General features: G+C 41.1%; 3 protein-coding genes across 4 annotated transcripts in view; 2 read left to right on the top strand and 1 right to left on the bottom strand.

Annotated features, from left to right (window-relative positions):
- Positions 1-15,261: 15,261 nt before the first annotated feature.
- On the top strand, positions 15,262-24,421 carry LOC139916825 (G1/S-specific cyclin-D1-like). Its single transcript, XM_071905833.2, has 5 exons — positions 15,262-15,820; positions 18,805-19,020; positions 20,070-20,229; positions 20,396-20,544; positions 20,701-24,421. Exons 1-5 carry the CDS (start codon positions 15,617-15,619, stop codon positions 20,872-20,874), a joined length of 903 nt encoding a protein of 300 aa, XP_071761934.1. The 5' UTR covers positions 15,262-15,616; the 3' UTR covers positions 20,875-24,421.
- Positions 24,422-33,021: 8,600 nt separating this feature from the next.
- LOC139916837 (C-signal-like) lies at positions 33,022-48,182 on the top strand. The gene is made up of 7 exons (XM_071905849.2): positions 33,022-33,168; positions 39,808-39,862; positions 43,974-44,170; positions 44,619-44,676; positions 45,733-45,851; positions 47,484-47,594; positions 47,857-48,182. The coding sequence occupies exons 1-7, from the start codon at positions 33,022-33,024 to the stop codon at positions 47,968-47,970; spliced, it is 801 nt and encodes a 266-aa protein (XP_071761950.1). The 3' UTR covers positions 47,971-48,182.
- Positions 48,183-50,120: 1,938 nt separating this feature from the next.
- The window catches only part of bcar1 (BCAR1 scaffold protein, Cas family member), an 82,271-nt gene continuing 60,302 nt past the window's right edge, over positions 50,121-72,089 (bottom strand). For both annotated transcript variants that reach the window (XM_078283089.1, XM_078283088.1), the window contains exons 3-8: positions 63,686-63,835; positions 61,215-61,310; positions 60,662-61,057; positions 54,874-55,752; positions 53,351-53,440; positions 50,121-53,096 (exon numbers count right to left, since the gene is read on the bottom strand). In XM_078283089.1, the coding sequence (XP_078139215.1) occupies positions 52,521-53,096; positions 53,351-53,440; positions 54,874-55,752; positions 60,662-61,057; positions 61,215-61,310; positions 63,686-63,835 (2,187 nt within the window). In that variant the 3' untranslated portion in view covers positions 50,121-52,520. The remainder of the gene's footprint in view (positions 53,097-53,350; positions 53,441-54,873; positions 55,753-60,661; positions 61,058-61,214; positions 61,311-63,685; positions 63,836-72,089) is intronic.

The raw sequence follows: 72,089 nt of genomic DNA, 5'->3' as shown, positions 1-72,089 counted from the left end.
TCTGTTACTGTTATATTGCATACCCTCATGATGCTGTAATCATTTTTTTTATATGCTTTAATTGTTGGTTGATTTTTGTTTAGTACTCCACATTTGAGGTATTCTTATGTTCTTATGTGCTGTATCCTTTTTTTGCTGTACCAGCCCAATTTTACCACAGGGATCATTAAAGGTCTATAAACTAAAATAATTAATGTTTCCCTTGTAGATCGTTGGCTCCGGTGCTCCATGCTAACACTTTAGCATAGATAGTAGGCTCAATGCTAACACTTAAGCATATGTGATAGTAGGCTCCATGCTAACACTTTAGCATACACCATGTTGAGTGACAGTAGGCTCCATGCTAACACTTTAGCATACACCATGTTGAGTGACAGTAGGCTCCATGCTAACACTTAAGCATACACCATGTTGAGTGACAGTAGGCTCCATGCTAACACTTAAGCATACACCATGTTGAGTGACAGTAGGCTCCATGCTAACACTTTAGCATACATTATGTTCAGTGATAGTAGGCTAATGTGCTAGTTTGCTCTCATGTCATCACAACAGCAAAAAGTTTTCTCCATTACCTCTGTCTGTGACAAACAAGGAAAACATGGCAAATGAGCTTTAAACAATTTTGTGTCTCTAAAATGAATTAAGCAGGTGGTTTTTGTTCCATTCAGGGCCATAAGCTATTGAGAAAGTGAAAGTAGACATTGCAGAGTGGTAGTTAAGATAAGATGCACTTTATTGATCCCAAAGGGGAAACTAGGTTATTGCAACCATACTGAATAGGATATACTTACTATTATCAATTACTATTCAACAAAAAGTATTTACAAAGTACATGTTATATAGTTTAGCCAACAAGTCCTCCAACCCATACGACCACATAGGTCGTTTGTTCCTACCCTCTAATACGACCCACAGGAACGTTTCCAACGTGATCTCACAAAAATATGTGAAATGAAAACGACCCACAGGAGCGTTTCCAACGTGATCTCACAAATATACGTGAAATGAAAACAACTTGGGTTATGGTTATGGTTAGGCAACTAAAACAACTTGGTTAAGGTTTGGTCATGGTTAAATTTGGAAACGCTGGGAATCGAACCCCGGTCGCCGACATCGAAGGCAAACGTATACGCCTATCCGCCATCCCCGACCACAACATCCTTACTTTCCGTCATGTGACGTGGACGCAGACCAACGTAGCACATTGTCGTTATTTACATGACCGCTAGAGGTCACTTAACTTTAAAACGTAACTATAGGTCGTAATAAGCTGCTTGTACAAATGACCTATGGGGTCGTTTTTTGGGGGAGGACAGGCTCAGTTTAGCTGGTGTTGCCTGTCAACTGTAATCAGATTGTACAGTGTACACCACGTGAAAACATTCTATCAAAGTGAAACATGATGCAGACTCGCTCAAAGGAAACTATGGAGGAAATTTTAGACTGCATGCCTAACTACTCACCCAACAGGTCTCTGACACGCTATTCAAAAATTCCATGATTTTCTATTTATATTCACCCAAAATGAAACAGTGTTCAAAGTAAAAGGTTTTTCCCTTATTATTTCAGTGAGATATTCCTTTGCCAAATTGGATGATTTGTATGTCTCTGAAGGGTTGGGATGGCTACAGATGACTGACTACCTTCATTTTTTTTACCTTCAAAAATCCAGAGAAAGGTCCATTCAGATTTACAGACTTAAAATGTAAATCCAAACTGATATTGATCTCTCTCTTTCTCTCTCTCTCTCTCTCTCGCTCTCTCTCTCTGACTCTATGGCTAGAAACAACTTTCTCTAACACCTTGGATAAAAACAGATTGGCTTGTAGTTGCTGCGATTTAAGGGGTCTAGGCAGGACAGTAGTCATAGACTAATATTAGAGTTCAAGTATTCCAAGACCAGGACCGGTAGAGTTTGAGTGAAGACCGGGTTCAAAGGAGGTCGAGACCAAGTTAAGACCAAGACCAGAGCAAATCAACTCCTATTCAAGACTAAAATAGCAAATAGTGTACATGTCTTTCCAAATGTAAACATAATGCTTGAAGAGTTTCTGAAGGATCAACAGAGATGTAGATCTATCTGCAGGATCTTTGTACTTAAACCCTTCAACACCCAACTAATCAATGCATGGGTTGAACTACTGCATGTTTAATGAAGAAAAAAAGGGAAAGTGCCAGTTGCCAGAGAGCTATTAATGATCCATAAAACACCGGGACCAACATCAAGGGGCAAGTGGTGGACTTTGTATTTGTATTGGACAGAGTTTTGGAAGTTCTCTTGTTAGACGACTGACATGTTTTCAGGCGTCTTGGTGCTGTTATTTGGTGCCACCAGTGTTCCAATGGCATTGTTCTCACCTGGCCAAACAGACTGAACTACAGAAGGAAGAGTTCAAATAAACTGCTCAGAACGTGCTTAAACTGAACACACCCTTACAGACAGAGAGAGGAGAGGCAGAAGGATGGAGAAAGCGCTCTGTAATAGTGATGTCTTTAGTCAGAGGTGGACAAGGGAATAAGGTCACTGCAAGGGCTAAAGGAATACCTTGACATTTTGAATTTTGTTTGGACAGTCTTCAATAGGTACCTGTCTATAAGTGTTACTTAAAGGCAACGCCTTTCCAACTGGCCTGAACCTCCATCCTGGGTGGTTGGATCGTAATCAGACACAGCAAAACGCATAAAAACCCAGGTTGGCATTGAAAACCTGATCACTAAAACTACCTCCAAAGGAATAAAGTGTAAATGCAATGACTCCGATCCACGTATAGGAAATTAAAAAAGTGGAACAAACTCTAGTGCATAGACCCAAGGCAGCTTTGACAGTCACATGCTGGATTGTCAGGATACTGGTGGATGGGAAAAGAGCCAGATGAGGTGTTTACTGTCCGTTTGTCCGGAGATTAATGTTAATGCCAGGAGTGAAGGATGGCAAGATGTAAATGAATATTTTTTCATCCTCAGCATTCTCTTGTTCTTGTATGTTCTAGATACAATGGCAAAGTATGACAAACTATGTGAACCAGCTGTTAACATCTTGTTTTTGCCCATTTTTTTGCCCACATTTGTTCAAGTCTGTCATCCTCTATCAATATTGAGACTTATGTGATGATCAAATATTAGTTTGATACCAAAGAGGCAGATACACACACACCAGGGTTAGATTAATATATTGGTTTGCTGATATATGTGACCGATATTAGCCTTTTAAATATCAGAGATCATCCAGTCATGTGTCCACCTCTGGGTAGTTAGCTAGAGTTTCACTATCATTGAATAGGTGTGGTGGGTCACCCTGCCTTAAAGAGCTGTTAACACTAAAAGAATGTCATTAGTCTGTGTTTCAGTGGAGAGTTTTAGTGTCCCATGATGGTCTAAATGCTGTTTCAGAGGCTTTTCCACCCTGACAAGAAGAAAATTCTAGCAGAAACACTGCATACTTGAAATTTTTTGGTGTGAAAACGCCTTAAAAAACCCATAGCGGTCAAACCCTAACACACACTGTGGATGGAGAAAGAGAAGGGGTGAAGAAAGAAACGAAAAGGGGCTTGTTGAGAGGTTAAGGGAGAGGAGAGAGAGGTGAGAGGAGAAACTGAAGTAACAAGGACTGGGGGGGGAGGTAGGAAGAGGATGAAGGAGAAAAAGGAAAGAGGGGAGTACAGAGAGAAAAGAAGGGGAGTGGTGAGGAGTGAAGGCCTGACAGAAGGGGGGGGGGGGGGGGGGGGGGGGGGGGTAGTAGTGTTACCCGGCCATGTATCTCTCTCGGCTCCTAGATTCATGGCTGTCAGGGATTAGACCGAGAGAGGCAAAAGGTCAGAGGTCAGCCCCCCTCCTGTCCTGGCCTACCATTTGCCGCTGGGTTGAACCGCTGTAAGGGAGGGAAAGGGCACATTCACACACTTCATCAAACCGCACCACGCCAAGCAGAACTCGACCAAACGGAACAGAAACTAACGCAAACTGGAGCAGCTCCAGGTTTCACATTCTGACGTCATAGATTGAAGTCTTAGTTTCTGGCTTTGGGATTTGTTCAAAATATTAGACTGTCTAAAGTAGGGTTTGCAGGCCAATATTGGCCTTTTATTAAAGCATTAAAATTAAAAATCACATTGGGCCCAGTCAGTGTTGTCCACTATAATGGATAGGATGCAGTTTGATTTATTACATACTGTATTTATTGTAGAATTGATCGATACACTGGTTGTCTATGGGAAGACCTTAACCTAAGCCCAATGAGACATTTTGATCAGATTCCAGAGTATGCATGAATAGTTTTTATTATTATTATTAGTATTATTGTTAGTAGTAGGAGTAGGGTAGTAGTGGGTTTCAATGGAGAGTTTTAGTGTCCCATGATGGTCTAAATGTAGTTTCAGAGGCTTTTCCACCCTGACAAGAAGACAATTGTTGGGAAAATACTTATAATAATAATAATACTAATTTCTCATTATTATGACTATTATTATCTCAAGAAAATTGTCAAATTTAAACATATCGATTATTGGGACACAAAATATTGGCTATTGGCAGCTTCATTCCAAAAATCGGAATCAGCCTTCAAACACCCATATCGGTCGAACTTGATGAAATTGAGTGGCATTTTCCTTTAACCATTACAAGCTGCAAACTCTGAAGTCTGCCCTTACCAGTGTTGACATAGGTGAATTTTGTTTAAGCAAAGCAGCTGACCTGCTTGCCTCCGCCTTGACCCGCTCTTCTTCTCTGAGAAGTTGAAAGGTGACCGCAAAAGGAATGTAACAGGCATGTAGAGCAGTCGACCTTCCTGAGAATTCAACTTCTCCTACTTTGGAAAGCACTGGAGCAAGCAATAGGAATGTATTGAGATACACACACACACACACACACACACACACCCCTCCCTCCACACACACACACACACACACACACACACACACACACAGCACTGCATACCTGTAGGTGTTTCCCATGTTGAGAACAAGGTGACTGGAAATGGTTTTGGTTTTTCGGCTGATAAGAAGCTGCATATTTGCTGTATTCATCACAGACCATTGGGTCAGAACAGGGCAGGCTTGTAGTTACAGGCCTGGTGTTGTGTGTGTGTGTGTGTGTGTGTGTACATGTGTTTGCTTGTGCATAAGGTACTGTGCATACCATCATCATAATAGAGACAAATACAGCACGTCTTCTTGTGTTCACTTTATCCCTGTAAAATATCTCTTCTGAATATTCAGCGGTGTTCATTTCTATCAATGGAGGTAATTACACTGATGATCTGCTCTTTCATGTGAGTGGAGGTGAAATCTTCCTATTGCCCAGAGGTAAAAAGTCTGATTCACTTCCTATGCGTGCTGCTTGCAAATGAGCACTTTGTAGTCTGTCTGCAAACTAGCACGCATTGAAGATATTCATAATGCCTTTGGCAGATGGGGTAAAACAATTGCTTTGCGTCTGACTGACAGCGAGGGAAAGAAACTGTATGCAGAAAAGAAGAGGCAGAGAAGAGTGGATGGAAGAACAAAAAGGACTTGAGCAAATGCTGTCGGAAGCACCTAAAGCATTTTGTCACTTTGTTTTTTGGGCTGAACCATCATGGAAAAGTTGACTTTGCATTTTTGTATGTGGTTCATTTACCCAATGACAAGCAACCCAGGGCTTGTAAACAAAAGTCACATGACTCACAAGTAGCTTGTTTATTGGTCAGAGTTTTGGTAACCTGTCATCCAACCAGGTTAGAGATTTTGCTCAAAACCAATCTGATTCCACTCCCTATAACTTTAACTAAGCATGGCGGGCTTGTCTGTGCTCTTCTTCTCTGGTGTTCATGCCAGTTAAGAACACATGAAGAAATAGCTGAATATGAGCATCAGTCCAGACTTCATTTTGTTTTGCTAGGCTTTCCAAGCATGAGGAACTGCTGGCTATCAGATGACAACATACAGTACGTCTCCTTATACCCGTAAACCCTTGCGATTTGGGGTTTTTCCTGTAGGCGGTTTGGATTACATTCTCACTCCTAACAAACCGCACTGCAGTTCTCTTGAAAGAGGACTGAGGTGCAGTTCTCTCCTGGCCAAACGAACCCAGCTGAAGGAGTAAACGAGTTCAATAAGCCAGTTCTGTCCATTCAGATTGTGTGATGCCAACGCTCCGCCCTGATCAGAAGAGGGGTGATGATCTAGTTAGGGTCAGACTGATGTACCGGTTCAGAGATTGCCATAATAAGGCACTATGAAGCTGCAGTGAAACCTACCTCACCCTGCCTTAAGGAACTGCTAACCCAGCTAAAACTATTCCATGAGCATGGCATTCAATGAAGACTTTAATGTATTAGTCGGTATCAGCCTTCAAAGACCCATATCAGTTGCCCTAGACCCAATGGCATTTCACCGGTGTCTGAACTTCCTCAAATCTTTTACACCAGCTGCTCTTCTCTGCATCAACCCTCCAACCTCCAACATTTAGGCCCGATTATCCTTTGGTTGCTGGTTCAGTTCCAACTTGGAGGCGTTTCGCGTTGCAGGGTGGCCTGAAGGTTCCAGAGAGTATTCTCTAACAGGTGGCTCACCCTCCTGAATCCCTGTTTTCTCACTTGTTGTAAATTGCTCAGAATACGTGTCAGACGTCCCTGAATGAGCCCCATGTATCACTGGGTTTTGTCATCACTCATATTTAGGCATATTTTATGGATCCCATAGGGAATTCTGTAGAGAAATTCTCTTTTCTGTTGCGCCCCTCCACAGGGAGGTCAGAGGTCAGGGTCAGCCACAGAGCAGCACCCCGGAGCTGGTAGGGATTCAGAACACTGCTTAAGAACTCTTCAGCACGGTTTGACCCATATGAGTAATTTTGAAGGCTGGTACTAAACTAAGGATGATGCTAATATTTTTGGATTGAAAAAGAATTGAAAAGATTACCAACAAAAAAGTATTTAGCGCTTTAAATGAAAATGACTCTGACCATGGGACACTAAAACTCTCCACTGAAACCCAGGATACTACTACTACTGCTACTTCTAATAGTAATAGTTATAAAAAATAATAAAACATTCATGCATACTTCATCTCACCAGAGTCAGTCCAGGTTAAGGTCTTCCCATAGACAATCAGTGTAGTATTGATCAATTCTACAGTAAATATGTAATCAATCAAACTGCATCATATCAGGGGTGGACCACACTGACTGGACCAGATCTGATTTTTAATGAAAGGCCAATATCGGCCCCATATATTGGTCAGCAGGGCAGTGTATTGCTGACATGGGGGTTTGCTGCTCTGGTTAAAAGACAGTCTCACTACTCATTAGGCCACCCTGCTGTCCTAACTCTACCTCTATATGTCTTTGGGTTGTGTGTGTATGTGTGTGTGTGTGTGTGTGTGTGTATGTGTGTGTGTGTGTGTGTGTGTGGGGGGGGGGGGGGTATAGAGACAGAGAAGAGGGGCCCTCACTGAGGAGTGCATTGTCTTGAGGTTTTCCTCTTGTTAGCACCCTTGGCCCCTCGGTGTCCTGCGGCACACACACACACACACACAGGCTTCCACTCTACCCCCTCTCTCCCCTGTCTTTTCGGATCACTTAACAGGACAATTACTCTATCCATCTTTTCATTGTGGTCCATTGTGTTTGTACCCTCGGTTTAGAAAGCTTTTATGGGGAAACCTCTCTTTCTCTTCTTTCACCCCTTTCTTCTTGGCTACATTTACACGGTCCCATTTGAAACTGATTTTCGGTTCAGGGTCAAGTGGCAGATTTATTCAACAACCTGTAGACTATGGTGTGTTACATGGATACTTTGATATTTTGAACTTTTAGTCTTTCTCACTTAGCTAAAGCCTAAGTATTGGAAAAGAGCTACAAATGGTTGTTTTAAAGCCTAAGTATTGGGGCCGTTAGCTAAAGTCGTCATTGTAAAGCCTAAGTAAGTCAGTCTTAGCATAAGTATTGTTACAGAGAGCAAAAGTTGGTCTTTTTAAAGCTCAAGTATTGCTACAGAGAGCTAAAACTGGTCTTTTTAAAGTAGTGTTTACAAAGAGCTAAAGCTGTTTTCTTTTCTTAAATGTTGTTACAGAGAGCTAAAAAAAAACAAAGTAATGGGACAGTTAGCCTATGGCCTACTGGTTATTATTGTTGGCATAATTGCCCATATGCATTACATCAAAATGTTGGCTGTATCATAGGTGGCATACACATACCGTTTGGCAAATAAGCAGTTAGATCAAATACCTTTTACCATTTAATATCTTGTATTTATTTTGTGTTGATCTAGTATTCTTTTAGTACTGAATTACGTTTGAGGGCAGCAATAGCCTAGAGGTTAGAGAAGCAGACTTGTGACTGAAAGGTTGGTGGAGAAAGTGAAGGTGAAGGAGTAACTCTCTTCCCTCCATCAACAACTTCTGCTGAGGTTCCCTTGAGCAAGACTCTGAACCCCCAACTGCAATTTGTATTCTTTGAGAAAACATTAACGATTCCATTTGTTCCCTTCAATCCCTTCAGTAAAATAATCAGTTTTTTAACCCCAGTGGAAACACACAGAACCCCCCCCCCCCCACCACCACCAGTGAGGGAAGGAGGAGAGGGGGGGTGGAGGGCAGACTCGGGGGTCTCTTTGGGAAGAAGCCTCGGTCTTTTCTCTGGCTCCGTCCCGGTGTCCAGACTTGATAGCCGTGATACCAGGGCATTCAAGGACTTGAAAGACGCTGACGCACTTGAGAGCCACTGGGAGCGTCCTTCCTTCCCACACACACACACATACACACACACACACACACACACACATACAGGGTGAGGAGTGTGTGGGACGCTGTTTGTATTGTAGTATTTCTACCTCATTAGCAGCCCATTCTGTGAACATATGCTGCCGATGCTACTATAACTGCTCTGACCTTATCAGCATTTCTTTACTCTGAAGCAGGAGGTTTTAAACTATGGACTGCGACCAGCGGTAAATAAAAAGGAGGGTAAACTATGACCTCCAGCCTGTGATCATCATAAGACATCACAGCCACCAGCAGAAACCAAAATCCATTATATTTTCAGTAGGCTTAGGCTGATATTGGCCTTTTATTAAATATTGGATATTTGTCATCCATCGCTAATATGATGGATGTTCCTCCATGACCATAGCTGCTGAAAAACCTGCAAATCAAAGGTCCAATTTGTAAATTAATTCCTCATTTATTGGCCTAAAGTATCCCAGAGTTTCCTCTACCAATTGAATAGGTGTAGTGGGTCACCCTGTCTTAAAGAGCTGCTAACCCTAAAAGAATCTCATTAGTCTGGGTTTCAGTGGAGAGTTTTAGTGTCCCATGATGGACTAAATGCTGTTTCAGAGGCTTTTCCACCCTGACAAGAATACAATTCAAGGGGGAAACACGGAATACCTTTCATTCTTTTGGAATTGTTTGGGCATGAAATTTAAAGATGATGAACATCTGCACAAAATATCGGCTATCTGCAAATATTGGTATTGGTATGAGTCTGGTGAAGAAACTAGCTGACTAAAACTCAAAATGCCCCAGTACCCTAAGGGTTTCCATACCTCACACACTTAAAATGCACAGCATGAGTGTACATTGTGAGTTATGAGATAATGTTTCAGTTACAATAATGCATAGTGCATGGTATGCACCGTAACTCACTCTGTCTCTCAGATATTCTTCACACCTACGTAAGGAGGCCGACCCAACAGAAGCCATCTATCATTCACATAGTTGTTTAAGAGCAGATGCTTGACATTGGCATTTAGGTATAATACTTACCACCCACCTTGGGAGGATCCCTCACTAAATTCTATTATAACGCTGCTACTTCAATGTCAAGATCCTCGGCTGTTTTGTCTTTGTTTTCGGGACCATATTTGATCATCATCGTCATCACCATCATCATTACAGCCCTTTCGTTTGATCTTTTAGGATCTTTCTGTGTCTCATATATCAGTGTATGTTTTGGTTTTCACCTGCAAGATCGTCCAACACGAACCACCTTTAAAAAGGGACTTTAAAAAGGGAACCACCTTTAAAAAGGGACTGGAGTAACAATCTTCATCTTTTCTTCTTGAGACAGGAAGTGTATTGTTAGTCCCGCCTTCCTCCCCCTCAGCTGGTCAAGTGCTCGCCCCAACACTTGTCAGTCATCTTGATGAGCTGTCATCTAGCCTGAGGCCGAGGTAACCGGCATCCGTAAAGCCGCAACAAGTGCTGAAAAAAATGGTGGCCATTTTGAACACTCTGGGTGGGAAACTCTACCCGGAAGATTTGGCATTTAAAAGTAGCATTACTTCAAGCGAGGACTTCAGATATAGCAGTTACCAAATTGGCTAGCAATCTCAGGAACAACAACCACAACGACTGTTTGAATTTAGCAGGGATGCTAGTTAGCTTACTAGTTAGTAAACTACTAGCTAGCTACCGAGGCTAGGCACTGGTAGCTAGTGATAATGGGCCAGATATATTAAAATATGAACCTATATCCCTCCGGATTATTGATATCTATTTGGGTCTAATATATTTTCCAGTGGGGAATCTGTGAAATTATACATTTTTGTATGATGAACATCTTAGTGCACAACAGTAGCACAAAGCTGGGCTGGGCTTGCTCCACCAAGTAGAGTTTCCCACCCTGAGCGTTCAAAATGGCTGCCATGTGAATAAGGTCAATTAACTGTTTCCTCCATTTCTTCCTGCTTTCCTCCATTGATAGCCACAACCAGCTTACTGCTGGCCACGCCCATAAGACACACCTACAGTAAATGATACACGCCCCAAAACATCCCCAACATCATTGAAAAGCCAATTTCAGGCAATGAAATTAGGTATGAACACACAGACTGATAATGTAGAATATATCCTTTATATTATATAATATTTATTTATTGGTATTTTAATGTGAAAATAGTTACATATTGCAGCTTTAAAGTTGTGCCTCCTTTCTGAAACCTAAATTGATGTTATGTGTAGCCTACTGTTAGCTTGTTTGCATCAATTTTCCAGTGTACTGTGCCACATACAGTATAATCCAAGTATATTTGCATTTTCATATCTTTTGCAGAGTTGTAACATCCACTTGGTTTTAATGACAGGTGTATGTGTAACTTGTTATATTCTAAAGGTCCTGACACACCAGGCCGACGGTCGGCCGTCGGCCAATGTCGGGCCGTCGGTAAGCGTCGGTGTCCCTAGTTTTTGCGGTGTGTCCCGCACCGTCGGCACTAGTCGGACCCTGTCGGCGTCTTTTCGGCCGATTGAGCATGTTGAATCGGCGTCGGAGCCGTCGGTGAGAGAGATCACTCTGATTGGTAGTTCGTGTTTTGCCTCTTGATGATTGGACTGATAAATTCCTTCAACATGTGGAACTGAACAGGAAAGAGCCGAGTGAAATTTTTTAAAATCGGAGGTTTCATTTATCTCCTGCTCTCGACACAGGTTCGGGAAAGCCCCTTGAGCCTGTCGCTGGAGTAACGTTATTCATGATTTCACCCATTTAGTGCGGTTTCTCCTTATTTTTCGCCTCCGCCTCTTCCTTTCTTCTTCCACAACCAAAAGACCAAGGGCTGACAACGCCAGTGCCATTTGCAACTTCTTATCAGACATAAGGTATGGAGAGTTATTTCCCCTCACGCAGGCGCAGAACGTACGTGCTAGTTGGCCGTCGGGTGTAGTCTTTGCGGTGTGTTCAAGTGCAACTTTTTGGACCAGACGCAGGCGACGTGAGGCGACGCAACAGTCGGCCTTCGTCGCCGCTGGTTCTTTGAAGTCGGTTTGGTGTGTCAGGGCCTTAAGGGAGAATTTAGTTGGCTGGCCCTTCAAGTTCCTCCAGTATATTTATGCTTATCTGTTCCCATTGAGGATCACGATGTTGCAATTGTCGGTTGTGTCATGTTTAAATTTAACTTGTTTGCTCTAGTTTATATTGAAACACATTTCTTTGCTGTATCCTATTACTGTTGAAGTGACCCAATTTCAAGTGAACCTGCCTCACCCTGCCTTAAGGAGCTGCTAACCCATTTAAAACTATTTCATTAGCCTGACTTTCAATGGAGAGTTTTAGTATCCCATGATGGTCTAAATGCTGTTTCAGAGGCTTTTCCACCCGGATAAGAATACAGTTCTGGGGGAAACACTGAATATTTGGAATTCTTTTGACTTCCAAACTTGAAAGATATTGAATATTGTCACAAAATAATGGCAGGTGCAATCCAAAAATATCGGTATCAGTCTTCAAAAACCCTAAAAAAAAACAACTCAAAAATCCTAATTGAAAATAACAGCCTCTTATTTTCAAGCCTCATTCTCCCTCTCCGTCTCTCCTCTCTCAAGTCCTTCTGCTGGGTCGGTTGCTTTTCATTTATCTCCAGTGAAAGACAGTGCGCTAGGATTCCACAGCATGGAGGCCTCTATGCGCGCTCTATAGCTGCCACCACATTCATCTTCATCATCATTACTGGGCTCACTCACTCTTTAGCTCTCCCTCTCTCTTTCTTTCTCCCTCTCTCCTCTCTGCTCCCAAACTTTGTGAAACTCTGCATCTGCGTCGATCTTTAGGTGACGCTTTATTGATTTGTTACATTCAGATTAGAAACCCATTAGAGGCATAAATAAACTTCTCTTACAGTATAATCATACATTCAATTTCATATCATATCATTAATTACACAGCTGCCCCATCAAGTATTCAACCCCATTAAGTTTTTGCATGTTTATTATATCATGCTCTGATTATAATAATGATCATGCACTCATAATGCACTTATGATGCCTTATACTGCCTTCAAGTAAAGTGTTACCTATTTTCATACTGATTGACATGTGAGAATCAGCCTTTATGAAATCTCTGTGCTAAAAATGAATGGTAAGAACACACCCAAGATCTATAGGATGATCTATAGGAGTTTTCCCTCAACCTTTGACTCTGCGAGACCCACATTTCAAAATAAATTTTCTTGTCACCTAAAACGAATCCTTCTTCCAGTTATGATCCGGCGTCATTAATGGATCGCATAACAGAAGGCCAGCGAAGCCGATCACCGCGGATCGGTCTCTATTGTGAGAGGGATCAATCATAATGAATCAATAGAACCTATAGACGGCTATTGTATGCGGTGGCCATGCTATGACCCTAACCCGGCCACCCTGAGCAACTGAGGTCAAAGGTCGCACGCACAGACACAGACAGAGAGAGACACGGCGGCGTGCACCTCTGTCTCCGTCTCTCTCTCTCTCTCTTGAAATAACTTTGTGGTTTACAGGACACAGATTGGAGTGTGTGTGTGTGTGTGTGTGTGTGTGTGTGGTGTTTTGAGACTGTGCTATGATGATTGCATTGTGAAAGAGGAAAGAGAAAGTGACTTTCAATGGAGAGTTTTAGTGTCCCATGATGGTCTAAATACTGTTTGAGGCTTTTCCACCCGGACAAGAATAGAATTCTGGGGGAAACACTGAATACTTTTAAATATTTGGAATAAAAATCGTCAAAAACCCATATCAGCAACTACTAGCAACTACTGACATATAGCTGAGCGTGGGATGGCATTCCTTGGGTGCCTGTGTAATGTGCAGCGTCCTAAATCTTTCCGCACTCCACACCTTCGCTCTTTGAAAAAGGCGAGATTTATTACACTATACTTACAGTTTATGGACTAAGGAGATCGTTACACGTTGTCGAGTCGCCTGTGACGTGGATCTTCAGGGTCGTTTCCATCTGAACGTGTACAACGCTTGTATGTGCCGAACCGTTCTGATCGGATTATGAGCCCTCTGCCGCGTTCCCTCCTTTAGTTCAGTCTGTTTGGCCAGGTGACAACAATGCCACTGGAAGTCTGGTGGCGCCGAATAACGGCACCGAGACGCCTGGAAATGTGAGTCAGTCCTCTAACAAGAGAGCTGAAGTGTGGTTTGTTAGAAGTGAGAACGTAATCCAAACCAACTACAGGAAAAAACCCAAAACGCAAGGGTTTACGGGTAGAAGGAGATGTTGACATCTGATAGCCAGCAGTTCCTCATGTTTGCAAAGCCTGGCATAACAAAATGAAGTCTGGCCGGATGCTCATATTCAGATATTTCTTCATGTGTTCGTAACTGGTATGAACACCAGAGAAGAAGAGCTCAGAGAAGCCCATCATGCTTAGCTGAAAATCTCTAACCTGGCAGGATGACATGTTACCAAAACTCTGACCAATAAACAGGCTACTCGTGAGTCATGTGACTTTTGTTTACAAGCTTGTAATTGGGCAGTGTGACCTTAAACAAACCAAATACAATAATTTTTTCCACTAGCCCAGACAGAAAAATACGAGTCACTAGGGCCACTGTCCCTGTCATAATGAAACTGTCCATGAGTCTGAGCTGCTGGTGCTACAGCAACAGAGACCCAGCAGACTGCCAGTGCGCGCGTGTGTGTGTGTGTGTGTGTGTGTGTGTGTGTGTTTAACTGCACTCCCAATATCAGAAAGTCTTTAATTGAAATGTTTAAAAATCTATAATAATTTGATGAATTCTTGTCAAAAGTAATTAATGTCAAAGCATGTCAAATGTTTTGTTATAAAAGATTGAATATATGAATAGATATCATTGAGTAAATTCTCTCTCTCTCTCTCTCTTTCTCTCTCTCTCTCTCTCTCTCACACACACACACACACACACGCACACACACACACACACTCTCACCTCTTTCTCTTTCTGTCTCTTTGATGTTGAGCTTCGTTTGCAGTCATGTTAGCCCGATTTAACCAGAATCATACCGGAAGTACGGCCTTCAAAATAAGAGTATAAAATTGGCCACTTTTGTGTGTGGGGAAAAAAAAAAAGAAGGAAACACTTTCGGTTACTACAGATTACTCCTTAAATGTGTTTGTTGTCTTCATTTAGATTTTTTTTTACTTAAACTCAAAACGTGTAACATATTCAATAATAATAATAATAATATTTGTCAATCAAAATAGCCTATTCGTCATGGAACGCCTGGTCAATATTTGTGACTAGAAAGTCACCACTTTGAATCCTTGGACCAAAAACTGAACCGCCAATGGCTCAGTAGCCAGCAGTAGAAGACTGTGGTTGTACTGGGCAGCTTGCTCCCAGTGTGAATGTGTGCACAAAAAGCATTGTGCTCGGTCAACTTTCCCAGGATAAAGGTTCAAAAGTGACTGGCTTTTAGTTTGAAATATATTACCGGATGTCCTATTTCTTATTGTGTCTGGCTTGACGCTGGTGTTGTATTATATTGGGGGTGCAGCAGCACGGGGACGCAGTACAACTCGTTCCTCTGGGGAGAGAGAGTGACTGCTGCAACTTCAGTCTTTCCTAGAAGTCTGTGTAGCTCAACAAAAGAAATTACCACTCACTCTGACGGGAAAAGGCATGAAGTAACCCAGTGAAACAACGGATGAAAATAAGGAATCAATTCATTTACAATGTGCTCAAAGCGGTAGCCAAAAAAAGAAACCTGTTGTAATCGTTGTCCCACACAGAGACACAGAAAAGTTGTGAGAGTTGGAAGTCAAATTAGCCTTCAAAAAATGGAACCGCAAATGATTTGTTGTAGTTAAGGGGAAGCTGTATTGTTTTTAACTTTGTCACAGCAGAGACACAGAGGGAAACTGCTGAAACGGACACATACTGCTGTAGAGAGTGTAAGGTAAATGGAGCCCCAGTTGCTGTGCTGTGAGGTGGATAGGCCTACCGTCCGGAGGGCCTACCGGGACTGCAACCTGTTGACTGACCGAGTTCTGCACGCTCTACTGCGGGCAGAGGACAACTACCTGCCCGCTACCAACTACTTCAAATGCGTCCAGAAAGAAATAGCTCCGTACATGAGGAGGATAGTCTCTACCTGGATGTTGGAGGTGAGTTGGTTCCCAAAACGTGCCGTTCTTCTGTTTTGTATGGACAGAAAGTTACACCGAACTTCATGGAAAATCTGGTAGGTTAAGGTTGCCTGACTTATCGGCAAAGCTATATGCCCGGTAGAACAAGATGTACGACCTTTGCTGAATCGTTAGGAGCCACTCTTCAATTCGGCATACAATATTTACCCCAAGCAGCACTTCTTTTAAATAAAATCACAACTTTAGTAATTGGTATAGACTTGTCGCTACAGCCCACCGTGGTGTACTTTGGTGGAAGATGATTGTGCGAATAGCAGGCGAACCACTTGTAAAAGGTAAAATTATGCTCAAATAAAGTGCTGCTTGGTGGGTTGTATGTATGCCGAATTGAAGAATGCCCCCTAAACATTAAGAAAAGATCTTGAATTATATGTTATGTATTATGTACTTTTGCCGACAACCAACCAATTAAACTCTGAGGTTTTTGAATGAAGTTCGGTATGCCGTTCTCGCCAAACGAGAGAACGGAAGGTATGGGGGTTGCAGGAATAGCAGTCTCTCTAAACTATATCTGGGAATGATTCCTCCAGGAAATGATACAGGTCGATTATGTAAATAATATATCTAAAGATGCATAGATGGCAAAGAAATGTTGCACTTATGCTCAAAATGACAATTTAAAACAATTTCTGAAGTTTCGCGACACATGGCTTCATTAAATACTCCCCCTCGACATCTTTCTCTAGAATAAACTTATTTCCATGCACTTACAATTCTATTTGATTTACTCGTGCACTAAGAAATGTCCAATCCGTATCAAAGGAATACTTCCTGAAAAGTTCCACGCAGATGTTAGCGTGTTAAACAATTTTGAAAATATTTCTGAATATTTTTGGAAAATGTGGCGAGCTCCCAGTTGTCTGCAGACCACGCGTTGCCTTTGTGTGGTGGCTCATGAGGAGCTTTTTAAAAACTCTTGAAAACTTACATTCCTATCTATTAGGTTTGCATGCTCTGCGTCTTACAATTAAGTTTCTATTCTAGTTTATATCATACAGTTATTGGGACTTCTATATTATGAGTGCAGCTGGATTGCTTTGATTGCATGAGTTGTGTTGATTGTCTTTTTGTTAATGTAGGTTGTTCAGCCTTTCTTTGAGACATGTCATATAATAATGACAAAAGCTTGCCTTAAAACTATGTTTGAGTCACTATTTTTATGCCTTCTTGGTTGATTGCTTGGGATTGGAGCTCCCTAGCATTCACTTTCAGTGTTGGAAATGGCAGATGCACCTTTACAAGTTGTCACTAATATTACCCAAGAGATGCATCTGACTGAAAATAATCCACTTTATTGATTTAATGACTTTGGTTGAGTTTGCTCTCTGCATTTGTAGTCTCCTGCAGAGCAGAAGACTGTGGTGGTCCTTCCCTCCTCCTGCTGGCTGTTGCTGTAAATACTTATGTGTTCTTGGTCAACTTACCTAGTTAAATATTAGTTTAATATTGACTGTATCCTGCAAAAATATTAGGTCTCAATGTTGGGTTTTCTTTGGTCTTTTTTACTGTATTTGACACAGGAGCATCTAGTCACTAAACCTTAAGTTATGGCAAAGTCTTCGCATCTAATATCATTTACTGTCACAACTTCCAAACCAGCTTATATGGACAAAATTTCTGACTGATGACTGACAAGATATTATTATTATTTGGTCAGTGTGGTAAATTATAATATATAAGGTGTCAGTTTAGAGGGAACATTGGCCCTGAATACTGCCTGATATTTTATTTTTATTTTTATTTATTTTTTATATGGCGTCCAAATACATTTCTGGTAAATTTGCTTCATATTTGCTCTTTGTAAGGATATAAACTACAAAACTATGCCATACTTTGCCTTACCCAACTGAAGCTCATGAATTCCCAGCTGGCATTGTTTCCCACTTGTGTTGAAATAGTTTTGTGACCCTTTGGCTTGGCAAACCGTACATAATGCATTGTTAAATGTCACAAAAATGGCACGGTCATCAGCAAAGAAAATCAACCTGGCTTCTCGCACTTCTTTTTGAATGGCATACATTTTCTGCAGGATGCTCAATAAAATCAAGGGTTTTGAAACATTTTCAATGTGGAACCCAAACTGAGTAAATTGGTTTGCCACCCTGGAACCGAAGCTCATTAAAATATACAATTACTATTGGCATCTAGAGGTCTGCCTGGCCTGTGACCAGGTTTGGGTACGGCACATAAATGTGAATGAAACATGTAGACAATCTTGTTTCCAGATACCCAACCTGTATCGATTTCTTGTTACTTTCATTCCGTTCAGGTATGCGAGGAGCAGACTCTCGCTATGAACAAGAGTATCACTTTAAATTTCTTTCATTTTGTCTCCTGGTGTGGAAGGAACTTCCATAGACAGAACGCTGATTGTAATGGAGTTAGACCGATGTATCAGTTTGATGATATTTGGTGCCGATATATTTAATTAAAAACGGGATATCAGTCAATGTGGTCCATGTCTGATATGATGGATATGATGCAGTTTGTTTGATTACATATCTATTGCAGAATTGATCAACATTATACTGGTTATCTATGGGAGCACAAAATATGGACCATCGGTATCGGCCCTCAAAAACTCATATCAGTCAAACCTCAATTCTAACATATATTGATAATCGTCTTCCAGGTCATCCCCAGATTGGAGGTTTCCGCTCAGCTTTGAGCCAGAAGGGAAACTGATTCTTTGACTAGTTCTCTAATCTTGATTATCTTTGGTGTCAGGTGATGTCACTGTATACAGAGCACAACAGGTCGTGACATCACTTGGCACCAAAGATTAGCCAATAGCAGATGGCAATTTCAGTAGCATGCTTTTTACCATTTAGATGTTAGGCTTTACACAGATTTGAACTTGGGGTTTAGTTATTCTTTACTTGATTAATGACCATAAATGTAATAACTAAGCCAAGTCTTGGCGGTTTTCTTCCTCTATGCAGGTATGTGAGGAGCAGAAGTGCGAGGAGGACGTTTTCCCTCTGGCTATGAACTACTTGGACCGGTTCCTGTCGGTGGAACCTACCAAGAAAAACCACCTCCAGTTACTGGGAGCCGCCTGTATGTTCCTGGCATCCAAGATGAAGGAAACCATCCCACTCACTGCTGAGAAGCTCTGCATCTACACAGACAACTCCATCGCACCAGCTCAGCTACTGGTAGGTGATTCAGTACTCCCCCGTACGATGGAATGGGGAGGGGTGATGCATCGTCACAGTGTGTTCCAGTGTGTTCCATTCAATAATTAAAGGTCAAAACAACATCTAACAAAACATCTGAGATATCATACATGATATCTCACATGATATCTCAGACATCACTGGTGCAACTTTAGCAAATCTTGGAGGGATGATGCATTTTGTTTGCCTGGTGTCCAGCCCCCATGAATAGCAGTCTTAGCACTTTTTGAATTTGCATGGCAATTCATAGCAGTCATATAATGCATTCGGACTGATATGGTACTGCAGGTTGATATCTTTGAAGGCGTCTTATCAATGCTTGCTGAGTGGTTATATCCCATGATAGTAACCCAAGTTGCATCAACAGTACCAAACCTATGGGATGAAGAGCATTTTAGTGCAAATCTTAATCAATCATAAATGCCATTACAAACACACATAAACAAAACAAAATGCAAAACCAAAGAAACAAATCTTTAATATTAGAAAATACAGATCATTAAGAATGGAAAATGGTTATTATAATGGTCACATTTTTCTTGCTATGTAATTTTAAGGATTCCAGGAACGCTTAAAGGAGAGCAAGGGTATAGCAATTTCAAAAAATGACACTTGATATATCTTTAAATTAAAATAGATTTGTAAAGGTCAAAGTGGGATTGTAAAACCATTCCAAATGTAATGTACTGGCAACTAAAAACAAGCGAGGGAGGGATACTTTTTATCCATATCTTTGAATCTAGAAGTTAGTGTTTTATTTTGTGCATGAGTTTTAAGTGAACTCTTGCTTAATTGTTAATACAGAAGTTATATGGGACTATAAAATGAAGAGCATGCTGGGCCTCTAGTGGGGATGTGATGGCATTGCAAGTTGGAGAACTAAACTATTTGTCCATCCTCCCCTCCTTATTCAAATTTTCTCTTCCTCCATTATCATCTTTATTCATCCCCCCATCCCTCTCTCTTTACACCACACTTGAACTTTTCCTTCTTCCTCTCTTGCTCTCCACCCTCCCGTCCGCTCGCAGCAAATGGAGCTGCTGGTTTTGAACAAGCTGAAGTGGGACCTCGCCTCGGTGACGCCTCTGGACTTCATCGACCACTTCCTGTCTCAGCTGCCAATCAGGAGAGAGAACAGGCCGATACTCAGGAAGCACGCTCAGACCTTTGTGGCGCTGTGTGCTACAGGTATGCATTAGACTGAATTGTACTAGCACACAGCCATGTAAAAGCCATGTCTGGTTTTCTCTCATGTCTTACTCGTTTGTTGTCTGTCTCACATCTTACTGAATTGATGTAAATTCTGTTAAAAAACTGCTATATCAACAAAATGTATCATCATTATTCTCCACAGACGTTAAATTCATAGCCAACCCTCCATCCATGGTCGCGGCGGGCAGCATGGTGGCAGCGGTGGAGGGCTTACAGATGAGAATGGCGGGCAACGCGTTGACGTCTCAGAAACTGACGGAGCGGCTGGCGCAGATCATCAGAAGTGACCCGGTGGGTAGAACTGGCAATTAAACAATCAAGCTTTTATTTAGCCTCAGTGTCTTCTCAAAGATGGATCTCTTTCAATAATATCGGTCTAATCCTATAGTGACTCCGGCAGTGATTTGAGTTGAATCAAACCGAACTGAACTTTCTCTCTCTTTTCAGGACTGCCTCAGGGCGTGTCAGGAACAAATCGAGTCGCTGTTGGAAACCAGCCTCCGACAGGCACAGCAGCAACAGCAGCAGCAGTTGCACTCGGTTACCATGGAAACTAAGAACATGGGGGAGGAGCAGGACCTCTCGGCCACGCCCACCGACGTCCGGGACGTCAACATCTGAGCTGACGCGGCTTGGCGAGAGAAGAGGAGGAGTTCGTACAGATCACTCGGATGATCTTCTTTCACACACACCGAAATGCATAAAGAACACACTTGCATGTGGCTGTAGGGGTGTGTGTGTGCATGTGTTTTACATGGTGACTTGTAGTGTGTGTTTAAGGGATGTAGAGTGTATAGATGGCGCTCTGAATTTACAGACAGTCCAGTTTGGTGCCTGAATGCACTCTAGCACTTGGACTGACAGTTTACCAGCACAGCCTATGTAGAACTGTGCGTAATGAGAACCGTACGAACTGTGGCTGGAGCCAGTAGGAGATACGGACTTGGACAACGACTTGGTATCAACATCGCATCCTGGATGTTCAGCTACCATAAGACCAGCATTGGACAAGAAATCTTTCCTTGATTTGAACAGTATTCTGTTTTTTATTTGATTTTGAACTTTTTTTTTTACTCAAACATCGGAACAGAACTGAGAGAGCAATGAGTGTTGATTGATCTAACCAGGGCTTTTTGCCTGCTGTTAACAGAGTTTGGAGGTAACACTGCCATTAGGGTGGATTTTAAGAAAGAAAGACTAAGAAAAAAGAAGAAAGTAACTTCCTTCAGAGCAAACATAAGGCTATTGGAACTGCTCGGGACTCCTATTCAAGGAAAAACACAATTGTTTTAGCCTGAAGCAAAAGCATTTTCAGGCGGATGGCCAGAAAACCCTGTCGATTGGTTGCCTTAGATGGTTCGATGAATGGGTGTTTGTGGAAAATCAGACATCACATGACAGAAAAAAACTTGAAATCTTGCTTTCAACCACACATAAACAGCTAGACCTTTAGGCTAACTGTACACTCTTGGAAAAAGGGATCCAAATTTTGCAAATGTAACGGAACAGTGGCCAAATCCGGACACCCTCTCTTTGATATGAAATTTCTTATTTGGCTTCTCAGATATGTTTGATTTTAGGACTTTCGGCAGGAAACTCTGCAGGACAAATGTGTGCGAAAAGAGGAAACCGCATCAAAGAGTGCGTGTCCGGATTTGGCCTCTACATTACATGACCAACTAAGGCCCATCTATGGTCCTTAAGGTACTAATGTTTAGCTTCTTTAGTAGCAAAAGTTACAACTAAACTATTCTACCTAACATAAGGGTATGATGAACTTATCTATTTAGGATATTGCCCCTGTCACACGTAGCCCTTGTGCTTGACAGTTGTTGGTCTCTCCTATGGTGGGGTTTAGTACATATGAAGATGAATTAAAGGAAAAATCCACTTTAACTTTAACACTGTTAATCAGCTATTGACGAGGTACCTTGCATTTGTGGCCCAATTTGTTGTTTGGTGTAATATTGTTTTTATTCCTGTGGTTTGTGGCCAAACGTAGACGATGTGATGTCACATCCAGATATGTCCAGAACAGCTACAGTGGAGTTTGATAGTAGAAAATGTTTCATCTAAAACATCAATGGTAAACATCAAAATCAAAGAGCGAGGGCTTCTTTCTAGAGCCGCCATTTTGCATCGTTCAACAATCATTAAAATCCATTGAACATCACAGATTGATGAAATATAACCGTGGAAGAGGGTGGAAATTGACTAGTGAAGGTAATTTCTGGAACACACTGCCTCAGTCCAAGGGGTGAACTCCATCATTCCACTGATGATAAAAGCACTTTTAAAAGTGACTGACTTTTGGCTGATCTTCCCAGAGACCTCAGGTGTCAACAGCAATAAGAAAGAGTCGGTGGACAGACATGCCTCTTCTGTAGGGAATGGAGGTCTAAATGCAGAAAGCAAACCCATAGAATTCTAATTCAAGAATGGTATTTCTGATTCTGTGGTTGTAAGCATGGTAGAGTATAGAAGAAGTCTTCCTACACCTCATCTACAGTGTGGCTGCTTTCATAGAAAAACCTTCTATGCCCCCTAAGTCAGTTTGTCAAGAGTTGAGAAAAACTGCTTCAGTCTTTGAATTCAACAAAACATTGGAATTCGCCAGACTGGGACATTTTTGGAGGTTTTTCATGCAACAGCAGCACTATTCGACGGTAGTGCTACTGGAGTCGAGTGTAGTCATAAGTTTCATCGGTAATCATTTTGATTAGTTCCAAGGCGTCTTTCTTTGTCAGTGCAAGGTGTAAGAGGAAGAAGAGAGGCAAGTGAAGTGAAGTGACGAGGACAAAATGGAGAAGAGCTACAGAATTCTTCAATGTTTGTCATTCCCTCATAAGCTGCTACTGAAGACTCCCCAGCTACGTTTGACAGGAAAAAAGGATACTGTGACATCTTGAATTGTATTTGCTAGTTATTTTTCTTAACATTTTATGGATCTACTTTCCAGATTTGTCCTTCAGCTACCCTAAAACGGCTTGTTAGCATTGTTAGCATGCCCCATATAAACCAATGGGTGCTGCTTTCCCGCAAGCTACCATGTTGTGTTGCGGCTAGCTAGGAACGCTAACCAAGCTAACAAGCCGTGTTCAGTTAATTCAAGTGCTGTGCTAAATGTTGTCTGCTGAAGAAAGTAACAGACTAAAATTCAAAATTTCATTGTATCCCATAAATGATTTTTTTTTTTTTTTCCTCTTTTCAAAGTGTTTGCTGCTATTTTGTGGATGTATTTGTTTTATATAGAAGATATTGCCAATATACTGCCATGGTTTAGGGTTTAATTTTCTCACAGAAAATTATATTTGTGATATTGTTATTGTTGTATAGTTTATTGGCATTGTGATCATTTTTTTTTTTATATATAAGTTTTATTCTGTGATTTCTGCTCTTAAACGGAGAGAAAACAGGAGATATACTGTAGATTTGTGAGATGGTTTGTTTGTTATACCTCATTATTCTGCAGACAGTGCGACTAGGCCTCATATGATAAACTGGACGAAAACCTTTGATAGAGTTTGGTCATTGCGATTTGGTTTGAAGTGTTAGCCATGTTTGCTCCACAATCCCATGGCTGTTGCTAATAACTGGCGATTCTGCGCCACCTGAGCTTTATAATAATTTTGGGTGATTAACCATGATGATGCTATGGAGGACATTTATGAATTTGTCTTATTAGTTGTAGAGAATAAGCAGGTGCATGGTATTCATTGTACAACCTGACCAAGCTATCTACCACTCTGACTGGATGTGTTCATAAAGAAACTGGATCAGACGCTCCTGTTAGTTTTGTGAAGGGCCAGGAGAAAAATATTTAAATGTGGTTACAAATTCTTGAAACTACTTAAGGTGCACTTAATTTATCTTTGCAGACGCTCAATCTCAAAAGTGGATACAATATTAGCTTGACACAATAAACCATGCGTAGAGTTGGGTCTAACTGAAGCCATAGGTTGTTTTCTAACAGTAATTTAAACAGCCCTGTAATTCACTTAACACTGCCAGCCTCTGTGTACCTGTCTGTCTGTGTACCTGTCTGTCTCTCTGCCTTCACAGGACAGAAGGCAGGCACAACAGCCCTCCTCATTCATGTCTTACTGCACAATAAAACAGAAAAAATAAACCAGCGCTGTCATTTGTGTTATTTTCAGAACAGCCACTCCTCCCATTAACCTTGTTGAGTTTAATTGCTGCGTTCGGAATGGTTCACTCACTCACTATTCCCTATGGAGTGTTTGTCATATAGTGAACTGTATGGGCAAGGACCGAACAAAGTTTCGGACACTACATTAAACATAATTGCTTCAAAAAAATGCGCTGGATATTTGTGTCACGCACCCGGACGCGCCCAACATCTCAAACACAAACCAGGCACTCATGACAGCAGGTTGAAATGTACTCGGGTATCGATTTTGCAAAATTTTGAACATTAAATTAAAAATAAATTGCTGAAATTCTAATCATGTGCAAGTGTGGTTTTGTCAACTAAGGTGCTGTCTCCTAATGGTAGCAAGCTGTTTTGGTTTGGTAAACAATAAACTTGTGATATAACGTTAGCTAGCTCACAAGCTAGCAACTGGCGCAACTCTTCTTTAGACACGATCACATTGCATTGTGGTATACAGGAGAAATTGTAGGGTACATCGTATGTTCACTACAATTTGCAGTGCATTGTGGGTATTTTATAGTGGACTAGTGAATCCAATTCACCATTGAGAATTTGGACACTAGCACAAAATGGTGGACACACTATATAGTGCACTATTTCTGTAATAGGGAACGGTTTCGAACAGAGCTAATACTCAAAAACTCAAGAACCCCATATTTTCACAAAATGTTTGATCTTCCTTCACACTATACATGATTTTCTCTGGAGTGCAATAAGACAGGAGTTCATTCCACTGCTGTTTGACTGTGGGTGGTGTTTCAGAGTTCCACTTCAGTAGTACTACACATTTCTTAGCAGCCGTCAAAGCAAGTAGAATAATTTTTTGCTGATACTAGTTTATTCCAGAAAGTGCATCAGTATCCCCCAAGATAGTGACACTTGGATCCCCCTTGATGTCAGCATGTAATATCCTAGAAAGAGTATAGTTGTCCAGTATTTGTCCAATTTCTCAAACGTCCAAAACCAATCTGCGTTTTGCCATTTCTCTATATATGCTAAATAGTCATGATACAAGCACTCATTTATCAAGAAGTAGGCTACATTTTTGCAATCATACTCTTAGGTGAGACCATATTTCCCGTTACTGCTCCTATTGGGGTATTGTCTATTTTAGTTCACTCCAGTCTGTTCTTTCACCCAACTCCTTATCTGCAAGAATAAAAAAAAAAAATGAGATGGGGGGGGGGGGGGGGGGGGGGTAAATTAAATGATGCTCCAATATGATTGAATTCAGCAAGTATCCCATCTTTACAAAGATCTCCAATAGTGTGAATGTCTTGTTCCTTCACATATAAAGTATTCCATCAAGGAAGTCACATGGTAGGGTGGGGTTGTCCCATAATGGAGCACTGGGACTGATCTTTGGATTTAATTCCATAAATGTATGGTTATCAACAAGTGTATAACAGTGTATAACAGCTGTTTCAAAGGCACTGGGTCCACCATGTGTTGTTCAATAGCTAACCATGATGGACTAAGGCCATCTGAGTGGGACCAAAACCATACAATGTGAAATTGAGGTACTGTATAATACAGTTTGAAATTGAAATTAATTCCTCCCTTTTCAATAGGGACTTTTAATTTAGACAGTTGAATTCATACATGTTTATAAGACCATACAAATTTAGATAATATACGGTCAATTGTTGAACAGAGTTGAAGGGCATTTTAAAATAATTGCCTGGAACAGATAGATACATTTTGGCAGGACATTCATCTTCACAATGCTGACCTCCCAATCAGAGAGATTGGTAAATCCTTCCACCTCTTAACATCAGATTTCAGTGGTAAACAACTGAGATTGCATATTTTATTCAAATCATTACAGACATAAACACCAAGATACTTAAACCCCCTGGACTCTAAATTTAGATAAAGTGCTTGCACATTCACTGAGAATGTGCAACAAAACCACTAGGTGGCAGCATTATCATGGTATAAAGCCACAGCCTCCCAATGGGAGAATTAATGGAGTGTAGAATTGCAACAAAATTTGTGATATACATAACTGTTCTGTTACAATTTGACTCTCTTGTTTGTTCGTTTTTGTTAAAGATTATATTTTTGGGCATTTTACCTTCATTAGATAGTTTGTTTTTTGTTTGTTGTTTTTTTTATTTTTAGTAAATCAATGAATGATTATGTACAATTGTAGCCCAGATAGTGTAATGGCTTACAAAAATAGGTAAAATTACCACAACGAGGAGAAATGAAACTGGAACTGTGCACTCACTGTGCAAAACAAATGGGGATAATAGAAGGGAAAAAATAGGTAAATGTAGGCTAAACAGAGAAAAGAAGAATACAACTAAAACAACGTACTCATTGTGCTAAACAAATAAGTAAAATGAATACAAAAAGGATAAAATAAATAAATAAAAATAATACAGAGAGGCACCTAATGTTATATTACAAACATTCACTAAACATTTAACATTAGCTAGATTGATATATTGGTCTTGGCCAATTAGAAGCCTGATGGCGAAGCTAGTCCCGCCTCATAATCAAGGAATGTGTGTGCAACTTTGTGTAAAAGAACAGAGGATTTTATTTCAGCATTTAGAAGCAGTTAAAGTTGTGTTTCCCAGGTAGGATTTGCCATTGATAGCTACTGACATTTGGAGATTCCCTTCTTTCACTGCTCGGAGAACCAAGGTAATACAGCTATAAGTTCTGTATTCATTTCTAAACTGAGTAAAGGTGAAAGCTAATTTGTTTTAATATAATTTGCAGGGGGACAGAATGGATAATTTCGTTTTCGTCCTTTCCCTTTGTGTTGAATGCGTGTCCTCCCTCGTCGTCTGGATTTCACTTTAGATTAGCGAGCCTTCCCACCAGGAGTTAGAGGCAGTGACTTGAGACCCCAGAGAACTCCCAGAGAATTACTGAGCAGACTCTGCTACACGCGACAGTGTGGTAGACCCAATCCTTTCAGCCACACCCTCACACTCAGCCACCAGCACTTGCAGTAAGTTCGGCAGTAGTTCTTTGGATCTTTTGCCCCTATATTTGCTAGGGGTGGGACGAAAACTCGATACAGGAATATATACTACGATACTTCCTCTTGCGACATGTTAGCGATATACTGGTGCCAAGTATCGATGTTGCCTCTGCATTGTTAACATTAGTTTGACTTGATTGTCACTACTTAATGACTCAAATTGATGAGGGTAAGGTGAAGAGCTGACCGGAAGTGAACTAATGTGCGGTGAAGAAAAACAGCTCACAGTAAAGAGTCAAAATTCTGCGCTCACTTCGGATATTACAACACTGATGGTGCAAACAAACTCGATAAAGACTACGCTATCTGCAAGAACTGTCTCACGAAAATAAAGTAGTGCTTACCGAAGCATACCGAAAAAGACCCAGTAGTCGTTACTGACAACGCATCAAAAATGACTTTGGCTGTTGAGCTGACTGGATTCCAACATTCTGTGTTTCTGCGTTTTGCACATATACTCTGAACCTCGCGTCACAGCATCACCCTGAAACTGACAGCTGTTGCTCGACTGCTTGCAAGGACTCTGAGGATTTCCCTCTTCTGTCTTAGGAGCACCACAGCCACAGAAGCACTGAAGAGAAACCAGAGGATTCTTGGCCTTCCACAGCACAAGCTCATAACAGATGATGTTGTCCGGTGGAACAGCACCTATGAGATGCTCTCCCGGTTTCTTGAGCAACAGCCTGCCATCTGCGCTGCCTTCTTATCTCCTGAGGAAAAATGTTTGTTGTACATTGTAAGTAATAAAATTATTAAAATCTGTATGTATGTATGTACGAATATGACCCTGTTTTTCCGAGGGAGGCTGACTAGCCAATGGGAACACTACTCTTTCCAATCAGGGAGTGAGTTTTACTATCCAATCAGGGAACAAATGGCGGTGCGAGATAATGTTGGGTCAAACAGTCGGCTGCAGTCCCCCTCGCTGTCGGAGTTCGTAGCAGCTAACGTACAGCTTGACAGCTAGAGAACTAAGGACAGCACATAGCAAGAGACATACCTGTGTTACTTTAATATATCAACTGAGTAATTGCAGGCTGCACCGCACAGCTGGTATTTTGCTTAAAACAAGAAATCTACATGCACATTTAAAACATATAGCCTAACACACAACCATGGCCTATAATAATAAACAGAGTAAGATACAGTATAAAAGAGAGAATGATAGATTGTGACAAGGGTCCTCATTTCTAAAGCGTGGATTCCGCACTAAAAGGTTAAGTGCGCATAAAAGAGGAAAAGTACGTATGGACAAAAATAATCACATTTATAAAACCAGGCTTACATACAGTGCCTGTACAGCTATGCACTGTTAGCTAGTTAGCTAGCTAACAGTTAGTTCAGGTTAACTGAGCTGACTCTTCTCAAGCTACAACTCAGAGTGTTTTGGAGTAGAGACTAGAGCTAAAGACAAGACAGTTTACTGTGTCACAGTAACCTACATTAGGAAACAAATCCACCTTATCACACTATTCACTTTTACTGAGAACGTTACTGAATGGATCTACAGCCACACCACAACAAGGTTTTTCAGCTAGCTCTCTGTTTCTAGCCTGATTGTTAAGAGATTTAGACTTTATTAACTAACAGACATTTTTCATTTTGAGGGGTCTTTACTATAAATACATTAACACACTGAAGATCGACTTGGTGACATTTATATAGCAAGTAAGGTTGGGAAAGGAAGGAAATGAGAGGGTGGGAGACGGGAAGCTAAAGGTTCACTGCACACTGACTTTTAGCTATTCTCTGCCCTCCTTTGCCATTTTAAAGGGGTCGGGAACACTAAAACATGTTTTTTGAGATGTTAACTGATGGTGTTTGAGATAGAAGACAATATCACCAGGCATTACCTCCACATACAGTATAAGTGCATATGTTGAACTGCCGATGTTTTAGGCGCTACATCGACAGTTCTCTTTTTCCCAGGGTTAAAAATCAAAAGTAGGTGAACATTATTATGTTTCGTAGTGTCTTCCTTTAGTTCAATCAGGAGAGACTAGGATGAATGCTCAAATGCAAAACTTTATTCATGACATGAAACATGATGGAAACTTTGGTGTAAGCTCCATGGAGGAGCTCCTCCCATTCGTGAAGTTAGGAGTACATCCGGGATGGACGTAGGAATTAGGAAACTCTGTCCCCTTGGGGAGTTCCTCTGGAGCCTGGACATTGGTGGTGATGGGTGGAGGAGGGGCGAAGGTAAGCACAGCGACTGGAATGACAGCAGCATACAGCATAGTTCTGTGAGTAGCACAATAGCATAGTAGGTGAGGTGTTTATACTCCCGTCACTTAGACGATTGGCTCTTTGAAAAAGAGAGGGAAGTGACGGCTAACTCTGATTGGTTCTCTGGAAAAAGAGGGAAAGTGTTCGCCAACTCTGATTGGGTAAAGAGAAAGCATGAATGAATGAGTGATGTCTTCCTGATTGAAATTGTGTAATACTTCACTTAGACTCTATGTAAACCGACATGATAGCCGCTCCCCCTGTGCATACTGTGACCATGCCTAAACTGGTTTTCCTGTGCAGTGACATATTCCACATGCTACTTGGTATTGTGGGTTTTGTATTAAACTATCTACTGCACAAGTACTCAGCCTATAAGCTACCTTAGTAGTGAATGAAGAAACTTAAATGTTTTTAAGGTCACGTTCAAAGTTGTCATAAAGATGTCATATTATAATTCTTAAAAAAGATCCATCCATGCAACAACAATAAAGGAAAACAACAACAAAAAATATTTCGGGGGGTGATATTATTTATATTTCTTTTTTTCTAAACTATGGAGAGCCAGGTGACATCACCACAGAGGAGACCAATCACACCTCGTCCCTTTTGATTGACACGTGCATTTTCACCGACTGTTTTAATCCACTGAGACTGATCCAAGGTTTTTTGATGAATACTGATGAATACACAAGAAAAAAATCTCATTCAGACAAACATTTCTCATTTTACAGATTCCCTACTGAAAAACATATTATAAACGAATGGATCTGAAGAATTTGGAGGGTTATAAATTCACATTTTAAAGTAATACACTTTAACTTTTTTACTTTTTTTTCACTGCATTCAAAACTGCCGGTCAGAATGAATGGGATGGTTTCCACCTTTCATTTTACACAACATGAGGTGTGACTCCATCTCTATTTCCTGTGAAACTGATTGTTAATTCAGTGTTTCAAATGATCCGGTGGTATTAAAATGCAATAGTAGAGTTTTCATTGAGATTTTCCCCAAACTCACTGCCATGCAACTGAGAAATTTGCCCTTAGGCTTATCACACTAAGCTTTTGTTATCACTTTCATTATTGCCTTTGTTGCATGTAAACATTTCATAAGACATACTAGTTTTGACTAACATGCTAGGAAAGGAGAAGTGCAACAACGCTGTTAGCCGCTTCATATTTTTTCCTGATGGCAGCAGCGGTTAATCACACACTTACCCACATATTCTGTCTGATGAAATTATGTAACACAGAAGGATCATCCCTGGGCCAGGATCCCGCTTTACGCTGTTTTCTTAGACACGTCAGAGAGGAGCTGGTTGGAGTTAAAGCATCTTGCGCATTCCTGAAGCATCTGATGTCTCTGAATACACATCTCTCAACTTCACATGCACAGTCAGAAGGCCACTGACCTAAGTTAGTCCTTTTAGCTGTTGACTCAACTTAGCAAAAAAATATATAACAGCAAAAAAAGACCAACTTTCCCAAGACCTCAATACTACAGTATGAATAAAATCAATAAATAATTTTGACTGTATATGAATATTTTTCAGACATTCCATCACACACACACACACACACACACACATACCTCTACAAGTATTTGGATAAAAACTGATAAATGAGTCTTAAGTGCAAAGAAAATACATAGATCCTGCATTTAGAAGTGAGATATGGACTTATGCATAAAATACTGTTTACACATTGCATAATATGTATCTATGTAAATCTTGAGGATACTTTTCTGGAAGCTGGAGAGCTCTCCTAACTTGGTTAGCAGTTGCCAGCAGGTGGCTGCGACCCCAAAAAATGATACCACCTTGTTACTGATTTAGTGAGAAATGCCATCAAGTGCATTAGAGAGTTTGGTTTTCAGTGCACTGATATGACTCTACTTTCTGGTGACTCTGTAAAATGCAACAGTGCACAAATCACAAATGACGGCTTGGACTTGCTGCCTTTCTTACAGAAGAGGATTAGGACCACGTGAAAAATGTATTTGAGCTCTGAGTTTAAAGTCAGAATTCTGAGTTCTGACTTTTTTCTCAGAATTCTGACTTTAACAACTCAAATACATTTTTCACACGTGGCCCTAATCCTCTTCCGTACTTTTGCGATACCCAGGGCCATAAATCAAACTATCAAGGCTCTAAATGCAGTCAGGAAGTGTAATTTCCCAGGTAATTTGCTGATTGATGTATTGATGATAAGCCAAATGGATATGTAGACTAGGAGGGTTGGAAACCGGCCTCTATAATGTGTGAAATAAAGAACAAATAACCCTCACTTTGTGACTGTTATAGCATAATCAGTGGTCTATCAGTCTTACTTGTAATACATAATGTATTCAGGTTCAAGGACATGTGCGCCAGAGTAAATTTGCCCTTTCGCTTTTTGTTACCAGTTTCCTTGCTGCCTTTGTTACTTCATAAGACATACTAGTTTGGACTAACATGCTAGGAAAGGAGAAGTCGTTGGAAACATGATGATTGTGGATGGCAGACGTGTATTGAGGAAGTTTAAGGTTACAGCAACTTCTTTTTCTTCCTGACAGCAGCAGCGGTTGACCATACACTTTACCCACATGGTCTTTGTTGTGACATGATGTCACGCATCATGTCACAACAAAGATAAGGAATCACACTTACTGCTGTTTTCTTGCACAGCTGTTGGATCATCTTATTCTCTCCACTTATACTCAACGTATCGTAAGGAGCTCACTGTTGTCTCAAGACCTCAATACTTCAGTATGAATAACATCAGTGAATCGCTTTGACTGCGTATGAATATTTTTCAGACATTCCCACCACCACCACCGCCCCACACACAGACACATAAACACACACACACCACTTGGAAACACGCATTACAAAGCGGCATAACTGTTTGATCACATATGAGATATTAGTGCAATTTTGACTGTGATACTGATAAAAATAATGTGCTGTAATGAACATAACACACTTGTAATGAACATTGTAACAGTTACCAGTTATTTGTACCATGAATACTATCCCTGCTATGGTGTAACCTGTTACTCCCTATTTCTCAAGAAGAAGAGCTTTGATTTGACATATACAATTAATATCTGCCTGGCTGGATTGACAGGTGTCTTTGTTCCAAAGGGATTGCGAGGCGAAAGCAGGACAAACCTGTGTGTGGGATAGGTGTCAAAGTACAGATGGAGGTAAACACAGGCTTTGGAGGGTTTTGGCTTAGTCACTCCTTCCTGTGCAAACCTCTGTCAAGCATATATCTATACAAGTCATGACGCAGGCAGGACTAGGCGTCAGTGCAACACTCTTGACTCGCCCCACGCTCAGAAAGCAGCAGCAGTCTGGTCCAGTCCTTTGATAGTCAGTATGTCAGTGAAATTGGGAGGCAACATTCTGGTGACTGGGACCAACAGAGGGATTGGTTTGGAGCTGGTGAAACACCTGGTGGAGAATGCGGGAGAGCAGGATCATATCTACGCCTGCTGCAGGGAACCAGAGGGAGCGGGGGCTACGGTGAGACACTTAACACGCTCTCATATTTCTCACAGTACTCATCACCACTCCTCCCGCACACGTGTGAACTGGTTTGACAGCTGGAGCACAAAGAGAAAGACAACATGACTTAATTTAAGGCTTTTCTAAGGAGCATGGACTAAAAACTGACATTAAAAGGTGCAGTAAGTTTGGTTTTTACTGCCCCATGGCACAAAATGACCCCAATATAGGGGGTTGATAAGGTTGTTGATCAATATCAGTGACTCAAAGATTACTTGGGCAGGTGCCAATATTTAGTTTTTCCCTATTTTATTTTTTTTCTCCTTTTTTATAGTGTTGCAGTCTGAATTTAAAATAAATTAAATTAGGATTTTGGATTGGATTTTGGATTTTGTCAAAATATGCTTTCAGAATTCTTTGCAAATTCATAGAAAATGAAATACAGAAATATTTCAATAAGTGTTCAATCCTTTGAGTCAGTCTGTAGAAGCACCTTTGGCAGTGATTTCAGTATGGAGAGTATTTTGGGACGTAAATTCCACAAATAAACAATGAATATGTACACTCGCAGACAATTCACAAATATGTAACACAATTAAGATGTTGGGTTGTCGACATATCATTTTCACAGACTGGCTTTTTTGGAAATATATTGACAAAACCCATTTGGACTGCTCCTTAGCAGCAAGACGCCGTGGAATAAATGCATCTTTTGCTAAAATGCATTTTCCAGTCAAAATTGCATTTGTGGATCATCAGATATTTGTGTATCCCGATACACAAATACCTTGGTTCTCCTGAAGTGGGGAAAAATAAAGTATTTTCATTTTCACAAATAAATATATATTTATTCTTTTGGGACCACATATTTTTCCAAGCACAATTCGGCACATAAATTGTTAAATGTGTATTGTGGATCATCAGTCATTTGTGTCTCTTCCTACATTTATTTGTGGACTTTTGTCCCTTTTGTTTTGCTTCCAATTCACAAATGCCTTGGCTCCACCCTAGTACAGTAGCCGATCTGTTGCACATGGAAATCTTTGCAGTGGATCGGCCAATCACAGGAGGAAGTAAATCCCTCATGTAGCCTAGTAACTACAGCTAACTTAGAACTGTGATCCTTTAGCCTAGAAGTAGATTTAGGTTAGCATTGGCTTATGTGTTGAGGTCCATCATCAAACCTTTGCTATCTGCTTGAAATGTGGGCAAATGACTTACTACTTGCGCCGGTGAATACTGTACAACCTACTATTAGCCAACATTATTGTTAGCTAACACAATGCTGACAAGATCGCAAACAATGGCTAGTCAATGCATGTTACCTAGCCTTATCAAACATATTTTCACATCTGCATTGCCTGTAGCTAGCATTAGCTAACAACCCTAACATTGCTGTTATTATTTTTCACTCATGATTGCATCTTTAGAGCTTTTGCCATCAGCAGTCAGGTTAGTCACTTCTCAAAGGATATGTTCCTAATCACAGGCTTATCCTACCTTACATATGATTTGGGGCTAATGAGCAAATGCAGGACAGGTTAAAGAGTAACTAAAATCCAAACCCAAATCTGTATAAAGCCTGACATCTAATGGTGAAAAGCATGCTACTGAAATTGCCATCTGCTATTGGCTGATCGTTGGTGCCAGGCGATGTCACCACTTGTACTCTATAAAAGGTGACATCACCTGGCACCAAAGATCAGCCAATAGCAGATTTCCTGCTTTCAACATATTCTGTATCCCCAATCTACTCAGCTGGTTCCCTTACATTGTCACTTACCTGTATCTTAACAATAGAGAAAAATGCAATCACTAAACCAAGAGAATCTGGAAGTTATTAAAGAATACAGCAACTATGCTAGAATGTTTTATTACAAGATACAATGAAAAATGTATTGTGCATTAATGTGATGATATGAAATGATGTGATCAGAATGTTGAGAAAGTGTTATCCTCTTGTTCCTCAAATATCAACAGTGTAATTACTGAAAAGGACAAGCTGCACAACAAACATGCAAATGCAGGCGTGAATTGGAAGACACAGGAGCAGAACTAGTTTGATGAACTTGTCCTGGCTTCAGAGCCAACTGCTACATTGTGAATTAACATCTCTCTCCTTTGAATAGCCTATTCCCCAGAGCCGTCCCTCCTCAACAGGTTGTACTGCCAAGCATTTGATCCGTCCACTGCTCTATTTACTACAAACTGCCAATGCACTTTGCACTCCTTTGTATCACTGTCACCCACTAAAAACCTAAAAAAACACACTCTGACTTTCTCTAGATACTCACAACTTTTCCCCACTACTAAACAACTGTTATACAGTATGTATTTATTCTATATACTCACTGCACACTGTTAAAATGTCCCCATTCACATTATTACTACTGGTGCGTCGACATCTATAAACATTAATGACCTACCTAATCTATAACTGACAAAACACCCAAATTTTGTTTGCTAGTATGATTTTTATATTTTTTTGTATTAACTTTGTTAAGATAAAATAAAAATAAAATGTAGGCTTGATAAGCGGGACCTGTCCACCAATCACACAACTGAGTAATAATTAACTCAGTATTAATTTGAATGGGGACATTACAGTGTGCATTACAGTGTGAGTAGCCTACATACAATAAATACATAAAACAGTTTTTTCATAATGGGGAAAGGCTCTTTGTGTCTAAGTCAAGAGTGTGATGTGTATGTAAATGTAACATGTTTGTTTTTTAGGATCTATAGTGAAATGCATGTAATAAGTAGTATTAACTAGTGTTATTGTCTGTTTTTAGTGGGTGACAGTGATACAAAGGAATGCAAAGTGCACTGGCAGTTTGTAGTAAATAGAGCAGTGAGCATAGAGCAGATCAAATGCTTCGCAGTACGACCTGTTGAGGAGAGACGGCTCTGGGGAATAGGCTATTCCAGTCTGGAGAGGTGGGAGAAGTTATGCAACAAAGAAGAGGAACGTTAATTCACAATGTAGCAGTTGGCTCTGATGCCAGGAAAAGTTTATCAAACTAGTTCTGCTCCTGTGTCTTCCAATTCACGCCTGCGTTTGCATGCTTGTTGCGCGGCTTGTCCTTTTCAGTAATTACACTGTTGATATTTGAGGAACAAGAGGATAACACTGTTTCTCAACATTCTGATCACATCATTTCTTATCATCGTATTAATGCATAATTGATTTTTCATTATATCTTGTAATAAAACAAGTTGATGTATTCTTTAATAAATTCCAGATTCTTTTGGTTTAGTGATTGCATTTTCCCTATTGTTAAGATACAGGCAAGTGACAATGTAATGGAAGCAGCTGAGTAGATGGACATATGATACATTTCTATCATGATGCAAATGATCTTTTGCTGGAAGACAATCCCACTCATATGGCAGAGGTGGAGACTCGAGTCGCATGACTTGGACTCAAGTCCCAATTTTAATTGCTTGAGACTTGACTTGATGCATGAAAAGAAGACTTGAGACTTGACTGGTGACTTGGGATTTGTTCCAGCAGACGAATGAATTTAAATTCTGTTTTCTGAATTTGTATGGAATGATTGAATTTATTGAAGTTGAAACTGATTATAGAAATCAAACTCATGATGCTCTTACCAAGTTTTTATCCTATTACAAGATACAAGATACAAGATACAAGATACGTTATTGCCACACAACCAGGTTGGTGGTATTTGATTTCAGTACAGTTTGTTAGCTCTGAATGAAACATATCTACATTTAGCTATTAAAACCATATTGCATTGAAAAGTCCTAGATATTTAGTTTTCTTTAAGATATTAAATTGATACTGGACTCTTGATTTGACTTGACTTGACTTCTACATTTAGACTTGAGACTTGACATTAATGACTTGGACTTGACTTGGTGTTCTACATTTAGACATGGGACTTGACTTGAGACTTGTACCTCAAGACTTTCAACTGACTTGGGGCTCAAGCAGAGCTGACTTGATCACACCTCTGGCTCTCGGTATAATTGTTTGCTGATCCAGTTTGGTTTCTGGACAGACTGGCAGAGCGGGGCCGTCTCAAGCCAGCAGAATCAGCCGTCCGATTAGCTTGATGTTGCTGAGATCAATAGCGAGTTTAGTAATGATTGAGTAATGTTGGGATTTAGGGATAAGCCTAAGTGCAGGTACAGGGTAGTGGAAGGGACTTTAGCTGTATTTAGTGTGGGGGGCGGGTGTCATGAGTTTTTTGGGCCTAATTCAACAAAAAAATGTGTGATGGGAGGAAACCACGTGATCACCCAAGTGACATAACCGCACTGTCTGATGGTCCTGTCTGTACATTTATGACCGCAGAGTCAGTTACATCACATCCTGTGTGTTGGTAAATGTACTCATGAAGAATTTCTTGCAGAATATTGGTTTCCCATCACTGCTATGCTGCGGTTTTTGACGCAATCCCAAATGGTGCCAATTTATTGTTACAACAGCTTCTAATGGTAAATGTTATAAAGTAAGTACCGGTAAGTAAAGTTTATTTCTAGAGCACATTTAAATACAGCTTGAGCTGACCAAAGTGCTGTACAAAGAACATTAAAATACAAAGTAAAAATAAAACACAAGGAGAAACATACCAACAACAACAATAAGCAACAACAAGGGACAAAATACAGAGTTATAGACATGACAACAGATTAAAATATTAGTTGGCCAAAAAGGCCAGAGAATAAAAATGTGTCTTCAGCCTAGATTTAAAAACAGAGATGGAGGGAGCACATCTAATATCTAACAGCAACTGGTTCCACAATCGTGGAGCAGCAATTGCAAAGGCTCTGTCACCTTTTAGTTTTAGTCGTGACCGTGGGACATACAAGAGAAATTTGTTGTCAGATCTAAGAGACCTAGGAGCTGAGTGCCAGTGAATAAGGTCTGTGATATAAGATGGGGCCTGACCTTTAAGAGCTTTGAAAGCAATCAGCAAGGTCTTAAATTGAATTCTAAAATGAACAGGAAGCCAGTGAAGAGAGGCTAGGACTGGGGTGATGTGCTCGCACTTTTTAGTACCAGTCAACATCCTTGCAGCTGCATTTTGGACCATCTGCAGGCGAGTTAATGAAGACTGGGGAAGGCCTAAATAGAGGGAATTGCAATAGTCCAGTCATGATGTAATGAAGGCATGAATTACTTTTTCCATATCATTGAAAGACAGAATTGGCTTGAGTTTGGAAATGGTTCTTAACTGATAGTAACTATTTTTAACAACAGAACTGATTTGTTTAACGAGACAGAGCTCAGAATCAAAGATAACACCCAGGTTTTTTGCATGTGACTTCACATACGGGGTGATGTGGCCTAGCTTACTGGCGAGATGGCTTCTGGACTGAGAGGGACCAAAGATAATTACTTCAGTTTTATTACTGTTTAGCTGAAGGAAATGATTTGCCATCCAGCCTTTAATGTCCTCGAAACAGTCCAGGAGAGGCTGTAGGGAATCCCTAGATTTTAGAGGGAGGTACAGCTGTGAATCATCAGCATAAAAGTGACAGGAGATGTTATACTTCCTAATAATGTTTCCTAGAGGGAGCATGTACAGACAAAATAGAACTGGCCCCAGGATGGATCCCTGAGGGACCCCATAGGTGACAGGGGCAGAGGAAGAGGAAAACTGACCTATAGCCACTGAGAATGTCCTATGTTTAAGATAGGATTTAAACCAGTTTAGTGCTGTACCCTTAATACCAACCCACTGTTCGAGACGTGTCAAAAGGATGTCATGATCCACGGTATCGAAGGCAGCACTAAGATCTAGTAAAACCAGGATGGCATTTTCCCCAGAGTCAACAGAGAGTAACAGATCGTTTGTCACTTTTAACAGAGCTGTTTCAGTGCTGTGGAGGGCTTTGAACCCTGATTGAAATGGATCAAGGATCTCGTTGGTATTCAGGAATGGTTGTAGGGTTGTGACAGGACAATTTTCTCCATTATTTTTGAGACAAATGGCAATTTAGAGATGGGCCGATAGTTATTTAAACATTTAACGTCAAGGTTATGATTTTTGAGCAGAGGCTGGACAACTGCGTGTTTAAAACATGCGGGGACAGTGCCAGAGGCTAAGCAAGAATTAATAATAAGTTGGATGCTAGGTCCAATTATATCAAAAGTGTCTTTTATGATATGGGAGGGCACAACATCATGGGGGGAGGTAGTGGGTTTCATGTGCATGTTCCTCAACTCAGACAAGGAAACCGGTTGAAAATGATTAAAGGTAGGCGAGCCCCCTACGCTTTGGGGCGGGGTGTCAGAGAGAGGGGGAGGGAGCAGTGATCGAATGTTTTCCATTTTTTCCGTGAAAAACCTCAAAAAATTCTCACAGATGTCCGTGGATGCTTCAACATCGTGAGAGATACGGGGATTGAGGACAGAATTTATAGTGCTGAACAGAATTTTAGGTCTGTGAGAATGTTTACTGATTATCTCAGAGTTATGCTGTGTTTATGTATAGATAGATAGATAGATATATAGATAGATAGATAGATAGATAGACCTTTAATTGAATTTAAGGTTGATACTGTACATGATAACTCTTCACCTAATTTAATATCCATTGTGCTTCTCTTCTCTTTTCCTCTTTTCTTCTCTTCTCTCTTCCTTTCATTCCACCTTCCTCCCTCCTCTCTTGTTCCCATCAGGCGCTGAGAGAGCTGGCCAATCAGCATCCTTTACAGATCACTGTGGTCCAACTAGGTAAACACGACACACCCGTGTATGCACAGCAATATTTTACATTGTAGATACAGTTACAGCAAAGTTACCCTCCCAGAATTAAAATGGGCATTTCCATTAAACTTCCATGAAGGGTGGAATGGCTGGTACGTTTAAGTAATTCAGCCAGATCAGCTCTCCAAATCAATACAAATTCTTGTCACTGAAAAATCAACATATTAACACGGGGAAATGTGCTGTTTGTGACTCATTAAGCAGGTGTGTTTTCATTGCAAAGGCATTTGGCTGGACATCCCAGTGCTAGCGGATTGAATCATTTACTTTTTGTTGGTGGTTGCACCATTCTTGGAGTCTCATGCACTGCACACACCTGAAACAAAACCCATTATCAAGACTATGGTCTATGGCGGCTGCTATCTTGGGCGTGCATTGCTTACTATGATAAAACTAATATATGGTTTCCAATCATTTTAATTACATTTGAAATGGAAGGTATTTCCTGTGCGCTGTTTGAAAAAAAAAAGAGTTTGATGTATGAGTGTGTGTGTGTGTGTGTGTGTGTGTGTGTGTGTGTGAGAGAGAGAGAGAGAGAGAGATCTCATACAGATATTTGGTGTTACTTCTTGTCTTTAAACAAGGTGTGCACCCACTGTATGTGAATGTGGTACTTTTATATGGTGCATAGCAGGTCATTTTTATGTCATGTATTCATTCATATAAATATTGACCATCATTATCGCAATAAAGTCAGAGTACACAGTAGCATAAAGTATCAGCACTGTCGAGAAGCACAATAGAACAAAGGTTACTGTCATAACCGCGGTTCTAAGAACTAAAGATGGATTTTTGAAGGCTGATACCAATTTTTACACGCAAGTTGCCGATAGCTAATATTTTGTACCGATGTGAAACAGCATTTAGACCGCCATGGGACACTAAAACTCTCCATTGAAACACCACACCCATGACATGGGATTACTCATCCTGCCACACTGCAGAGAGATATCCCAAGCAGAGTGACTGATGGGAACACAGAGAAGGGAGAATGAAATGGTGATTGTTCAAACCGGGCATTACATGTTGCCATGGTGCAGAATTCAAAGCAATCAATTAAATACACTGCCATAGTCATTTGGAAGAACAATGGACAGACTTTAATGACATCCAATTCATCAGTTAGGCAACTCTGATGACTCTGCTATAGTTGGATGTATCAGCAAGGGTGAGGAGGCTGAGTATAGGGCTGTGGTGGGAAACTTTGTCACATGGTGTGAGCAGAACCATATGCAGCTCAACATGGCAAAGACAAAGGAGCTGGTTGTGGATCTGAGGAGGGCCAAGGCACCGGTGAACCCTGTTTCCATCCAGGGGGTCAGTGTGGACATTGTGGAGGACTACAAGTACCTGGGAGTGTACATTGACAATAAACTGGACTGGGCTAAGAACACTGAAGCCCTCTACAAGAAGGGCCAGAGCCGTCTCTACTTTCTGAGGAGGCTGAGGTCCTTCAACATCTGCCGGACAATGCTAATGATGTTTTATGAGTCTGTGGTGGCCAGTGCTCTCCTGTTTGCTGTTGTGTGCTCGGGCAGCAGGTTGAGGGTAGCGGACACCAACAGACTCAACAAACTGATCCGCAAGGCCAGTGACGCTGTGGGGGTAGAGCTGGACTCTCTGGCGGCAGTGTCAGAGAGGAGGATGCTGTCCAAATTACGTGTCATCTTGGACAATATCTCCCACCTACTCCATGACGTCCTGGTCAAGCACAGGAGTACATTCAGTGCGAGACTCATTCCACCGAGATGCACCACAGGAAGTCATTCCTGCCTGTGGCCATCAAACTTTTCAACTCCTCCCTCAGAGTGTCAGACACTCTGAGTCAATAGACTGGACCTTGGACTTATTTCACCCCTGTCAGCAGGTTAATAACCCCATAATTTATAACTTATATTTTAAACTGTGCAATACTGATTCTGGTAATAATTTTGTGCAATAATTTAAAACAAAGGGGAAGGAAAAAAGCAGGAGTGAAAGGCCCAGGGATTTCCTCCTACTCCTCCTCCCCCACACCCACCCACAAATTTCTTATTTTTCTTATTTCTATATTATTGTTGTTATATATTGTAGTATAATGCACATACTTTACATATATAGATTTTTTTTTTTTGCACATATTTTTATAATGCACATACTTTACATATTTTTATTTTATTGTAGTATAATGCACATATTCTACATATTTTTATATTTATTTTCTTATTTTCTTATTTCTATTTTTCTTATAATTTCTCTATGCCTATATATATTTCTGTGAGCAACTGCAACGAAACCCAATTTCCCCTCGGGGATCAATAAAGTATTTCTGATTCTGATTGGAATAGGATCTGCATCAGGAACAACAATATATTAGAATTTACAAAAAGTGGGAAAAACATGAGACGGAGGTGTAAATTCATGTAGCATTTATTCATTTATGTGGCAAAAAAAAAGTATTTTCCATAGCCACATGAGTTGAAGTGATTTGATCTAAACAAACTATATATGAATTTGGACAGTTGTATGTAGCATAGTGCAGGCATTTGCATGTACTGTTTTAATCCAAAACACCACATCATACTATGAAGAAAATTTTGGGACTTAAAAAAAAAAACTTTTTTCACTAGTGACTTGCAAACAGATGTTTAAATGAATATTAAATTGGATTGGAATAAATGCATCTTTTGGCAAGACATATTTTCCATTTGTGGATCATCAGATATTTGTGTTCTGTGAGACTATGATTCACAAATGCCTTGGCTCCACCCATGCCTTGTTTGCTTCCTAATAAGTTGTCATAACTTGTGCTTTAGTCCAGGGAAAATGTACATGAATCTTTCAGGTATGCATAAAACCATCAAGTACGTACATTTTCAGAAGGAAGGAAAACATCATGAACTTTTCAGATCATCATGTAATGGCCAATTCAACTGTACTGTGTAATCAAATACAATGAAATTGCAGTTTTAAGAGAACCAAAACAACAAAACAAAAAAAAATGTGCTGACCCTCATTTAACAAGCTATCGTGTTAAACCGTGCAGAATCTACCGTGACAAAGATCCTAAGACTTATGAAACGTTCTCATGCCACCAAAATGAACGCAAATTACATCCTGATCATTTACGTATGACACACCCAAAATTATGCCTGTGTGGTGACTCTTGGCCTACAAAAAGGAAGTTTGCATACCTTGCATGCACGCTACAGAGTGGAACATAGCCAAAGATCCCAGAAGCAGACATTTAGCAAAGCAGAAGTTGTTTTGGTTGCAGAGGTTGCTGCCAAGAGAGTTTTATTTGTCTTAAAAGTGTGACTAAAGGCTGTCATAAAACCAAAAGTTGGCAAGCAATTGCGTTGTCTGTCAACAGTGTTTCAACTGAGAAAAGGAGCCTCCAGGAGGTTTGTCTCGCAATTCTACGAAGACGCCCATTTCCTATCCTAACCGTGCCATGTTCATTCTCAGGTCAGAAAGAAACGGTCTGATAGTAATTATTATTATCATTATTATTAGTTAACACCAAAGGCCTGCGGCAGCCTACAATGCCAGCAATTCCAATAGTTTTCCATGCGCAACACATCGAGTTCTTTGAAAAGAGCGTACACGTTTTCCCAGAAGACGTGAGAAAGATCGTAGGGCTACGACAACGCTGGAATAGATAAATGCAGAGTTTTGCGGTCCGCTTTAAGATCAGACTTGATCGTACGATAGCTTGATGAATGAAGTCCAGTGTGTATGTGTTGATTGTGAATTCTGTAATTTTTGTCTCACTATGATCTGAGAACTCCATCGCTGATAAGTAGGACATACTGTAGTTTCATGTCATTTGCAGATTTGTTGGGCATTTAAAGCAATATTCCACTTAGTTTTAACATGGGGGTTATTCGGCTTTTGACCGCCATGAAAACCAGAATATAAACTAATCACCAAGATCAGATGCAGCTGGATGAGTTTGTAGCGTTCAGATTTTTACTTCCCATTCATTTGAATGAGCCACGAAAATAGACTGAAAACTGACATTTAACACATTCGTGAGCTATGTATTCGTGTTTGTTTGTATTCACGCCTGTGTGTGTGTGTGTGTGTATATCCGCAGACACATCAGACGAGGCCAGTATCTCGGCTGCCGTGCAGACAGTGGGCGAGCGGGTCGGGGCTGGTGGTTTGAATCTCCTCATCAACAATGCTGCTATTAACAGACCAGCCTCACCGGCAACGCTATCTCGCACCAGCAAAACAGACATGATGCAGGTGTACGAGACCAACGTGGTCGGACCATTTCTCCTGGCAAAGGTGGCTTCATTTTTCTCACTTTTCTCTTTACAATGTACATGCAAACACACATATATGGCACACTGGATTGTAAGTCTCTTGCTTTCTTGATTGCCTGGCAAAGAAGGAAAGTGTCGCAGACAAAGCAATGGTGCTGTATCCCAAAATGACTGACATGATTGGAGGAGAGAATGTTAGAACTTATAACAATAGTTTTTATCGCGAGAAACTTTTCTTGTTATAATGACATCGTTATAACAACAAAAAATCCTCATTATAACGAGATAAGATGGTATTTCATAATAACGAAAAAAAGATGTAACATGTAACTTGTAACATGAAAATATCTTGTTTTAACCAGAAAAAGATCTTGTGATAACATATACAAATATCATACATATATCATATCATACATTTGTCATATTCCTTCTTTCCTTCCTTCCCCTTCTCCTTCTCTCTCTCGCTCCAGATGTTTCTTCCACACCTCCAGAGGGCGGCAGAGTGCGGGTCACCTCCAAAGGACAAAGGTCAAGGGGTCAACGTCTCCAATTCTCTTCTTCTGTTTTCTGTCTTGTGTTTTTTTTGGGGGTTTTTTTTCTACTGCACAGCTGACCGTGTTTCCCATGGTTACAAAATGTTTCATGACCCTCAAGTCAAGGCAAACCATTGAATATGCATTGCAGTCAATGGTAAAAAAACAAAAACATAACAAAAAACAAAAATCAAAAAACCCCAACTAAATTATAACTAAAAATTTCCTCTAAAGGTTTCTGCAAGTGACTGTTAATTTGCATATCAGCTTTTTTTTTTTATCAACAAGATATTCTTTTCTTCTTTTCTCTCTCTCTTTCTCATTCTTTTCTTGAAGTATTGCTGTGGGTGAACTGAATTTACTTTCAGTTGTTTTATTTTGAAGTGGTAACCCATGAGATTCATGTTATTTTCTTAATTTGATCTCCATCTTTGGTGCTAAGGCTATCGCTGCTCATGCTAACTATCCAGTTCTACTTCTATTTATTACAAACCAGAAATGTAAAACTAGAATTTTGTTTTGTAAGACTATAATTTTTACTGCTGTTGTAACAAAATGTGTTTCCCCTGAGGAAATGATCATGAGGGAAATGTAATAATTAACAAATGAGAAGTAGCAGACTAATGTAGAGCCTGACCACTCCCTGTTGAGTCAATGGATGCTTGTGGTTTTGAGATAATAAGATCACAAATAAGCCTGATCTCCGCTCATTATGAGGCAACTGTTGGTCACTTTCACTCGGTTACTTTCATTTTTTGTGAAACGTTTTTGAAAAGATAAAACGACTCACAAAAACTGAAATGACTGTTAGTTTCTATCAAGGCGAAGACACACCGCCAGGGGAAACACATTTTTTTTACGGGAAACAAATTTTGACACAACACCAGGAAAGAGCTACCAGACTCCAGGTGTTTAGAACAGCAAATTAAAGCGCTTTCATGAACTGGCTATAGGTTGAATCACTATTGTGTTGTATCAATCAGTGTTAGACAGTAGCAAAATTGAAATGTTGTGAATGATTACTTTAACATCTTTATTGTTTGTATCTCAGGTGATCGTATGTCCTGTCGGAGGTCGGCCATCATCAACATCTCCACTCTGATCTCCTCCATAGAGAAATGTCCAGAGACCTTCTACGCTGCACGGATGTACCCGTATAGGACCAGCAAGGTACTGATGGCTTACACAAGACCTACATTCAGTATGCTAAGTACATATTTAGGGAGAATACATTTAAAATAAAAACACTTGAATGTTTTATGCTAAAAAAAAACACCTAAGGATGGACAGGAGCTTCCAGGGAGCAGTTTTAAAAAAAAATGTTTTATCTGGATCAGAAATGTACAGATTTTCTAATCCCCAGACTGATCTCTCTGATTTTGTGTCAGTTGTCACATAGGATCATACTGATCCAAATACCACAAAGATCAAGATTACAGAATCCCCATTTGCAGTCTTTATATAGACCTCTATCTTGCCATCTGTCGGACAAGTAATGTTACAACATGCTGTTAGGCACAAAAAGACAAAAGAGTGAACTGGGTGAAGATGTGTTAAGACAGTTTGTATTTTACTCTTATTCAATTATCTGTGCAAGTATAGAACACATAAGGACTCAAAGATAAAATTCAGTGTTGATTGCATTCAGCGGATTTAAAAATTTCAAAAAGCAGTTCTATAGAATGTTTGAATTCTTAGAGTTAGCAGGTTACAGGTTTACGGAAGACCATCAATCACGTTTTTAGAGCTTTACGACTGAGTTTAATACATTTTAAAACTCCAAGGGTTATGAAAGGACATTTGTGTCAAACATTTATCGAGGTGAATGAAAAGATCGTACATGAGGACAAAACAGCTGAGCACTGGTGTCTTGCTAGCATTTTAGTTCTGTAACTGAAAATTCCTTTTAAAAATCCAGTGAAACGAATGCAGAATCAAAAGATCAACAAAATGATCTTTAAATTTAAAGTGAAAGAGAAATCTACATTAATTACTTTACTTGTATCTCTCTTTTAAGCTTGCAGCTGGAAAGTTTACCTGAGAATGCTAAAACTGAGCTAAAACTGAGCTTTATTTAGAAAAATCCAAAGGTTCATTCATCTGTCCCAGAGCTAAATGGAAGGAAAGAGACAAAACTCCACTGACTACGTGTGTGGAAATTTGTAATTACTAGCATAAAAAATGTGTGATGAAGGTGTTTTTTTTAAATGTGCCCATGAACTACGGTATCACTGAGGTCAAACCTTGCTTGGCTTTTTAATAAAAATGGAATGCCACAATTCCCGTGTTTTTGTGAAAACTACAGTCACCGTTTCAATCTGGAAAGATGGTACCATGACAGCAATTTCATTCCCAAACTGAAGCTTGATAGCTCAACTGGTGAAGAACCAAAACATTTTAGTTTCACTAGATTACATGACGCCTTTTTCCCAGAATATCAACTATAGCGCTGCTTAAGATCTATTGGTAACTCAGTTTCTCTCTCTCACTTTCTGCCTGGAACCCAACCTCAGTAAATGGAATCTAACCCTCATTAAAACATACTTGTACTGCTAGAACGTTCTATCAAAATTCTGGAGGAAACACTAAATTCTTCTTTTTTTTTTATATGAAAATGGTCTGATTTAAAGATATTGAAGAAAGAAGACCTTAATCTAGCTAGAAAAATATATATTGTACTCAGTAGTAAAGCCACTGCTGAGAAATACACTAATGGGTAAAAAAGTGTGACAACATGCCCCGCTCTCCCCTACTGAACTTGGGAATGAGCGAAACTCAGTTACTTGTGCCGTTTCCCACCAGGCGGCGCTGAACATGCTGACTCGCTGTCTGGCCGAGGACTTCAGGAAGCACAACATACTGGTCACCGCCGTCCACCCCGGATGGGTTCTCACCGATATGGGGGGGAAAGAGGTGAGGACAGTGAGGGAAGGAGGGAGGAAGCGATGGAGAGGGCAAGCGATTGGAGAACTGTACGAATGAGTTGAATTCTTCACACAGCAGCCTCCACTTTGTGTCTGTCTGTGATTGGTTTAAAATATCACGTGACTGGTTGTGTTGCATTGTGGAAAAGCGTCTCCAGTTCCTTTTCTGGTTCTTTATTCTTATTCTACTTATTCTCAGAACTTTTTATTTTTATTAACTTTTCCCATTGTTGTCGTCGGCTATCCCCCAGGCTCCTTTGACCCCTCGGGACAGCGTAGTGGGCATGCTCGGTATGATGTCATCACTCGGCGACAAAGATAGCGGGATCCTGCTGGACTGGGAGGGCAACCGGATCCCCTGGTAGCGGCCACCGCGGCAACGGCGGGGGACGGACAACTTTATCATTTGGGTCGTGTTGCGTTTTACACCATCTGGGAATCAAAAAAAAAATTGTAGTCTCTTATTTTTCTTATTGAAAATGTTGGGGAAATTAGTGGGGGAAAAGATTGCATAAATCGTTCATAGCAGCTCTGTAGCGCAGTTGCATGATTCTTTTTTCTATTTGAGGTTGATTTTCCAACGATTTTTTTTTTGAGTGACAAGTGGTGTGATGGTGTGATTTTAATTCAGTCGACTCTGCAAATTTCCATTCTATGGATAATAAAGTATCTTGAATCTTGTGTGTGTGTGTTTCTCCACTCCCACTATACCAAAGACTAATGACAAAGCAAAAATTCCTCTCCTCTTTTTTTCAGACCCGTTTGTTGATTATAAAAAAAAACAAGACTAACAAGACATATACACAAAGGCACACATATACAAAGAAAAATACATTACGAACAGAGTGGCTGTCACTGACCTTATGTTTGATGCCATGTTTCCACATTTCATATCATCGTCATAATGGAAATGAGATTTTGTGGATCTACAGAATTGTGTTTTTAGGCTACACCCACCTGAGGTTTATCTGCTATATGTATCATCAGTTCTGGACCTGAAAATACAAGTGTATTTTACCCAGAAGTCACAACATGCTGTGCAATCAGGAATACACTGGAAAAGATGGTAAATATGGCTGAGAGTAGATCTGAAAAGCCTAGAATTCACTGCCACTACTGTACTTATATATTAAGGGCCAGCAGGGGGAGCCAGAGATCTAAGAGTGGTTGAGATGTGTCAGTGTCATTAACCAGGCTCTTCTTACTGTAAGAGGCCTAGTGTTACAAATAACCACGCATACGCATGTGTACACACACCAGATTGTATGCAGGCATCCCCACTGGCGCACACACTGCCATGTTGTAATGTGTATACATCCACATGAACACACAGGCAGGTGCACATCATCATATGCTATTCCATTGAAGAACAATACCAAAAGAAATGCTGACATTCTCTTTTATAAACAACTTATTGCTTTTTAAACCTCTAATTTTTCCATTCAGATCAGGTTATTTGCTGTTTATTCATTCTCTCCATTCTCTATTCCACATGACTGGACTATAAAGTCAAGGATTGGGCGATAATGTGCATAGATAATGATTATTGGGCTATGATAAAGGATAGGACATCCAGTTTTTACTGGCACAAGTGGAAATGTTGAAGTAGTTTGCACTTTGGTAGCCATCGATCTACAGGTAACTGCTAAAAAGGAGACAAGTACTCGAGTGATACAAAGCATATTGCTTCCACACAGGTGTGTTCCCTAATTGAATTGAGCAGTTCGTGCTTAAGGGTCGTATAAAAAATTGCTTGGCAGACCTAGTTGCCCATTATTTTGGTTAGAAGAGGAGATCTCAGTGACTTTGAGAGAAAGCTGACTGTTGGAGCTCGTTTGGTAGTAGCTTCAGTAAGGAAGACTACTCAACTTGCTGACATTTCTCTAGCAGTCACGGTGAAGTTGATGTGACATGAATGTCTAACCGTGCGTCCACACTGCGAGCAACACTATCAACTAATCAGAGAAAGTCCATGGAAGCGACCAGGGAATCTGTTCCGTTGTGTGGACACTCAGCCGAGACAATTTAACTTCTCACGGCCCTCAACAACTTCCTTGTTGCGCTTCCTTGTTTCCCTACTGCTGTGATTTTGTTTCATGAACTTTAGTTTCGCCTGGTAAGTGCAAAATGGGCGAGAAGCTGATTGCAGTCATTCAAAGTTCCCCAGTTCTCTAGAACTTATATTTGAAAGACCACCGGAATAAACCCCATGGTTGATCCAGTCGATGGTAAGGTCTGAAGTCTGTTTTTTCTAGGTATGTTAACTAATCAGAACAATGTAATGCTATGAAACAGAATACCAAAGCAGTGAGAAATATACTACATACATGCAATTGGAGCTTCTGGCCCCACTTGCAATCAGTCAGAATAGAGCGACCCATCAACCAAGTTGCCCGCAGTGTGAACACATGGTCAGCAAAAGACATCAACGGGGCAACTGTGGACAAAAGTGCGTCCTAGACCGTGACGTTCATGCATCGATTCGTGATACAAAAACAAGACAAGCAACTCCGAATCAGTTGGCTGCAATGTTTATTAAGAAGTGACCAGGTAGTTTCACCAAGTACAGTCCATCGAGAACTTCACAGACAGGGATACTGTGGTCGGGATGATCAGTGAGTCAATGGGGCAGTGGAAAAAAAACAGTCATGGTCAGACGACCGATTCTTAACCCTGTTCTCAGGTGGAACCGCACACCGAAGGAAGTCTACAGGCCTGAGTGCTTGTTCCCTAAGGGTTGTGGCGGCTCTGTTAGGGTGCGGGCTGCATGTTCCTGGCATGGTTAAGATTCACCGGACCCCTTAGAGGGAAAGGATAATGCTAACAAATACAGAGCCATTCTGAGTGTTCATCCTAGGGTATTTCTATCTTGATGGGAGGATGACAAAGCCTCCAATCCGCAGGACAGCAGAGGTCACTGAATGGTTTGATGAGGATGAGACCAATGTAAACCGTATCCCCTGACTGTTCCAGTCACCAGATATTGACCCAAGCAGGCAATTATTGGAGATTGTGAAACAGCATTTTCATCATCATCATGGAATTTCTTGTTGAAGGATGGTGTCAAAGCCCTTCAATAGAGTTAAGACACTGTTCTGGTAGCTTATGGTGGTCCAACACCCTGTTAAGAACTTTAGATTGGTGCTTCCCTTAGTTTTGGAAGTTACCTGGACGAGGAATTCTGTCACTGAAACCGCCCCAGTAGTTTTACTTACTTTCTGATAGCATGTGCTAATAAGTTATCTTTGCTAAGCAACAATTCCAGCCAGTAAGCAGAGTGTGAGCTAATATTTGGTGGTAACAAATTTGAATTCCATGAAGTAAAACCTGAATCACTGGAGTCTTTCCACTTTTGTCCTAGGTGGATATTTTGGTAAACATTGCAGTTCTAAAACAAAGTTTTCCCACGTCAACATCGTGAATCTGTCTTCAGGATGACATCATTGTCCTGTCTTTGTTTTATTGTCGAGGCTTACAAAAACCGAGATACCACAGCTTCAAAGAAAAGAGGAAAAACAGGTTTAATTTCATGTTCTTAACCTTTTACACTCCTTTTCTCTAGTACATGCCTCTTGCAAAACAACCTAGGCCGAATTTTCCAAAAAGCAACTTGGCACTGAGATCAACTTTAATAATTGTAGAATTGTACAATTGAAATTATATGGGCAACCTTTTGACAACAATAAGGGATTGACACATCAGTGTGGACAGCTTATTGGGCTATAGGCAATAAATGTAAGGTTCTGATACACAGGCATTTTGGGCATTTTAGGCAATGTTGTTGGCCAATTTTACAATTATGACCAACTGTATTTTGCCTCTATTCATGCTGTATTTGTCCCAGTTGCCCATCCTGATGCCTGCAACATTGTTGCCTGTGTTGATCGCCTCAAGAAGTTGTCCATATATCATCACTGTGTAAAAATGTAAAGATCATTGTGTGCTCCGGTGTCTTTTTTTTGGAAAGTGTGCCTTGCCTCAGGGATGGAGAAGAGCATAGAAGTACTACAACATACATACATACATACATACATATCATCTGGAATTTAGACATCCGTTACATTAATGATACAATGATCAAGAATCAGAGCCATAATTATACAGTATAGCAATAATAATAACAATAATAATAATAATGGATATTGTCTAAAAACTACATTTATGTTTTCATCTTTTCTTTCTTCCAAAAAAAACAAAAAAACAAAAAAAAAACAAATATATATATATATATATATATTTATATAATGGAAGTTCTTTCGTCACTTCTTTTTTCTTTCTTTTTTTCTGGCTAAATAGGTAACTTAAATATTTACAATGATTATTTTACAACCATTGGCCCAGCCCATTTGAAGATAAAATGTTCCTTTTGTGTTTTTCTAGAATAAAAAGCAGATTGAGGAATGGGGGGAAGGAGGGATGGAGAGAGGAATGGTCCCAGTGAATGGCGAGGTAGGGCCTGGAGAAAGGGAAGGAGGGAGGGATGGCGAGGAGGGATGGCGAGGAGGTCGGCGTCCCGGTCCCAGACAGAGCAGTTTGCTTCCTGTCCGTCCGAACCCCGCGGTCCGGGTCCGTAGGGGGTTTCCCACGCTGCGCTCCAGGAGTGTACGGGATTGTAAAAACCTCACATTTGAAGGTTGGTCCGGGGTTTTCCTACAGTACTCTATTCTCCGGCGGTCTCCAGGAGTTTCCAGGGTTCTCCCCGCCCGTGCCGCAGGGATGCACAGGGTGGACCGCCCCGTTTTCCAGGGGCGCACATTAGAACCGCAAACCTGCTCTCCGTGGGTGAACAGCGTCTCTGATCCTGATGTTTCGAGCGCGTAGAGGATTGACCGTCTCAGTTTTCTGTCGCTATTTGGTTGTCTTGCTGTAACGCGCTCTCCGCTCCGCCGCTCCTTTGCCCCCCTCCCCCCACCCCCTACATGACGACAAGCTGCCCGAGCACCATCCTGAACTGCTGCGTGCACCCGGCCAGCTCCCGCACCCTCTCCGTCATCTCGCGGGCGGCGCCGGGCGACGGGTACTGCAGCGCCGCCGTCTTGGTGCTGATCACGATGTCTTTGAGTTTGTCGCAGAGGGCGTTGCTGCTCTGGGCCACGCGCGCCCGCACCTCGGGCGCCTTGGCCTGCCGCGACAGCGTGTCGCCGATGAACACCAGCTTGTGCGCGCTGAGGATGACGAACTTGCTGTGCGCCACGAAGATCTTCGGCGGCTGGTTGGAGTTGACGGCAGTGAAGAAGGCGTCGATGGCGTTGGTCACCGTGGTCACGTTCTGCTCGCACTGCTCCTGGTAGAAGAGGAGGAGCTGCCGGTCGCCATGGCACAGCTTGGAGGCGGCGGAAGAGGAGGAGGAGGAGGGGGAGGGCGAGGGGCCGCCCGAGCCGTTCCGGGCGAGCTGGTTGGCCAGCGGGTGGTGCGGGGACGGGACCCAGCCCGACATGTCGTTGTTGATTGGCCGGCTAACTTCCTGCTCTAGCCGCTCGAACTGTTTAATCTGGAGAGAGAGAGGGGAGGGGAGGATAATTATTGACTGGGGGTTTTCATGGTGTCTATGTTCACACACACACACACACACACACACACACACAAACAGGCAGTAATTAACGTTTAGGTGGTGGTAATTTAAATTCGTTTTTCATCTCCCAGTGGAAAAGGGAGAGAGATGGAGGGAGGTAGAAAGGGAGGGATATAAGGATGGGGAAGCAGAGTGATGGAAACACACACACACACACACACACACACAGGTACCTGTTGCTGTTCCAGTTGTGTCTTGTTGTGTCTGATAATGTTGCCTTTCTCCAGCAGCTGTCTTTGGTTCTTCTCAAACTCTTCCTTTCCCTGACGAGTAAAGAGACAGGTGAGTGTTACAACAGTGTTACAACAGTGTTGTAAACCAGACAGTACTGAGTCTATAAAAACATTTATCATGAATGATACGTTTATGACCGACATGATTTTTGGCTGAGCGTTCGGCTCTTTCATGCTGCTGCTGACAGTTTGACTGACATGCATTGTGTGTTTCCTTTGTCATCTTTATGAATGTTTTTTGTTCTCGGGTCTCGAAAACGCGATTTCCATCTCAGTGAGACGACCGAGGAAGCTAATCCACGTGTCGTGTTGACATGTAAACAAAAACACAGCGTGGAAGCTTATCTTTGTGTGCTGGATTCAAAGGTATGGCTTTCTTCTTCTATTCTTTATTATCTGATGTCAAACCCATTCTATATCCATTGTGGAATATAGGCGAATGCGTTGAAACCACCTAGGTTGCTTTGTTGTGGGCGGGTCTCGGAGCAGTATGTGCAAATTTCATTGGCTGATGAAGTTTGTCATGCGCTCTGTCAAAAGTTCAACTACTTTTTGGGGGTTGGGATATTTTCATGCACTGCACTCCATCAATCCATGTGATCCGTTAAAGCATAGGTCTCATTGAAATACATGGCATATTGTCCGTTTTTTGACTGCTCATGTGAACCTGTATGTAAAAATACATGTCTGTTACATACCATGCACGCGCACACACACACACACACACACACACACACACACACGCACAATCACGCACATGGTATAAAAGGTGCAGATTCTTCAGGTGTGTCATCATCCATCATAGCTATGGCAGGTGTGTGGTTGTGTGTGTGTATGTGTGTGTAGCCCCCATGGAGATGCTGTGTACAGACCATCGATCAGCACCGCAGCCTCACAGCTGGGGTTAACACACACACTCACACACACAAACACACACACACACACACACACACACAAATGGAGCTGAGTACACCAGCTCAGCTTTCATAGATGTTGAATTTCTCATAGTGGGATGCAATTATTTCTGATGACATATTGTAATGTTTTCAAAAAACACAACATTGTTCCAAACTGGTGCGCCAATGATCTGCTTTCTGATTTCATTTGGTCTGGCATTCTTATGCATTAGATATCAGAACCAGCAGGGAGAGGAAATAATGAAATATGACAACAAGAGGCAGCTTCCAGAGGATATAAGTTGTGGCACCAATGATTTTCTATGGCAAGACTGATGACTGACAAGATATTATTATTTGGTCAATTTGATAAATTATTAGTCGTACAGTACAACACACCTCATCATACCCACTGACACCCATGGGTCACTGTGGGCCAGTTTGCGCCCAACTGGGTTTAGGTGTCAAACCTCCAGAACATAGAGTTTATATTCTGATCCCTGAGTCTCCTGAGGTGCATGTTCAACTCTTCTTCCTGTGTGTGTGTGTGTGTGTGTGTGTGTGTACCTGTAGATGTACATAGTCATAGTCCTCCATCCATCCTTCTTCTGTGGTCTCATACGGCCTGTCCAGACCCTCCTCTTCCTCCGCAGCTGTAAACTTCGGCGGCGAGGGGAGGGGCCTCGACTGAATATTGGCCTTCTCCCCGCCCTGATAGGTCCCACTTCCCGAGCCCGTCACGTGACCGCCCATCTCCCCCGGGATCGGCGGGAGGGGCAGCTGCTGCTGCTGCCGATTGGTCCGTTTGAAGAGCAGCGAGGCGTTGCCGTGGAGAAAGGAAGCGAGCTGCTTGGCATCGTCGGGGACGCCGCGCGCCGTCATGACCAGTCGGTCCAAGTCGTCCCCGCCCGCCGGCGGCGTCGCGAGCGCCGCGGGCGACCAGGCAACGGCGTCCAAGCTCTGACTGTGTCGCACCAGACTCTGAAACACCTCCTCCATCTTCCCCACCTGCCGTCCCAATTTGGACTGCAGCGAGCGGTCTGTGGCCTGGGCGGCGTTCGCCACGGCGCCCCGGGCGAATTCCAGGAAGTCTCGGACGGCGGCACGCACCCGGTCCGCCGCCTGGCGGATGGCGGGGAGGTTCCCTTCCATGTGGGCGGGGCTTCGCCAGTTGCCCGTGATGAACGACATCAGAAGGGAGACGTTCGATTCGACGGCCTGCTGGAGGCGCGACAGACGCTCCATGGCCTGCTCCAGGTCCAAGATAAGGGGCTTCCCGGGAGCAGAGCCAGGGGCGGAAGAGGAGGAAGAGGAGGGGTCGCGGACAGGGACCATGTCTAAGGAGGAAGAGGAGTGGTTGCTCCGCGTGCTTCCTGTGCTCGAGGCCGACAGCCGCTTGAAGGACAAAGTCAGCTCCTCGTTAGTGGACTGGGCATCGCGCACAACCTGGAAAACAAACATTTCTGTAAGCCTTGACATTCAGAATTAAAACACTGTAGTAAAACAATGAATTTATACACATACACCGAGCCTGTTTACTGGTGTGTGTATCGTGTAACTCACAAGAGTTATTTTAGTTCTCTACGGCAAACACTCAAACATTGGCAACATTTACTTTTCCTAATAAACAGGAACAGAAAGATTTTGCCTCAATTTGTCTCCTAATTCATATCAAGCCATGCACATAATCCGTACCGTATCGTACCGTATCAATTCACTGCAAATTTCAGTCACGTATATTGTATATAATATCCATACTATGTGAAGAACAAGGTAACGTAACGCAAGGTAACGTAACATAAGGTAACGTAAGGTAACATAACATGAGGTAACATAAGGTAACGTAAGGTAACGTAAGGTAACATAAGGTAACATAAGGTAACATAAGGTAACGTAAGGTAACATAAGGTAACATAAGGTAACGTAACATAAGGTAACGTAAGGTAACGTAAGGTAACATAACGTAACATAAGGTAACGTAAGGTAACGTAAGGTAACATAACGTAACATAAGGTAACGTAAGGTAACGTAAGGTAACATAAGGTAACATAAGGTAACATAAGGTAACATAAGGTAACGTAACATAAGGTAACGTAAGGTAACGTAAGGTAACGTAAGGTAACATAAGGTAACATAAGGTAACGTAACATAAGGTAACGTAAGGTAACGTAAGGTAACGTAAGGTAACATAAGGTAACATAAGGTAACGTAACATAAGGTAACGTAAGGTAACGTAAGGTAACGTAAGGTAACATAAGGTAACATAAGGTAACGTAACATAAGGTAACGTAAGGTAACGTAAGGTAACGTAAGGTAACATAACATAAGGTAACGTAACATAAGGTAACGTAAGGTAAGGTAACGTAAAATAAGGTAACGTAAAATAAGGTAACGTAAGGTAAGGTAACGTAAAATAAGGTAACGTAAGGTAACGTAACGTAACATAAGGTAACGTAAGGTAACGTAACATAAGGTAACGTAAGGTAACGTAAAATAAGGTAACGTAAGGTAACGTAAAATAAGGTAACGTAAGGTAACGTAAGGTAACGTAAGGTAACGTAACATAAGGTAACGTAAGGTAAGGTAACGTAAAATAAGGTAACGTAAGGTAACGTAACGTAAGGTAACGTAACATAAGGTAACGTAAGGTAATGTAACATAAGGTAACGTAAGGTAACATAAGGTAACATAAGGTAACATAAGGTAACATAAGGTAACGTAACAAGGTAACGTAAGGTAATGTAACATAAGGTAACGTAAGGTAACATAAGGTAACATAAGGTAACATAAGGTAACGTAAGGTAACGTAAGGTAACATAAGGTAACATAAGGTAACATAAGGTAACATAAGGTAACGTAACAAGGTAACGTAAGGTAATGTAACATAAGGTAACGTAAGGTAACATAAGGTAACATAAGGTAACGTAAGGTAACATAAGGTAACATAAGGTAACGTAAGGTAACGTAACATAAGGTAACGTAAGGTAACGTAACATAAGGTAACGTAAGGTAACGTAACATAAGGTAACATAAGGTAACGTAACATAAGGTAACGTAAGGTAACGTAACATAAGGTAACGTAAGGTAACGTAACATAAGGTAACATAAGGTAACGTAACATAAGGTAACGTAAGGTAACGTAACATAAGGTAACGTAAGGTAACGTAACATAAGGTAACGTAAGGTAACGTAAGGTAACATAAGGTAACATAAGGTAACATAAGGTAACGTAACATAAGGTAACATAAGGTAACGTAAGGTAACATAAGGTAACATAAGGTAACGTAAGGTAACGTAACATAAGGTAACATAAGGTAACGTAAGGTAACATAAGGTAACATAAGGTAACATAAGGTAACGTAAGGTAACGTAACATAAGGTAACATAAGGTAACATAAGGTAACATAAGGTAACATAAGGTAACATAAGGTAACGTAACATAAGGTAACGTAAGGTAACGTAACATAAGGTAACGTAAGGTAACGTAACATAAGGTAACGTAAGGTAACATAAGGTAACATAAGGTAACGTAAGGTAACGTAAGGTAACATAAGGTAACATAAGGTAACATAAGGTAACGTAAGGTAACGTAACATAAGGTAACATAAGGTAACGTAAGGTAACATAAGGTAACATAAGGTAACATAAGGTAACATAAGGTAACGTAACATAAGGTAACGTAAGGTAACATAAGGTAACATAAGGTAACATAAGGTAACATAAGGTAACGTAACATAAGGTAACATAAGGTAACGTAAGGTAACATAAGGTAACATAAGGTAACATAAGGTAACGTAAGGTAACATAAGGTAACGTAAGGTAACATAAGGTAACATAAGGTAACATAAGGTAACATAAGGTAACATAAGGTAACGTAACATAAGGTAACGTAAGGTAACGTAACATAAGGTAACGTAAGGTAACGTAACATAAGGTAACATAAGGTAACATAAGGTAACGTAAGGTAACGTAACATAAGGTAACGTAAGGTAACGTAAAATAAGGTAACGTAAGGTAACGTAACGTAAGGTAACGTAAGGTAACGTAACATAAGGTAACGTAAGGTAACGTAACATAAGGTAACGTAAGGTAAGGTAACGTAAAATAAGGTAACGTAAGGTAACGTAACGTAAGGTAACGTAACGTAAGGTAACGTAACATAAGGTAACGTAAGGTAACGTAACATAAGGTAATGTAAGGTAAGGTAACGTAAAATAAGGTAACGTAAGGTAACGTAACGTAAGGTAACGTAACATAAGGTAACGTAAGGTAACGTAAGGTAACGTAACATAAGGTAACGTAAGGTAAGGTAACGTAAAATAAGGTAACGTAAGGTAACGTAACGTAAGGTAATGTAACATAAGGTAACGTAAGGTAACATAAGGTAACGTAACATAAGGTAACGTAAGGTAATGTAAGGTAACATAAGGTAACGTAACATAAGGTAACGTAAGGTAACGTAACATAAGGTAACATAAGGTAACGTAAGGTAACATAAGGTAACATAAGGTAACATAAGGTAACGTAAGGTAACGTAACATAAGGTAACATAAGGTAACATAAGGTAACATAAGGTAACATAAGGTAACATAAGGTAACGTAACATAAGGTAACGTAAGGTAACGTAACATAAGGTAACGTAAGGTAACGTAACATAAGGTAACGTAAGGTAACATAAGGTAACATAAGGTAACGTAAGGTAACGTAACATAAGGTAACATAAGGTAACGTAAGGTAACATAAGGTAACATAAGGTAACATAAGGTAACATAAGGTAACGTAACATAAGGTAACGTAAGGTAACGTAACATAAGGTAACGTAAGGTAACGTAACATAAGGTAACATAAGGTAACATAAGGTAACGTAAGGTAACGTAACATAAGGTAACGTAAGGTAACGTAAAATAAGGTAACGTAAGGTAACGTAACGTAAGGTAACGTAACATAAGGTAACGTAAGGTAAGGTAACGTAAAATAAGGTAACGTAAGGTAACGTAACGTAAGGTAACGTAACGTAAGGTAACGTAAAATAAGGTAACGTAAGGTAACGTAACGTAAGGTAACGTAACATAAGGTAACGTAAGGTAACGTAAGGTAACGTAACATAAGGTAACGTAAGGTAAGGTAACGTAAAATAAGGTAACGTAAGGTAACGTAACGTAAGGTAACGTAACATAAGGTAACGTAAGGTAACATAAGGTAACGTAACATAAGGTAACGTAAGGTAATGTAAGGTAACATAAGGTAACGTAACATAAGGTAACGTAAGGTAACGTAACATAAGGCAACGTAACATAAGGTAACGTAAGGTAATGTAAGGTAACATAAGGTAACGTAACATAAGGTAACGTAAGGTAACGTAACATAAGGCAACGTAACATAAGGTAACGTAAGGTAATGTAAGGTAACATAAGGTAACATAAGGTAACGTAACATAAGGTAACATAAGGTAACGTAACATAAGGTAACGTAAGGTAACGTAACATAAGGCAACGTAAGGTAATGTAAGGTAACATAAGGTAACATAAGGTAACGTAACATAAGGTAACATAAGGTAACATAACATAAGGTAACGTAAGGTAACATAAGGTAACGTAAGGTAATGTAAGGTAACATAAGGTAACATAAGGTAACGTAACATAAGGTAACGTAAGGTAACGTAAGGTAACGTAAGGTAACATAAGGTAACATAAGGTAAGGTAACGTAAAATAAGGTAACGTAACGTAAGGTAATGTAAGGTAACATAAGGTAACGTAACATAAGGTAACGTAAGGTAATGTAAGGTAACATAAGGTAACGTAAGGTAACGTAAGGTAACATAAGGTAACGTAACATAAGGTAACGTAACATAAGGTAACGTAAGGTAATGTAAGGTAACATAAGGTAACGTAACATAAGGTAACGTAAGGTAACGTAAGGTAACATAAGGTAACGTAACATAAGGTAACGTAAGGTAACGTAAGGTAACATAAGGTAACGTAACATAAGGTAACGTAAGGTAATGTAAGGTAACATAAGGTAACATAAGGTAACGTAACATAAGGTAACGTAAGGTAACGTAAGGTAACGTAAGGTAACATAAGGTAACATAAGGTAACGTAAGGTAAGGTAACGTAAAATAAGGTAACGTAACGTAAGGTAACGTAAAATAAGGTAACGTAACGTAAGGTAACGTAAAATAAGGTAACGTAAGGTAACGTAACGTAAGGAAACGTAACATGAGGTAACGTAAGGTAACGTAACATGAGGTAAAGTAAGGTAACGTAACGTATCATGATAGTATTGAAATTGTATTATAAGGTCTGTGACAATCCCCTGCCCTTGTGTGACTGCAGCTGAACTGGAGACTCTTACCTGTGGTGGGACGTCGTAGACGTAGTCGCCTCCCCTCTCTCCGCCGCTCTCCTCCCTCTCGCGGGGGAAGTCGTAGACGTCCTGAGTCGGGTGACTCCCTGTCCGCAGACTGGCCGGGATGTCGTAGATCTCTTGGGGAGCGTGGCCGGCTGAGACGCCGCCGTCCCGGTGGAAGCGCTTGTCCGTCAGGATGGGGGGCGGGACATCGTACACGTCCTCCGGAATCGGCGGCTCGTCGTCGTCGTCGTTGAGGTTGTCGTGGTGATAGTGGCCGTGGACGCCGCCAGGGGTTTGGGGTTTCAGCTTGGCGAAGTGGGGCGGGACGTCGTAGGTCTCCTCTCTGATTGGCTGGGCGTCGGGGACGTCCTTACTGACAGATGGGGGGAAGTCATACACCTGGCGAGAGAGAGGGAGACATTAGTTTTGATTAATTTTGTTCCATTAAAGTAGATCTGTAAGTATCATATGCAGGTAGAGACTTGCTTTTACTTGTGTTCATTTTGTTTAAATTGTTACATATGCACACAATAACTCCCCACACCCAATGCCATACCGTTTGCTGTGTGTTCTTGTCTGTGCTGGCTGGGGTGTCATATATATCCTGACCACTAGAGGGCCCCTTCACCACCATGGGTGGAGTGTCATACACCTAGAGAGAGAGAGAGAGAGAGAGAGAGAGAGAGAGAGAGAGAGAGAGAGAGAGAAGGCAGCAGGGAAAGTCATAAATAAGTTGTAGTTGTAAACACACACAACCCACACACACAACCCACACACACACACAAACAAACATATCTTTCAATGCTTGGAGAGAACACAATACAGCAAGCAATACACACACACACACACACATTAGGTCTGTACTATACATTACACTCATATCCATTTATTTCCTCTATAAGAAACTAATCTGATATACAAGACAGTAAAGAGGGATCTATGCAGACATTATCACACAGACACATGAGGCATGAGACAATAAAATATACCCGCAATCACACACACACACACACACACACACACACACAGTGGAGCAGTAATAAAATTAGGCTTTGGATGGTTTAACGTATTAAATCCACTGCCATTTGTCTGGGGAGAGAGAGAGAGGGAAGGATGGAGAAAGAGAGAAAAGGAGGGAGATGGAGAAGAGGAGGGAAAGAGGAGAGAAAGGAGGTGAAGAAGGCAGAACGAGGAGGGTAAGGGGAGAGAAAGGAGGTGAAGGAGAGAGAGCAAGGAAGCGAAGAGGAGGGAAAGAACAGAGGATGAGGGATAGAATACAGGAGGAGGGGAAGAGGAGGAAAAGAAAAGAGAAAGAGGGCAAGAAGAGAGGAAAATGAGAGAAATCTAACTGACGCCCGCTCCCTTTCATTCCTCTCTCTCTGTCAATGACTCTTCATTCATTCCTGTCTCTGTCTCTGTCTCTCTCTCTCTCTCACACACACACACACACACACACACACACTGGAATGACTTCCTGCCTCTGACCTCTGACACACACACACAATCCATTTCAACTGTATATAACTGCAACTTATATGTAAGTCTGTGTGTGTGTATGTGTAGTCAAACTGTCTAAGTTTTGCCACTTAGCGATATATCAGAAAGTAAACGCATAAATAGATCTAAATTATGAATAAATAAATCTAAATTTAACATGGAGAATGAGGACAGAGAGAGAGAGAGAGACAGAGAGAGAGATGATGTGCACTCTGCATTCTTCATCAACATCCAAACCCACCAGGCTCCATGCCAGCAGTTGCTGCAGATCTTTTACATATTTCGCATTACAGTGGGAATCTTCCCTCTGAATGAATTTTCCCACAAACTCACAGTAACTATGACTCCAAACAAAACGTAGGCAAATAGGCTTTGCAGCAGCTGATAGTGTAGTGAGTGTCAGGTAACGCAGTCACATGTCCCTGTGGAAGGGTTGAAGATGGGGTTGATCCATGCTGATGCATACTGACAGCCAGTTCTGTTTGTTGCAGCGAAGCGGCAGCAGCCACACACAAAGACTGACTGGCTTTAAAGTGACTCTCATATTAAAGCTACACATCTTCCTTCTCCACCTCCTCCTGCTCCTCCTCTCTCTGGTTATGTGTGTGACCTTTTCTTTTGGCTTGTCAGCATGAGGATTCTCCTGTGCCTGTGTGTGTGCGTGCGTGTGCGTGCGTGCGTGCTTATTAAGCAGAAAGCAAAGTGAACAGTGTGTGTGGAAGTGTACAGGGTTAGATGAACCTTGGAACACACACACACACACACACACACACACACACACAGACACACACACACACGCAGTACATTCTGTACAGTGGAAAAAGCTTATTTTGTAGCCTCGGGAGAGTGAAATGTCTAACACACACACACACACACACACACAGCGAAATATCTAGCTCCCCTGTCGGTTATGAATGACCTTCACTAAAAATAGATCTAAATTTAAAATTTAGAGAGAGAGAGGTTGAATATTCCCAACGTATCAAATATTAATACGCTGCAGAGAGAATGACCATTTGGTGCCAGACAGTGTGTGTCTGTGTGTTATACAAGACACTTGGATGGGTAAAGGAGGCAATGCTCAGATGTTACAGAAACACACACATCTGTATGTGTACATGTCCTGTGAAAGAGGACACACACACACACCATAGTCTCACTTCTGCATTTAGACACTAAAACTCTCCATTGAAACCAGGATACTATTACAACTATTACTACTGCTGCTACTACTACTGCTACTACTGCCAATAACAATAATATATTCATGTATACTTGTGTGGAATCTGATCAAATTGTCTCATTAGAATCAGTTCAGGTTGAGGTCTTCCCATAGACAACCAGTGTATTGATCAATTCTACAATAAATATGTAATCAATCAAACTGCATCATATCCATCATATCAGAGGTGGATGACACTAACTGGACCAGATTTCTAATAAAAGACCAGTATCACACACACAATCTCTGTCTCTCTCTCTCTCCCTCACACACACACACACACACACACACACACACAGCAGTCTTACCTGTGTATTGTACTGCTGGCGGGTGGGCGGCACATCGTATATGTCCTGCTGTGTGGAGGGCTGATGTCTGGGCGGGACGTCGTACTCGTCCTGGTCCGGCTTCAGCGAGTCGTATACATAAACCTGGCCGACGCGAGTGGGAACCACCACCTGGAGATGGGGGGAGAGAGAGAGGATAGAGAGGAGTAAGATTAATGACACTGCAAACACGAGACTGAAGATGAGATGATTTCCTGATTCCACTGAAAGCCAGACTAATGAAATAGTTTTAGGTGTGCTAGCAGCTCCAGGTTTTATAGACTGTTGAGTAAAATCCTCCACACCACTGGAATGATTTCTCTGGTCAGACATCTGATAGAAAAATAATACTAATAAAACATATTGACTAGCTGTGATCAGGGAGGAACTTCCATCATATCAGAGATGGACCACACTGACTGGACCACATCTGATTCTTAATAAAAGACTAATATCACCAAACTGATATATATCGGTCTAACACTGTATGGGTGTGATTTCTCTTCCAGTTTCACAAAAATGAGGTTCAAATCCTCAACTGAGACTTCCTTCCTCTGCAAATAGTTCAAAGTCTGGGTTTATTTGGCTACGGCAACTCGCCAGGTTAAAAAATACAAAATCCAAACACATCGCAAGTTCAGGAGAAAAGAGTCACCTTTGAATTAGAATGGATTTATTCTTCACACTAAATGAACAGTGAGGCTAAAGGTTGCAGAAAAAAATACCTGTGGCACACACACACACACACACACACACACACACACACACACACACACTCAGCGGCAGTAAAAACAGAGCAGGGGTCCTATATTAGTCGCCGTGGGAACCAGGCTGCCCTATTGTGCGCCTGTTTAAACTCTGTATTATCTGCGCTGAGTGTAGAGTCAACCAGCCGGCCTGGGAAACCACAACAGCTGTGGTACACACACACACACACACACACACACACACACACACACACACACACCGCTGCATACGTTAGGTCTTGGTTTCCAGCGGACCAATCGCAATCGTCTGTCTATTCTAATAGATATTTGCATTTCTCAAAAGGAAGACACACAAATGCAGCCTGCATGCAAACACACCTCTACACACAACACACACACACACACACACACTGACAGACTGACAGACAAACACACACACACAACTGTTTTTCATAGCAGCCTGTAGTTTCATAAGCTCAATATCCCTATTAAAACCATATCATGTCTGTACAATGTCCTAATGTGTTTGTGTGTGTGTGTGTGTGTGTGTGTGTGTGTCTCCTCTGATTTCCTGTAATCTAAGGGGCCTATTGATCGGTTGCAGGGCCGGACACATACACATACATACATACATACATACACACACACACACAGTGGCTATCACAACTCGCTCTCTCACTGTCCCTCCCTTGCTCTCCCCTCTCTCTCTCTTTTTCCCGCTTTCTCCTCGTTTGTCTCTTGACCTCCCGCTCTCTCCGTTTCTCCATATTACCAGGTAAATACCATGCACTCGCCTCGGTGAGGTGGTACACACATTAAATACAGCGAAATATACACAAGCGTGTCTGTATTTAATAATTCATCTGACAGCGGATAGGGAATACACTCACAGTCTGCTTTGAAAACCACAAGGATTCCAATTTTAGCTGCATTTTGATGTTTTCAGCTGAAACCGATATGAGTTTCAGAAGGCGATGCTGACATTTTCGGAGCGAAAAGAGCCGAGAGACGATATATATTTGTGCTGAAATCTGTAAATTTGACCATTTCAGTGCCAAAATGTTGCAAGGATTCAGTTTTTTTCCCCAGAATTGTCTTCTTGTCACGGTGGAAAAGCCTTTGAAACAGCATTGAGACCATCATGGGACACTAAAACTCTCCACTGAAAGCCAGACTAATGGAATAGCTGAAACCCAGGATGACACTACTACTGCTACCAGAGCTTCAGGTCAAACATTTCATTATCGATCTGAAAATAAGGTTCTTCATGATGTTTTCATCTGACACCGGTTTGAATCAATAGTTCACCTTCACCTTTACAGGTGTGACCATGGCAACACGCCATGTGGCTATGGCAACAGCGCATGTGATAGACTGCGTTTCTGGAATATGAATTCTCTCTCTAACTCACACACACACACACATGAAAGCATATGAAGCGCATGAATTTACACTCAATATCACAGAGATGATGTACTGACAATCAATAGTATGCAGCACACATCCACTAAGAGCAATCTATTGTCCATTTAGATAGAATGACAGAGAGATGAGCATTGACATGCTGGCAAGCACTCACACACATTATACACACACACACACACATACACACACACACACACACTCAAACAAACACACAGACAATACTGATTCATGCAGAATCAGAGTCCATTTTTCCCAGAATTTTAAATGTGTAAACTTTATACCCTTTAACATTAGATGGCGCAATGTCAAAGAAACAGCGGAGTCTTGACCGTAAGTAAGTTTGAGCTTGTTTACATCCGTAAATAAATGTTAGAAATCTACGATTAAGCCAACGTCTGCTGCATTAATAACAAACGTGTGGACACATGTTGGTTTGGATGAGATTCAAAGAAAGAAGAAACTTGATAAGTGTCACATCGCTCCAAACTCCATTCAAAAATCTGGCAGTTTTATGTCGCCTTGCTTATTGGCACATGTACATACCTCATAGAACATGACAAAAGGTTATTTTATGAGGCTTTTAAAGTAATAATGAGCAACTTTTTCAAATTAAAACATGTCTGTTTTGCTACTCTATTTTGCTGATTGATATAATACAACAGTGATTCAACCTATAGCCAGTTCATGAAAGCTTTTCCATTTGCTGTTCTAAACACAGAGTGGTAGCTCTTTCCTGGGAAAAATCCTCTGGAGCACAGGAAGTGATGCGTTTTACTTTTCCGGTTTGTTTGGAATAAACAGAAGAAGAACTGGGCAGTTAGCATGAACAGTGATAGCCACCATGGCTGAACAGACAGAGAAAAGAGAAACTCAAACTGCATCAACAGAAAAGACGTCACAGTACTGGACACTGTTTGATTGACAGGTGATCTGTGGGAGGAGCAGTGCAGAAACACCACAGCAATGAGCGCCGAGCACCAAAGAAGAAGACTAAATAGAAATAAAAAAACAGGATCTCGAGGATTACCACTTAAAGTTTACGACGCAGTTAAGTGGAAAAGTAAAAACGGCAATAGTTCCCTCCTCGCACGCCCCAACCCCCGGCCCTGATTAATGAAACACCTCTGATAATATTTGCTCAGCGGCCCGGCTGCCAAAGGTACGCGGTGTGTGTGAGAGATAGAGGAGACGAATGATAAAACCATCCATCTGACAAGCTGTCTGTACCAATACATCTTCCTCTGCTTTCTCTCTCTCCACCCCTCTCTCTCTCTCCCTCTGCCTTCTTCTCCTACTTCATATCGCTTCCACTTTCCTAATTCCGAATATTTTCTTCACCCACAGCGATTCGCCGCTCAAATTAATATAATAATTAAAAGCGGTTAAGTTGTCTTCTCTTCATCTTTCCCTCTCTCTCTCTCTCTCTCTCTCTCACACACACACTCATATGAGCCCCCCCTTCTTCCCCCATTGACAGAAACCTTTCAACAGTATTGACGACACTTGGCTAAGTGCCAGATGTGCCCTCCCCCCCACACACACACGCACACACACACACACTCACTCACGCATACGACATCTACAGTCCCTTGTCTGATTGATAATTCATGCTATTGATCACCTGCCTGTGTGTACTCCAGGGAATAGACACACACACTTACGGGTTGCAGTCTAAGTGCCGTGTGTGTGTGTGTGTGTGTGTGTGTGTGTGTGTGTGTGTGTGTGTGTGTGTGTGTGTGCGTGCGCGTGTGTGTGTGTGTGAGGTCTGGTTACCAGTCTGCTAAGCCATTTAATCCCTTTAGGAGATCAGAGCTATGGATCAATGGTCACCACTGGTAACTGATAGACATCCTACTCTCACTGCTCTGTGTGTGTGTGTGTGTGTGTAGTCACCACTGTTAACTGATAATCTCACTTAACACTACCATTAGTGCTCCTTGTCTGAGTGTGTGTGCGCGTCATGATGAGTCTTATTGCTCTGCATTAACACTGCCAATAATATTTATACACAACTCAAGTCAATACATTTTTATTTAAATCATCAGAATCTACATTTCTGTCGATTATAGAGCAGAGAAAACAGTGAAAACCGCATTACTTCAGCTCTGTTTTCCCAACAGTATATAAATTAGCATGAAGATGAATATCTTGGAAGGGTTTTTATTATAACATACTGCACCAAAGTATTGCACCAATTGTTCACAGTTGCTTTGATACAAGCCTGAACACTGAACCATTGGCTTCTGCAACAAGTGACAGAGAAGCTAACTTTAGCCACAACATCAGAGGAAATATATCCTGTCTCCTACATCCTGTTATGCATACCCATTAACAAAAATCTAGGATACTATTGTCACAGTTTACAGCCTGTTTGACATGAATACTGGAAGCTATTTACATTTTGCTAAAAGTGTTGAAATGGTTTTAAAGCAACGCTAGCTTGCTTTACCTGTAACGTTAGCCGGGTTAGCTAGCAAGCTAAAGGCTTCCAGATACAGATGAATATACTTACTGACTGTACCAGATAAGTGAAAACAGTCTGATAATATTAAGTAAAGACTTCATCCCTACTATCCTCAAATGAATTGAAACAATGGTATATTAACACTTCCTTTTGGATTAAAAAACATTCGACATCGAAACATTCCTATTTGAAACAATTTACAGCAAAGGGACACAATGTAAGGTCATATTTTGTAATAATAACACGTATTGAGACCTACACTAGATACATTGTTCATGTGCTCAGCTGCTGTGAATGTTTTTTTTTTTTTTGGTGAAAGCAAAAATACAAAAAAGGAATATCTCATCTACCTTCAAAAAGCCAGCCTTTCGAAGACAAACAGTTTCCTTTTCCTATTGACTGCTGTGTGTTTTTGAAATTTTATGATGCATTATCACTGGTTGGGTTTGATCCCGGGTTGATGAAATATTTTCGACTTCCAATCACACTTAAAACAGGCTAAACTGGAGATAAAGAATCCAGCCTTGAGAATGAGTTGCTTGTACTGGGACTTTTCTAAAGGAGACGGGAATAAAGAAGTGGCAGAGTGATGGCGAGTCAGCTGGAGACTCCGTGGGTTGTGTGTGTGTGAGCGTGTGTGAGTGTGTGTGTGTTGTAGCACCTCGTGTCTACGTCTAATCATAAAATGAGCAGCCTTCCATTGTTCTGGCCCTGCTACTGACAGCAGCACTGAGGGTGGGTGTACACTACAGGATTTATGCGCTAATGAAGCACCAAAGCGGCTGTCAAAAACAAATTCTGTATTTATGTGCTGAGGAATCCTCTAAAAAACAAAAAACCCTGATAATAAACATTTTTCCGACCTAATTTGGACCAAATCTGGAGCCTCGTAAAAGCTGTATACTCTGACCTTCCCGCAAGGAAATGCCTCTGCACACATTTCTTCGCGAGGCGTTTAAGGGTTCAATGACAAACGAGAATTCCTATACACGCAAAAATGCACACACACAATCATAGAGGGCCATCTGTGGCACAAGCTGGGACGTTCGCCCCTTTGTTTCGTGGGTGCGTACGTGTGTGTGTGTGTGTGTGTGAAGCAGAAGTCATTGTTTAGCAGATGACCTTCGCTCCGAGCAATGTCCCTCGCTCCTTCTCACCTCCCCTCCGCCTCCCCCCCCCCCCCTTCCTCTCCTTTTTCTTTCTATTTCTCTTTCTGCGCACTATGGACAGAGACTAAGAAACACAGAACGGCGAGAGAAAGGCAGAAAGCAGGGCATAGTCTTTAGTTTCCGGTGACGTGGGCGAGCTTCAAAATGACCGCCGTAGCCACGCCGCGGCGGAAAATAGACTTTTCTATACGTGCCACTACGGCAGAGAGCGCTTTGTTGCGGGAGAGAGAGAGAATAAATCTTTTACGACGCAGATGTGAGGTTGAAAGAGAAACGGGGGTAAAAATAGAGAGGAGTCCAATTTTGGCGGGTCCGGTGGTTTGCCTGAGCGGGTTGGACGGCCCGGGTTCAAATCCTATTCTGTTCTTCACTTCGATTTTTCTCTCTCCTCTGAAAAATTCATAAAAGAGTGATAAAGTGGTGGATAAGCCCCAACTGGTCCCAGCAAAGTCCAGTTATTAAGGAAACTACATGGAGAAATCACTTTATTCCTCAACTGGTACGATGGATTCTACACTACTTTTTCCACTTACTTCATACAGCATATACTTCATATTTTTGGGAGATTTCATTGCACATATTGTGTTATGTATACGTATTATGCTGCACACCCTCATAACGTTGTAGTTCATACTTTTTCATACTTTACATTCATACATTTCTACTTAACATGACCTAGCGTTTAAATTATCATTTTTAATAGTATGAAACCCTATTTAATTTCTTTGAGCAAAAAAACAAAAAAGTATTGTTTTTCTCATAGAAATCGAATAGCGTTTCGCACTTGTACCACTTGCCTTTTTGCCGCGTCATCGCCATTCTTATTTGCTCTATTATGATTTACATTCTATATTTACATTACATTCACTTGTCTTCATACAGAAATAACCTTGGTGCGCCCGTGTCGGCGTAGACTTCCACTTCTTTTGTTTTTTATTGGAGTCGACGCTAAAATTAAAATGAGTGTAAGACGTTTAAAGTCAACCACCGTGAAATGGCGTTGTGACCTCTGAGGAGTTGCAAAACTAGTCTTCTAGGTTCTTGGCTGGGGATCTGACCTCCAACCAAGGTCTTAACTGGCCTCTAATCTGTTTCTCTCACACCATGAGACTCGACTGTTTCACCACAAACCCACACTGACCCACATACAAGGCAGCAGTGTGAATACTGCTGCTTTTATTTCATAGGATTATTTGAAATTGTTTTTTTGTTTTTTTACATATATAATAGAACTACTCTTTTTATTTATATACAGTATATTTATTCATACTTATTTTCTAACACTTATTTTTATTATTTTTTCTTTCTTTCTTTTTAATAGTATTAGATTTTCAATTTATACTCGTAATAGCAGTGCTTGATATTTGTTTTACATAGTTTGTATTTATTTTATATATTCTTTTTTTTATTTATATTAATTATTTTAGATGTATTATTTCCATTTAATTCATAGTAGTAGGCCAAGTCTTTTAGCAGTACTAGTGCTTGAACAAAAGAAGAGAAAGGCGTGGGCAAACATACTGTATGTGGCAATTAAAGATTTGACAGTATTGTGCTTTTTGCGAGGCTATTGACAACGGATAAAAAACCAATGTGGATGGCATTGTCTCCTGTGACAAAAGTGAGATAGGATCGGTCATGTCTGCAAACAGGCGAGACAAAGATGCAAAGACAAAAGGCAGAGAGAGCTAAAGGGGGAAAAGAGTGAATGAGAGAGAGAGAGAGACAAAGAGTGAAAGTTGCAGCCACAGCCCATGATAGCCATGCCAGCTATGTGGGGCATGTGGCAACTAAGGCTGGAGGGTCTGCACACACACATGCACACACACACACACCAAGAGGCGGTCCGGGGGTCTTAACAGATTAGTGGAAGGGGAAGCATGTCTCCAGGAGGGCACCGACACACACCACCCCCCGCTGCAGCGGATTCCGACGCCACATGGCATGACTGGTGTGTGTATGTGTGTGTGTGAAAGAGAGAGAGAGAGCTCAGACTGGCTGTCTGGCAATTTCTGGCAAAATCCAGATTGGCAAACTCACTTTCAGGGCTGCGGGACCATGGTGTTTTTTTGTTTTACTTTTTCTGTGTGTGTGTCTCTTTCTGTGTGTCTGTCTGTATAAGTGTGTGTGTGTGTCTAAGTATGTGTGTGTGTGTGTGTGTCAGACAGCAGTTCATTAGTCTCCAGCTAATCTCCCAGCACATGGTGAAGAATTTGGCCCTCACACACCGGCATTACAGTGTAAACACAGACGTCAGCTGCCAGCCCCGACATTAGTTTGCCACTGCTTTACTGTTGATCCACCCTATCTGCTTGTTTCACTCTCATTCACTATTGACCTATAATGCCCATAATTATCCATTCATTGGTATCATTTGGTTATATATCGTCCATCTACCTTTGATTTCCCTGAAGCATCTATTCCTCATGTTGGCTCACGTGTGTGTTAGAGTTTCGCCCCAGATGGAGAGACTTTCACTAATCCTGCACAGACTATTCAAATATACTGGCCTATTAGAAAATATAGTTGGACTGGGGTTGCATTATGATTCTGCTACCGATATTTCTGGACTGAAGTTGGCAATAACCGATACTCAATACCTTTAGATATGATCATTTTCA

Source organism: Centroberyx gerrardi, chromosome 4 (assembly GCF_048128805.1).
Source record: "Centroberyx gerrardi isolate f3 chromosome 4, fCenGer3.hap1.cur.20231027, whole genome shotgun sequence".
NCBI lineage: Eukaryota > Metazoa > Chordata > Actinopteri > Beryciformes > Berycidae > Centroberyx > Centroberyx gerrardi.
Note: the sequence above shows the minus strand (reverse complement) of the source record. Positions and strands in the feature narration are given on the sequence as shown.

Coding starts and splice junctions, on each gene's coding strand:
- LOC139916825 (XM_071905833.2), top strand. CDS start 15,617: ATGGAGCCCCAGTTGCTGTGCTGTGAGGTGGATAGGCCTACCGTCCGG. Junction 15,821..18,804: donor TCTCTACCTGGATGTTGGAG/GTGAGTTGGTTC, acceptor TCCTCTATGCAG/GTATGTGAGGAGCAGAAGTG. Junction 20,545..20,700: donor AGATCATCAGAAGTGACCCG/GTGGGTAGAACT, acceptor CTCTCTTTTCAG/GACTGCCTCAGGGCGTGTCA.
- LOC139916837 (XM_071905849.2), top strand. CDS start 33,022: ATGTCAGTGAAATTGGGAGGCAACATTCTGGTGACTGGGACCAACAGA. Junction 33,169..39,807: donor CAGAGGGAGCGGGGGCTACG/GTGAGACACTTA, acceptor TGTTCCCATCAG/GCGCTGAGAGAGCTGGCCAA. Junction 47,595..47,856: donor CCGATATGGGGGGGAAAGAG/GTGAGGACAGTG, acceptor GCTATCCCCCAG/GCTCCTTTGACCCCTCGGGA.